At 37.1% G+C, this 65,365-nt stretch overlaps 1 protein-coding gene across 1 annotated transcript; it reads left to right on the forward strand.

Moving 5' to 3' along the window:
* Positions 1-38,510: 38,510 nt before the first annotated feature.
* On the forward strand, positions 38,511-39,191 carry LOC149175187 (pectinesterase inhibitor 6-like). Its single transcript, XM_089421066.1, has one exon. It carries the CDS (start codon positions 38,511-38,513, stop codon positions 39,189-39,191), a length of 681 nt encoding a protein of 226 aa, XP_089277192.1.
* Positions 39,192-65,365: the final 26,174 nt, after the last annotated feature.

Consider the following 65,365-nt stretch of genomic DNA (forward strand, 5'->3'; position numbering starts at 1 on the left):
GATTGCGCGAATCCCTCAGGATCTCTTGATCCTGAGGGATCATTTTTACTATTTATCTTTTACCTCTTTGCCATTATAAAAGGCAACGATTGTAGTTGAGACGGGGGAAATTAATTAGAGAATTACTATTGTATTTGTAACTTTGATCATCGACTCTTGCTGTTGAAGCAGAGTACGAACTAGCTGTAACGATTTTGCAATGATTAATATATAAAAGAAATTGTTGTTCCTTCCCATCTACTGAAGTAATCTAGCGGTGTTCACTGGCGACTAAGGGCCTGGACCTGGTGAATTCACTCACTTTTCCTGTATCATGCATTTCTGATCTCTGTAGTGTGATGGTTTGATTGAATTTCTACTTTCTACAATTGTGTCGCTTTGTTGTTTCTTACTTTCCAATATTAACATAATCGTTCTGCTTTGTGTAATTTGTAGTAGTGTTCTTGATTCAGTTTGCTATTATTTCAGATTCAGTCATTCAATTACATATTCTGGTTAAGATTATCAACTGTAAAGAACATTGACTATTGTTGTCAAAGCTCTCAGATTGGGATTGTTTACTGCTTATATTGGTTATTGATGATTGTATTTGATTTGAATTAAATCAATTAAAAGAGGGATGAGTTATTAGTACTGTATCCTTGAATGATGTTTGTTGTTACTTTGAAGAATGTCTGATTTAGTTTCACTTGAGGATTGAGTTGTCTTTTAATTGCAATTAGTGTTTACTTGCTGCATCCATTTACTCTTGTATTTGAAAGAACTGTACTACAATTTAGAAACATTACTCTTTGAGTTAAATAGCTTCCACATACTGTGTACACTCTTGAAATAGAAATTCTTGCCTGGATTGATAACTAATGTGAAGATAATTAGGAGTTAAAAAGACACCTTTTATACCTCAACACACGTAATCCCATAAAGATAGAAAATCACCAATATATGTTTGCTATGACATAAATATAAATACACCAATTAGATTACATCATGTTTCGTGAGCACCCACTCATAGAAAGTGCTAACTCCCGTATGTGTTTTGCTAGAACCCACTATTAGGAAGCGTCAATTCCCTCTTTGCACACACCTGATCAACTTACAAGAAGCACCAACTCCTTGATTTTGCAAGCACACACTTGAAGGAGGCACCAAATCCCAAGTTCTTTAGACATGCACTTAGATGTAAACGCCAACTTCTTGTTATGCAAGCACCAACCTACTGTCCATAAGGAATGTATTGCTCTATTCTTTGGCTTCTACTTCTTGATTTTATCTCTTTCTCTGCTCTTCTCTCTTGTTTTCATACACAACCTATACCCGAACTTAGCCCTCTATTTTATTCAGAGACACACACAACAAATCTCAGCTCTTAACACTTCAAAAACAAACATAACTATCAACCCTCATAGAGTTTGCATTAAAGCATCACTTGGCTAACTTTTCTCCACGGTATCGCACAACCTCTCTTTACAACCTCTTTTCATAGACACACTCACTCACACTTTGTTGCATTCCCCCATTGTTTCACACAGTGTTCCTATGTTTTGTTCCTCTATTACATAGGGCTTAACGCATAGTTCAGATTACAACACATAAGGAATGATAGTTCACTTTGGTATGGCACATAAGGTACATCAATATGGTTTACCATGTTTAGAATAGATCTTCATTTCCACCTTCATACACAAGGAGCGCTTCCATTGAATCCTACAAGGCCCAAGGTGTACTTCAATATGTTTCATCATTTCTATGATTTATCCTGTCTCTCAGTTCATGTAGCTAAATTACTCAAAGAGTGAGATTTTGTATGAATTTCTCTATTCAAAATAGAGCTTCATTTACATCCTGCACTACCCAAGGAATGCCTTCAATAACTTATTTCTTGGTGTAAGGAATAATCTAGTATGGATTTCCCTATCTAAAATTAGAAATTCATTACAACCTATACGATTTGATTAGGAGAACTATTAGGGAAGCCATCATCTTCCAACAAATCCATTAACTATGAATTTCAATGTTCATACTGTGCTAAGGTATCTGACCTTCAACTCTTTGGTGTAAGAGACTAGGTGTTGTGATCATAGGAAAGAAATAGGGGTGGTTAACTTCCATCCCAAGAGAATGGGAGAGTTAAATTTTACGTAAGGATTAAAATGCTACTAAGAGTCTTGTAAAATGTTTGGAAAATGCATATTCACTTTAGGAAGTGATGCCAGAAGCATCCAATGAGACTCAAGAGTCTCATTATTTTAAAACTAATCAATTGTATATGTATGCATGTTATCCAAGTCATGCAGATGGAAAGGAATTAATAGCTATCATAAAGGAAGATGAAAATGCAAAATTGTCTCAAAGAGATAGAGATATGAAGAGTTCATCAAGAGAAATATAACGTAGTAGCTCTATGACAAAACAAGAGGATGTGTTGGGTCCCTATAATACTAGTGATTACCCCATTACTATTGTAGTTATACCCCTTATTAATATTTTTGTGCCCCTATTGCCCCCATATTGTTATTACTGTGCCCCATAGAATCCCTCTATTGTTATTTTTGTGGCTTTATATTATTATTGTTAGGTCGGCTAGATTATATTGTGACTCCTTAAACTCCTATATATAGAAAGGAGGTGTTGTCATTTGAATCATCCAAGAATTGTTCATTTATGTAATGTAAAGGAGGTCGCCCCCTCGAAGAGGCTGAATTCTAAGGCGTTGATCTATCTTTTCTATCTTTTCTTGAGCTGGTTTCATAACATTTGGTATCAGAGCTTTGGATTCTAGGGTTTTGCTGCTCCAAACAGGTCATCGTGGCAGTTTCACTATAACTTTTTTTCTGTGATGTTTCAGAAGTCACCAAAAAAACCCATTTGAGAAGAAATTGCGCTGAACCTTGGGTCTGAATTTTAGAGATTTTCGCGCGATATTTGTGGAGATATGATCTGAGGAAGTTGGTCTTTTTGCAGACTCCTGAATTACATCCAAACAGGTGACCTAGGGAAAATCGTCATAGCTTTCTCTCTGGGGATCGGATTGAAATTTTGTAAGAAGTTACAAAAATAGGATGGACTTTAGTTTCTTGTGTGCATGTTTCAGATCCAAAGGTCGAAACAGTGACGCGTGGCACGTCGTACAAGTTCGCTCTACTGAACTAGTCTATAAGCAAGTCACTGTGGGAGATTTCACATAACTCTTCCTTGGAGAATCCAATTTGGATCAGACTGGTGGCATTGGGAAGAGGACACAGAGGGCTACTATAGATCGCAATTTCAAAACTTAAAGATCCGAAAGTATAGAGTTACAATCGTTTCAAGGTCGAGCTCCTAAAATCAAGAAAAAGCAAGATGAGGAAGTTTGATGGCAAGGATCCGGTAAATTGGATACTTCAAATGGAGCAATATTTTGATCTACATGGTGTACAACTGTTACAAAAGGTACGTATTGCATCTTCATATTTAGAACTAGATCAATTTTTATAGTACAAAGAGCTTTGTTCTCGTAAACAACTTGTTACGTGGTCAATTTTCACGGAGGAAATGATAGCACATTATGAGGATACAAAGAGCAACACCTTCTTTAGAGCAACACCACCACAATTGGAAAGAGTAAAAGGGCTTTGTGACATAGTGGAAAGCAAAGTTATGGAAACTAGGAAACGTACCCCTCACAACTATAAAGATTGAAGTGTTGTTTCTCATAGCCTTCCACAACCTACAAGGGTTACACCACAATAATTGGAAGAAAAAAGAGAAAAAGGGCTTTGTTACAATTGTGATAGCAAATGCACTAAAGGTCATAAGTGGGCTGAGAAGAAATTATTTTACATAGAATATGAAGAGGAGGAAGAAAAGGATCAAGAAACATCAAAAGAAGAAGATATACGCCAGGACCCCACCCCAGAGAAAGAAGAAATGAATCAGACCATATCTTGTAAAGCATTGGCAAGAATTACCACTCCTCAAACTCTCAAGATAGAAGGACATATCAAGAAGAAAAAGGTGCAAGAAGTGAAAGATCACATCGAGAAAGAAGAAATGAATCCAACCATATCTTGTAATTCATTTTTCGAAATTACCACTCCTCAAACTATCAAGATAGAAGGACATATCAAGAAGAAAAATGTTCAAGAAGTGAAAGATCGCATCGAGCATCAAGAAATGAATCTGACCATATCTTGTAAAGGATTGGAAGAAATTACCACTCCTCAAACTCTAGAGATAGAAGGACATATCAAGAAGGAAAAGGTTCAGGCAGTGGAACATCACATCGAACATCAACAAAAAGTCCTCCAACTCTTAAAGGATAACCTCGTGTTGGCACAAAATAGAATGAAACAACAGGCAGATCAACATCGCAGTGAAAGAAGTTTTGATGTAGGTGATTGGGTATTCCTACGGCTACAACCATATAAGCAAATATCCCTCAAGCAAGCTAAGAAGGATAATAAATTATCACCAAAGTATTATGGTCCATACAAGGTGTTGCAAAAGATTGGTACTATGGCATACAAATTGGAGCTCCCTGCAGCTTCTCGATTGCACCCAGTTTTCCATGTTTCATGTTTAAAGAAGGTTATAGGCGACAAGCTCCCTGTTCAAACAATATTGCCAGAACTTGACGAGGAAGGAAAAATTATATTGGAACCGGAAGTAGTCACAGAAACAAGAACTCGACAGCTACGAAATCGTTCAATTTCAGAGTATCTTATCAAGTGGAAGAACTTATCCGCTGAAGATTCCACATGGGAGGATGAGAATTTTATGCAGAAGTATCCAGAACTACTCAAGCATTGAGGACAACACTTTTTTGAAGGAGAGGGGCATGTTGGGTCCCTATAATACTAGTGATTACCCCATTACTATTGTAGTTATACCCCTTATTAATATTGTTGTGCCCCTATTGCCCCCATATTGTTATTACTGTGCCCCATAGAATCCCTCTATTGTTATTTTTGTGGCTTTATTATATTGTGACTCCTTAGACTCCTATATATAGAAAGGAGGTTTTGTCATTTGAATCATCCAAGAATTGATCATTTATGTAATGTAAAGGAGGTTGCCCCCTCGAAGAGGCTGAATTCTAAGGCGTTGATCTATCTTTTCTATCTTTTCTTGAGTTGGTTTCATAACAGGATGTGATTCGTAAAGACAAAATATGACACTTAGAGGTAATGCCTAGATATTTTTGTAATAGCCCTAGTGAAAAGTTCATGTAATAATGTAAATAAAGGAAAAAATAAGACCACGGGTAAGGGACATATATTCCAAGCTGAATGTTGGGAAAATATATCCTAGTGGGCATCACTAGATGTGTGTTTTTAGCTAAGTAAAATTGGAAAAGGCTAAGGCGAAGGAATTAAAAGGAAAAAGGACATTTTGGCACATTTATTTATGCAAATAAAGGAAATTAAGAGAAAAGCAAGTTAAAAGGTCACATGTTGCATGTGAGGAGGAATTTGAAGAAAAATAATGGAAAATGAAGAAATTATAGGCCTCATTAATAAAAGGGTTTATGAGGATCAATTGGCAAGCTTCGTTAGTGTTAACCTTTTGTTAGTTCAAGTTTGGAGCTCTCTCATTAATCTCTCTCTCTCTCTCACTCACTCTTGGCCACTTAGAGTTTTATTGGAGCACTCTAGCTTTGGATCAAGGAAGGAAAAGCAAGGAAAAGAAAGGAAAGGAAAGAAAGGATCAAGGAAGAAGAGTAGGATAAAGCAGTTTCAACAGGAATACTTGTAGGTAACCTTTTGCATGTGTGGTTTCCTAGCTAGTTTGGACATGCATGGCTTTGCATGTTGTTGTATGGTTCTCTTGTTTTAGGTGGCATGGTTTTACCAGGTTATGATAGTGGTTTTCAGCCTAGCCTTGCCTTTTTTTGGATGCCATGGTGTTGGGATGTTTATTTTGGTTTTGAGATTTGGCTTGCCGAATGGATTTCGGAATCCAAGCCGAAGGTGGTCTCAAGGTTCATTCCCAAAGGTCTAGGAATCCCTTGACCGATTTTGGTTGGATGCATAGTAAAGGCTGAGGGAGGAGTCTTGGTTCAGAGCCTAGTGATCTGGGTTTGGATTGCGGTAAATTCTGAGAGATTCGTCTTGGTTTAGAGCCTAGTGATCTGAGATTGGATTGTGGTAAAGCCTGAGAGACAAGAAGAAAGAAAAATCATTAAGGATAGTGATGGATTCCGTATGGCATTTCAATTTTGGTTTGGTTGTGATTGGAGCACCGATTTTGGTGTGATCATGATTTGGTGAGGGTGGAGGTGGCTTAACCTCTAGATTCCCTTGGTTTTTCTTGAATTATTTGTTCTATGAGATCCCACATTCATGCTTGGAATATGGCCTGGGGGTGACTGGTTGAAAGAAAGATTTGGTTCAGCCATGTCTATGGACGGGTGGTACGTGGAAGTCCCAAACCTAGTCAGATTTGCCTATGATTAATAAAATCTAAGTTCTCTTCCTTTTGTATTTCTTTATATGTGGATTTAATGGATTTCATATCTCCGATATTTATATGGTTTAATGTTGGTTAAGCATGGTTATCTGACTGGTTCATGTCATGGTTATTTCATGTATTTACTTGTAATTGTTAAATGGATGCATGCAAGACCTAATTGATGATATAATAGTCCAATGGAGAAGGAGGTGATCCTTCTGGTTATGTTTCATATGTTCTTTCAGTCATTTATGCTTTGTCTTGTATCCTAGACTTGTAGGTTGCATTGATTCCAAGTGTTTGACAGAATTTCAGTCCCAGTTGGGGATGCTCATACCTAGTACTAAGGTTGATTTTTTATTTATCAACATTGTTATCATGTCTTTGATTGATTTTAAAGGTTGTAGCAAGTTCTAGGCATAGGTCAGGATTCTGGGCTAGAAAAGTGGCTCAAATCTCGAGGCCATTATCACATGCCTGTTGAGAAAATTCCACAGTAATTGGCACAGAGGCCTATGAGAGTGACTTTAGGTTCTTGGTCAATCCCTTTCCCATAGCATGAGAACGACTATGACCTAAGAGATCTAAAACAACAGTGGGACCCAAGGACAGGTTGTCTAAGTGGGTGACTTGCCTCCTGGGGGTTTTGTTGATGATGTTGGATGATTGTGTGTGATGTTCTGTCGATTCCATTTCCTTAAGGTCACCAAGGAGATTGAATCCCTTATAGTAAATTTTCCCAACTAGTTGGCTGCTTGGGTGGACCTAGGAGGAGGGGGTGTTACAGATTGGTATCAGAGTGTGGTTGCATTATCCTTGCGTGAATGTGTTAGTCATGCACGCATGTTAGTTGCATGTGTGTCTCTTACACTTGCATTCCATGTGATTTTGCATTGCATCATGTTGATCATGATTATAGTAAGGTTGTCATGAGGAACTTGATGTTGATCTTGTGGGATGCATTGTCAGAAGTATATGAGTGGTTATATGATTATATGTAGCTTGATTACATCCTTGTATGTTAGGTTTCATTCTTGATTGTTTGATTACATGTATCAGTATTGTAGGTTGGTTACAAGAGTTGATTGCTTATGTTTGAATACATGCGTTCATGCGCATGTGTAGTTGATTAGGCATTTCTTATGCATGTTGATGGCTGCATATGGCAATGTCGACAATGGAGTAATGGTTTTTTTCATGCATGAGGTCATGGTTTGTGTGGTTGATATGATCATGCATTGATGACTGATCTCTATCTAGAATGATGTGTATATGGTTTTGTACTCATATGTTAAATGTCTATATGCATTCATTATGCACATATGGTCTTGGTTATAATTATGCATGAATAGTAGGTAAAACATGCCTTGTGAAGTCATGGTATGAAATTTAGGTCATCATGGTGCCATTGGTATGTTATGATGCTAATGTGTTGAATGAGGTAAAGTAGGAGATGCAAATCATCAAAGTGAAGTTACAGCATTGGACCTTGAGGCAAGAGCATGTCGTCATATAGGTTTCTATGTTGGGCATGCAGGTATGTAGGTTAAGGATTGTTATATGCATTAGCGTTATATACATTAGGTTTATGTACATGTATTTGGATATTATGGTTATGTACATGATAGATGATAGTTGATTAGTGTAGTTATATGCACATGTGTCGAATAGTCAAGAATGATAATAACATGTGGTTGTATGCATTGATATTGTTGTTTTATGTTAGATAACTTGATGATTAGTTTATATGTTGTTGATAAGCATGATATATAGCTTATTGTTGTTATATGCTATTAACTTGATGATTAGGGTTATTTCATTGAGATCTTGATGTTGTAATTAGGATTGGTCATATGCATGAAGGTTATGTTCATTGCATTGAAGATCTTGTTATTATATGTATTGTGTTAACCTAGCTTGGCCTATGCAGATGGTTATGGTTGTGATATTCAAGTATGAGCTGACATATTTATGATTTGGTGTCGTACTAAACTAGATCGATCGTACATATGCTTTTGCTATGCATAAATGATAATTTTTTTATGAATTAGGATGTGAACATATTAGTTAGTGATTGTTATGTCTAGCATGATCTTATTTATGATTAAGTTGATGTGTTGAGAAGTTGTATCATGTTAACTAGCTTGATTACACAGACAAGATAGCCTCCCCTGAGATATAGTAAGGTACAAGTTTTCTTATGTCATATACTTGGTGCTTGACCATTTGATTATGTTGTCTAGTTTATTTATTTAGCATGGTATGTTTGCAAGTCGATTGAATGTTTTATGAATTTCATAATATGAGTAGGTGTTCAAATCATTTTATTTTAAGGTGATTGTACTAGCATAAAGGTGCTGAGCCAGTTGATATGTACTTGAGTATAGTAGGCGATAATTGTAGAATCATGTCTAGGGCTATGAGTTGACTATGGATTATGACATGATTGTTAGTCTCAGTAAAGGTTGATTTCAAATTTTTAGATATGATTGTTTTGATCTTTAGAACGTGAGACTGACATGTGTGAGAAGTTGCAGGAAACATGCTTGGTAGTAGCATGAAAAGGTAATAGTTGATTTGTTTATATAACTAATAGTTGGGTGATGTGACAACACATAGTAAGCCTCGATTGCAACAAGGTAAAAAGTTAAAAGGAAGGAATTGGACAAGAATTCCTTTGGCTATGTTTGGAAACCCTAATTCCAAATGAATGAGTGCTTTACATACAAGAAGTATTCTTAACTTTGATTTTGTCTGACATTATGTGGATATGTGTTAGACTCATGAACATGTACTTAACAGGTACATTAGCTAGAGGTGGATCTATCAAGAGAGTTGGAGTCCCTTGAGAGATGGAATGGATGTGTTCAGTTATAAGGCAATGTGTGTGGCACAACAAGATAAGGTAACTGGTGTATTGTTATGTTTAATTATACACTGACAGCTATGTGTTTATGGAAATATGGTGTAGGGAGTTGCATGGTAGGAGAGGTTTCCATGAAATCTTAAAGAAGGCTCAGGTTGAGCTTTCCTTGGGAACCATGGGGATTGAGTCATGGTGTCTGTTGTTAGTGTTGTTCTTTTGATATTTTGTGATTCTTGTGCTTGATTTGCGATTTTATGTGTTTCTGGTGCATAACTATGCCACTTTGTTGCGGTGTCATATCATTATTGGTTTTCATGATTTTCTTCTTGTTTGTTTCTTGGCTTGCCTTTTATGTCTCAAGAGTCTTGAGAATTGGCTGGGAAAAGAGGAAATTTAATGGAGCTTGGGGAGAGTTGTGTGGAAGATACAGATGAAGCTTGGTGCATGAGTAAGCGCAACGGAAGGTAACACTATGACATTTTATTGGACTGGTTGGGTCCATTGTGGTAAATGGACAGGGCAGTACAAACATGAGAAGCGTAACCAAAAAATTTAAATTAAATGGACATGAGGTGTCAGATGGTTTGACTAAGTTGGGAATGGTTGTTATTTGTGCATGTTGTGTACAAATACGGGAGTTATCTTAACCTAGACCTTATGTTATCTGGTAATTACATTATGATCATGATTATGTCGATGATTATATATGTATACATGTATGTATGTATGTCATTTTCTGACAAGATGATGATTGTTTTATGCTAATGATTATATATGTATCTATGTATCTATGTATCTATGTCACTGTCTGACAGGGTTGTCAGGGATCATTCCTGTGGAGGGATGATTTCTTATGTAGGTGAATGGCATGAAGAAGTTCTTGGCTATGAGGAATCAAGTGGGAAGAGTAGTCATGAAAAATATATGAGGTCAGTATCATGTGAATATAGATTTATATTGTATGCTTGTATTATGTCTATGCTTTTATTATGGATAGGTTATACCAAGGGATACATCAGCAAAGTGAAAGCAATGTGTTCTGCGGCATGTTAGGATAAGCATGGAAGCAAGGTTTCTTGGTAGGGGCGGTGTTGTTTTGGATGTTTGGTACTATTGTTGTGCATATGTTGTATGTGTTGTACATGTTGCCTCTATGATGTTATGCGCATGCGGTGTTGTGTATATATAGCATGTGTACATGTTGTTTATGAAATGTTATGTACAGGATGGTACAGATAATGTTGTGCGAATATTTCATATGCAGTGCTAGGTATAGATGGTGTTATGTACATGATGGATATGCGTTGTGCACATGTTGGATATACAATGTTGTGTACAAATGACGCTATTAACATGTTGGATATGCAATGTTATGTACATATGGTGTTCTATGCATGTTGTACATATGGTGTTGTGTGCATGATTGTACAAGGGGTGTTGTGAGCATGTGGTGTCATGTACATGTTGTACATGTGGTGTTGTGTGCATGTCATGCATGTGATGTTATGTACATGTGGTGTCGTAGACATGTCGTGCATATGGTACAATGTACATGTGGTATTGTTTACACGTTGTACAGGTGGTGCAGTGTACATGTGGTATTATGTACACATTGTGCAAGTGGTGTCGTGTACATGTGATGTTGTGCACACGTTCTGCAGGTGGTGTGGTGTAAAGGTGGTACTATGTACATATGTTACATATGGTACTGGTGTAGATGCATGGTGTTGTATGACGTGTGTAGTTATATGTGTTTGATGCACACTATGTGTATGTGCACATGGTTGAGGAGAAGGCAATGGGTGTTTTTTTGGTGGTGCACCTGATCTGGAGTGCATACAGAATAAAGACAAAGTTAGAAGCTAAGGATTGATGAAAGGATAAGTATCGGCATTTTATTTATTTTGATTATGCACGTGATTTATGACTATGGTATATGATGATTATATGTGATCTATGACTTTGGTTTATGGTGGTTACATGTGATTTATGATGTTCATATATGATGGTTGCATTTTGAGCTAACTAGATGTGATATGTTTATACATGATGTTTTGATCAAACAATTAGTTTGACTGTTGTGACAGGAAGTGAACATGATTGCAAGTGTACCTTATTAACGAACTACCAATGAGGTGTGATTTGAGGTTATTTCGATTTATTTGAATCTAATGGAAATTATGTGCTTGGAATAGGAACGCATAAACATGTTTGGTTGGGTGGTTGAAATTGACTGCAAGAATTGGCAGTAGAAGCAAAAGAAATTGGACATGCAGCAGTATGTTGGTAAAGTACTTCAAGGGCAGGGCCATTGTGGGACACTAGTACCCAATAGTGTCCATTGATTTCCATGAGCATGCTATGAGAGATATGATGGTTTTGAGGTAGGTATATGCCTTGGTTTTTGTGTCTTCCAATGCAAGGAAGCCTTGCTAAGGGAAGGATCACCCAGGATAGGGGATTCTTGGGAACTTGGTAGGTGAGTGACTACACAGAAGGGGGTGACTAGGTTTCCTGAGGGACTATGTAGCAGAGAAGGGAAGGTCGTGGAGATTTTTTTTTTGGTCATGAGAATTGCCAGATGAAAATGAGCCATAATTGTTTACTAAGAGGACAAGCAGCACAGGATTATAGCACCAGACATTGGATGCAGCCTTGATTGTGACAGTGGATTTTGGACTTCCTAGGAAGGAGGTGAACCTTGGTATTACTTTGAGGGTGGAGGTGTGATCCTCTCTATTCCCTTATTGATTTATACGGGCATAGCATCCTTTATTTTCCAGTTTAGGAAATGTACATATGTGTATATGTGGTTTTGTAAATACTGTAATGAGTTGTGTTATAAATCTCCAGTGAGCAGTATGGTTTTTATCTTGTCATGTTGTCATGCTGTTTTGATTTTGAGCAGGTCTTTCATTGTAAATACTACAACGAGATAAGTTATAAAGATCCATGGGAAATATGTTTATTTTCAGCGGTTTTGTTGAGGTCTTGGTGTGGTTTAAAACTGAGGATGGTGTTCCCCAAGGGGGAGGAGTCTTTAACAGCCCTGGTGAAAAGTTCATGTAATAATGTAACATTGGAAAAGGCTAAGGCTAAGGCATTAAAAGGAAAAAAGGCATTTTGGCACATTTATTTATGAAAATAAGGGAAATAAGGAGAAAACGAAGGTAAAAGGTCACAGGTTGCATGTGAGGAGGAAATTGAAGAAAAATAATGGAAAATGAAGAAATTAGAGTCCTCATTAATAAAAAGGCTTCAGAGGATCAGTTGGCAAGCTTGGTCAGTGTTAACCTTTTTCCAGTTCAAGTTTTGAACTCTCTCATTATTCTCTCTCTCACTCACTCTTGGTCACTTAGAGTTTTCTTGAAGCACTCTAGCTTTGGATCAAGGAAAAGAAAAGAAAGGAAAGAAAGGATCAAGGAAGAAGAGCAGGATCAAGAAGCTTTAGCAGGAATACTTGAAAGTAACCTTTTGCATGTGTGATTTCCTAGCTAGTTTGGACATGCATGGATTTTCATGTTGGTGTATGGTTCTCTTGTTGTCGGTGGCATGGTTTTCGGTTATGACATTGGTTTTCATCCTAACCTTGCCTTTTTCTGGATGCCATGGTGTTGGGATGTTTATTTCGGTTTTGAGCTTTGGTTTGCCAGATGGATTTTGGAATCTGGGGTGAGGTGCTCTCAAGGTTCATTCCCAAAGTCCTGGGAATCTCTTGATTGGTTTTGGCAGGATACATAGTAAACACTGAGGGAGGAGTCTCGGTTTAGGGCCCAATGATCCAGGGTTAGATTGCGATAAATCCTGAGAGACTGGTCTTGTTTTAGGGACTAGTGATCAGGGATTGGATTGCGGTAAAGCCTGCGAGACAAGAAGATGGAAAATTCCTCAAGGATGGTGATGGGTTCCTGATAACATTCCAAGTTCAGTTAGATTGTGATCCGAGCATCAGTTTTGGTGTGATCATGGTTTGGTGAGGATGGAGGTGGTTTAACCTCTAGATTCCCTTGGTTGTTCTATGAGATCCCACATTCATGCTTGGAATATGGCACGGGGGTGACTAGTTGAAAGAGAGATTTGGCTTAGCCATGTCTATGGTCAAGTGGTACGTGGAAGTCTTGAACCTAGTCGGATTTTCCTATGATTAATAAAAGCTAAGTTCTCTTACTTTTGTACTTATTTATATGTGGATTTAGTGGTTGTCATATCTGTGATACTTGTATGTTTTAATGCTAGTTATATGCATGGCTATGTGATTGGTTCATGTCATGGTTATTTCATGTATTTACTTGTAATTTTTAAATGGATGGATCCAAGATCTAATTGATGATATAATATTCCAATGGAGATGGAAGTGATCCTTCTGGTTATGTTTCATAAGTTCTTTCAGTCATTTATGCTATGTCTTGTATCCTAGACCTATAGGTTGCATTGATACCAAGTGTTTGACATAATGGTAGTCCCAGTTGGGGATGCTCAGGCCTAGTCCTGAGGTTGATTTTTTATTTATCAGCATTGTTATCATGTCTTTGATGGATTCTGAAGGTTGTAGCAAGTTATGGACAGAGACCAGGATTCTGGGCTATAAAAGTGGCTAAAATATCAGGGTCGTTGGCACAGGTCTGATGAGAAAAATCCATAGTCGCTGGCACAGAGGCCTATGAGAGTGAATTTAGGATTTTGGTCTCTCTCTTGCCCATAGCATAAGAGTGACTATGGCCTAAGAGATCCAAAACAACAGTGAGACCCAAGGACATGATGTCTGAGTGGTTGACTTGTCTCTTGAGGGTTATGTTGATGATGTTGGATGACTATGTGTGATGCTCCATCAATTCCATCTCCTTAAGGTCACCAAGGATATTGAATACCTTATAGTAACCTCTCTCATCACATGTTTTCTTTGCTAGTTGGTTGCTTGGGTGGACCTGGGAGGAGGGGGTGTTACAATTTTGAAGTTGGAGACATGTCTTTCATAAAATGGTAGTGGAGGAAGTACCCAAGAACATTATGTACTTATGAAGTGGAGGATATTACAAAAACTACCAGTTATGAATCTGAAGCTTTGATCGTAAACAAGGAACCATCCATGAAGTCGAAGAAGGGATTTCACTCAGAAAGAGTGTATAGAGGAAAAAGTTTTTTTTAACTCTTCCATATTAAGACATTGCTGAGAAAATAGGAATCAAATGGAGGCTTAGCATGTATGATCAAGAATTTGTCTTAGTTGAAAATAAATATCTTGTAGAAATTCAAGGTGATGAAAGGCATGATGAGGGAGAAGTTTGTAAAATGAAATAAAATTTCATATTTGATAAGTGAATGCTTTGTAGAATTATAGGTAGCAAGGAAGCATCCAAAGGGAGAGGAAAAGAAGTCAAACACTTGAGGATAGGAATGAGACATCATTATATGCAACAAAAATTTCATCTATAGGTAAATTGAAGACAAAGGAAATTCAAGGAAGGAAAGTTAAAGAGAATGGAAACTTGAATATTTCATAAATGAAACAACAATCTGAAGGGATGAAGAGAAACATAAGTTAGCATGGAGATGCTACAAATAGTAAAGTGTACAAGATCCTAAAATGGTTTATGCAAAAGTAAAGTGATATAAAGTGTTGCAAGTATGAAGCTTGTCAAATATGGGATGATAGTTCGGGGTGATGACAACGATGGAGCAACCAATCAATGGTGCATGATCATGGTGAATTTTTTGCAAAATAAGTATGTGGGAATGAAAGAAATTTTTTCCAAGGTCCTATGATAGTTTTCGATAATTTTGAAGTTATAAAAAATACCAAGAAGCCTTTACAAAGGGGTAAGGATCACTAGATGTGTGAGGATTTAGTAGAGTTTTTAACTAAAATGGGTTTTGGACAATATATGAAAAATCATCAACAAGAAGTGAACAAAGAGGATCGAGATAAGACCAACTCAAAGAAATAAACTTTGCATAAGGAAAATGATATTTGAGTGGGAGAAATGATGACCAAGGAGATAGTCATGATGTAGAGGGAATAGTCCTTGTAGGCCTATGGTCATGGAAACCAATAATGAATTAAAATTTTGGATCCTGAAATGTGTTGAGAAGTAGTAGCAACAAAACCACAAAGCAATCAAGGATGTGGATAATAATTTAGTCAATTTTGGGATCTTGGAGGAATTCAATAAATGAACATGACTGGGAGGTCATGAAAAATTTTCCCCTTGGGAGTCTGATGCAGGAGCGTAAACCCAAGTCAATCATTTGTTTCCTAGACCTAAGTGTTACACAGTATTTTGTCAAACCTCTTGTTCACTTCCTATTCCATATCCCGAAGTACCAAAACATTGACAACTATGAAACATATCCATCATGATATATAAACCAAAACCTCCCTAAACAACCAAAGGAAAAATGCCTTGGGGTCAATTTTGAATAAGATTAGCTAAAACCCTATTTTTTAGGGCCAACGCGTTTTTCTCCACTACCTGCCCATGATGATGGTAGATTGCATTTTTTTACCCTAGTGATGGTAGCATGGGTTTCAATATGAAAACCTGTGTTGAACCTCTTCTGGCAGTTTTCCCAAACTATAGGAGAAGCTTCGTGCACTAGAAACTTTGAGAACAACGAGCTGGAAATTGGTTGTTGTTGATGTGATCGACGTCTCCCATTTGGACTTCTTGATCTTATAATTATGGGCTTCCCCCTTGAGATATGGACCATCCTCCCTCTTTTTTGGATCCCTAACTCCCTCTCCCTTCCTATAAATCAACTCCCTTCCATCCCCAAATGGTTGGTCATTGATTGTTGCATCCCTATGCTGAGATTATGCTTACATGCTACCCATTCTAACTTGGAGGAGGAGTGCTTGAAGAGTCTTTGCTTGGACTTGGACATCCACCAAAAGGAGGTCTCCAACATCAAGGCATAGGTTGTATGCTTCCCTTTTTAACTTATTAATATATACATCTAATGTTCACTTTCCATAATTGTGTAAATGTTTATGATTTTATCTTAATACTCCTTGATCTATTAAGTAGTTTATGATTGATGTGTGACATATATGCTCTTGTGTCTTTCATTTCTCTTTGATCTTCCTTGCAGGTACTTAGACATGAAGAATAAGTAAGGAGCGAGGACTGGAGCAAAGAATCAAAGTCACCTCCAAAAGGATTGAGTGATTAGTATCAAAGCGAGGTACACCACTCTCTCTCTGCATTTGTTAAACATAAGCTAGGAAAGTGTATGTTAGTTTGTTTAGTTTGTTGCTAGACCCACTCATTGGGTTAGAGGGATCACCTCTGTCCGCAAAGGGGATTTACCTTGAAAGCACTAAGGGGTCTAGCAACTTACTAAATGGAGTGGATTCCCTTATTAAAATTTGTATGAATTAGGATAATGAATTTCTCATGTATAACAAGTGTCCTATTTCTAAAAGGAATCTAGGTTTGTTATGGAAGTTAACTTTCTTGGCTATGTGGCGCATTGTAAAAGAGACAAGTAATTAGGTTTAAATGTTATGCAATTTCTAGAGAAGAGGACAAATGTAGGAAATCTATTAGGTGAAGTGACATTAGTTTAAAGAAGAGGAATATATGTAGATCTACGAGAGGGTTGTTAGTTACAACCTCTATGTTGTAATAGGATATTTTGATTAGTTAAAAGGAATATAGAACAAGTTGAAAAAAGGGGGGATTGGTGAGAGGAAAAGAAAGGTCAAATCTCTAAGAAGGATGCCCAAGTGAGAGTAAATAGGCCAATTGTTCTAGAATCAAACAATTTTTTACATATTTTGTATTATGTTAATAATAATTGTGTGAAACCCCCTCTATTCATTAGGTGTTTTATCTTTGTAGTGTTGTGATAATTGTTGGAGTTAATGCTTACATTCCATATTTAAGAAGTTGGTTTGTGATGGTTGAGAAATTATCTCAACCTCTCTATCTAATTTAGGAATAAGTTGGATCTCAGAAACTCTATTTAAAAGAGTAATCTGAATGTAAATCTGTGTGTGTGAGTGTGTTTACACATGCACCATTTGTGCTTAATATAATTGTATTTCTGTAACTGTGTTTATTTTAGCTATTTTTATCATGGTATCGGAGCGTAGGATCAGAGGCCTGTGTGTTGTCTTGTGATAAAATTCCTAGAGCTGAGATGCGCTTGCATTCAAGAGCTGTTTGCTCTGCGTTCTGGACAGCGTATTCTCCATATTTTTAAAATTGCCGCCAGTGAGTACATTTGAGGGACTGTGTATCTGCATAAGCCCAGTAAACTGATATTGCAGAGGGTAGAGTCAGTGTAAAGACATACATCATTGCCGTTGTCCATCGATCTATGTGTTCCAAAACGTGTTTTTAGCTTCAGTCTTAAAATCTGCGAGAACACTGTTCAGTTACAGCTCAATTCAGATTGACCAGGAGGAATTTCTGTATCGGGGAGGCTTCATTTATCTTCGCAATCTTCGATTTTTTTTATTCCATGAATCGTCGCCATGCCTGACAGTTGGCCGCAAGACAGTTCGAGTTGACCGATTTTTCTCGCCATTTTTATCACGGAAGCGTAGTGGGGAGCCTGGTAGCTTTCGTCTTTGTCATGGCCGGCACATCTGTCGACATCCACCAGGAGCCGCCGAACTTCCAGTCTGTGCAGGTTCAGCCGCGTGGATTGTTCCAATCATCGGATTGGACAGAAGCGCAACAACAAATAAATACGATGTCGGAGATCTGCTCACTTTCTGCAAACTGCTTCCCTAACGTGCCTATCCTTCAGCCCTAGCAGCGGAACGATCAGAATTTAAAATAGTCTCATCTTTGTTAGATTTCTCTCTGTTGGTTTTTTTTAGGAACGATCAGATGGTGAGAGGCATATATGATTTAAAATAGTCTTACTTTGTTCGATATCTCTCTATTGGTTCTTTTTAATCATTCCTCTATAGTGTCAAAGGCATACTTTGTTCCACATTAATAACGACACCACTATAGGGTCTTTGTCTCAACAAATAATCAGCAGTTCAACTATGTGTCTGATGCCAATATTTAAAGATCAAGTAGCAGTAAGGCTCAATATGGATGGTTGTCCAGATAGTATGGCAGTTGCGGATCTAAGGAAGGATCCCTCATTAGTGGTAGACATGGAAGTGGTTTCCTAATGAGGTTATGCGACAGATTGGGATGTTGTCCAGTAATTGACTTCGGGAGGTCCTTGATTCGGGAGTTGAGGAAGGGAACTCGGGAATCCAACTTGCCAACTACACCTTTCCGAGGGTTATGAGGCAACTTGATGGAGCATCTACTGATAAGCTTGATTATTTTGTTATTTTCATGTAATGTAATCATTAAGGGGGGATGTTGGAGTTAATGTGTGTGAGTGTGTTTACACATGCACCATTTGTGCTTAATATAATTGTATTTCTGTAATTGTGTTTATTTTAGCTATTTTTATCAATAATATTATGTGAGGAGTGGAGAAAAGTGAATCCTCTCATATCAACAGTGTCTGCATACTATAATGCTATCGTAGTGAGAGTTTCATGTTACAATATCTAACACATTAGAGGATTAAGTGGTTGTAGCTATCGTAAGTACAAAGGGAGAGAAAATTCAAATATTAGTAACAGTGGTTATTTTGGGGTCTAATTCCTATTTTGGGATAAGTTTTGATTTCCAATTTCACGCTAGTTAAAATGATAACAAGGTCTTTGTTAATTTCCCGAGCTTCAACTCTTGAGATAAATTCATCCTGAATAAATGTTAAGATTCATTCCATTTCCTGGAACTATGACTCAGGGATACAACAACAGGTTCCACTCCCAATACAAGGTACCACCCATGACACGAATTTCTTCCATAATGGAAGTGTGGTTCCATCCCAACATGGGGTTCTACTTTTAAGTCCTAGAAAAACCATATCGGTTTCTACAGGGGGTGCCATAGAAGTTTGATGGAATGAGTAGGGGAGTTCGCAATATATCTTATTTGTCCTCATAAATTGGTGGTATTACGGGGTGGTTTCCGCTATGCCAACCCCCTGTGTTAACTCACAATAGACATGGGAGTCCCTGCAATTCTATTGGGGCATACATCTAGGTGCTCCTGTGATCATGTTATCTAAAGGAGGTCACTCCATAGTGAGGGTCACACATAGAAAAGGGTCAATCTGATAAGTGACAGGTGGTCCAATCAATTGAAAACCCTGATAGAAGAGACACTTTACATCAATCACAACCATGAATCTACCACCACCACCCTATTATGAAATCACAATAGGTCATAAGTGACGACAACCAATAAGTGATCTTGTCGATTAAAAAATATAATATATGGAAATTCTCCCAATGGTTGATGGTTCCATCTACCGATGAGGACTCTAACCTTTTTTGGCACATGTTTCGGGTAGAATAATAACACACCAAAGAACCCCGCCTTACACATATGATTAGGCTTAGTCCCTCCTTTAGCTCTCAAATGTATATGAGGTGGTCACATGACGGTAATGAGGTAAGCGCCTGAAGCCTTAAAAGCTAAGGGTTAGTAATCTTTTTTTATCCCATAGAAAGTCGAAAAACCCTGATTAGATTTATCATAGTGACTATTGAGTTAGTGCCAGGTCATAACACTTGATCTTGTGGGCTTGATCCATTTCAAAGCCCTATTTCTAAGGCTAGTCAAAATTTGGGCTACATGTGGATTGAAGAGTGTTCATGGTCATGTATGAAGATGAGTGTGTTAATGGCATAGTTATGAACCCCTATGCACAATCTTGATTAAAGGAAATTGTGTGCTTTCCACAACAAGCTTAAGCACAATCTTGAGGATTCTAAGCTCATTGAAAATCAAGCCAATAAGAAGGGGAATAGGATTCCTTTTATAGGTATAACATTGTAACTAAATAAATAGAATTGGATAATTAAATTGGATAAATTTTGTTTGGGCTAAAATTTATGTTGATTAGGTTGTATTATTTAAAATACATTCAATGTAAATGAGGAACTAAGAAAAGTTTGACTCTTTAAATGCACCTTATTTTTTAGTATGCTCAAAGATATTAGGTAATTCAAACCATCAATTTTTGTTGGTGTTTCTAACTTTTTCCCCAAAAAAATGTCACCTAACGTCTCTTTACACAAGTACATGTGGAGAATCAAAAATATCAACCCTAGATTGCATTTAAAGTTTGAGGAGACATGATTTAAAGAAAATGACGATTTATCCAAGAACCAACCATTGTCTCCTCCTAATGACCTTTCTATAATGTATAATAAGAAGGCTAAAGAATTGGAGTAAAAACTTTAACTAATACCAAATCAAATGGAATGTGCCCTTAAAAGGCACCAACCGTTTGGTCTAAAACCCAAAACCACAAAGTAGTTAAACCTCACATTTGGTCCTCAAATCACTTATCATTACATCGACACTTCTTCACATGCATGATCTATAAATATAACATTCATTCCAATTTAAAAACTCAATTTTTCTTAGGCCCAAGTTCAAAGTTTGATGTGTTTCCTGCATTTTCCCCAAAAATTATTGTTTTTTAAAATATTTCAATTCTAATATTGCTTATATTCTAAATATTGTTTGCTAATATTAAACTAAATTAAAGGTTCAAGGAAAAGGTGGAATGAAAGCTACCTATGATGAAGTAGCTAAAAGCCAAAAATATTGTAGAATAAATTGTGAATTAAAATATACATTTTAATCTACTAGGATCACTCCAACCCAAGAAGCCTTTCAATGTGACTAAGGAGGAAACAATTTAATAGAAAAAGAGGGTGTGAAAATGTTGAATGTGGATTATGATTCCATGAAAACTGAAAGGAAATAGGAAGAAAATTGTACTCGTGATGATCTCATTTAGTAATGTTATATGTATTTTAAAGTTTTTTTTTTCTCTTATTAAGAGTGTTTGTGCAAATTTACAATCATAATAGATTACCTAAATCCTTTTTGAAGTATTGTTTTATTGTTTTAGAAGGTTAGTCTTAAACTTTGCACATGTCCTAAAATGTCTTCTTAGATAGTTGTTTCATCTTTATTTTTACCATGTATAACTATAACAATTTTCTAATACAAATATAACTTCTCTTATTTAGGAAAAAAGGAAAAAGAAATAAAATCAAAATGGATATACATAAATATATTAGTCACTTCAACTTTCAATATTTACCAAACTTCTTTTAATGAAGAGAAGAAGAGATGATTTAAATAGGCCACTAGGAAGTGAAAAATATATAAAAATATAAAAATATCTTTAACTCAATAAAAAGTTGTATAAAAACATGGTGAAATATTCAAACTTTAAAGAGACTAAAAAAAATTGAAGTGTGTAAAACTCTAAAATAACGAGAGGGATAGTTGCATTGCAGCATAGTCCTTGTCTCTTTTGGTAGTTATCAATATTCTAGTGCAATTAAAGGCATTGTGGAGTCCACATTTTGTTGTTATTCGAAAACACTCATGTTTCCGCAATGGTTTCCACGATCTACCATTATTCATGCCTCTACGCACTTATTCCATACATCTTAACCCTGCAGATGACTTCTTCCGCACAGACACTACTCCAAGTATTAAGAGTATTAATGATCTGTCTCTAGTGTCTGGAGGTGCAGAGGTGCAGTAGTGCGAGGAAGTGCGGAGAAGCACCTTTGCACCTCTACACTTCCACATTTTCTCTCCGACAATTAAATTCAACATTTTTATAATATAATAATGTGAAAGATAAATATGGGCATTTGAACCCCTAACATTTGTGAATATGGATAATACAGATAGCTTATAGAGAGAACAGGTAGAAGAGCGGAAGTGCAGAGAATGTAACAAGAGGCAATTTTTCCTGAATGTTATCAACAAAGGCCAAATTAATGGAGGTTGCAATGTTATATTTTCAAAAATGCTAGTCTTGGATCCAAGAGTTATTACAATCCCATTAATACCTTGGAAATTATTAACAATGTACTCTGCCACATTGTTAAAAATGGAAAACTACTAGGATAGGTGGAAGGCATTGTGTGAATATCATGCATGAGTGTTGGAGATAGAAATAATTGCATGTTGATGCAATGCATGCTACATCATTTACCTTGTAAATGTAATTCCATTCCCTGATTGTATCATGGAGAGAGGGTACTGAGATTGTTCAAGAGTGCCACCCTGCTAGAGATAAGAAATCTGAAGAGGTCATTCATTATGTGGTCGATGTGGATGAGATGATGTTCCAACTCTGTGGTGGACATGTTGACGGCATGGATGGAGTCCATGACTTCATCTTGCATGTTGGAGGATGACTTGGACATCTTGTTCTTGATGTATTTGTCCAGTAAATTGTTGAGGTTTCCAACTGTAATATCCACCCTGTTCAACTCATGCAAGAGGAACTTGAATGATGATGACCTCTTTCTCAAGATCTCTGTATATTCCTTTATCTTGTGTTGCATCTTGTTGGTCATGTTGTTGATGTCGATGAAAGGAGGGAGAGAGTTAGGACTGATTATATTCTTCTTTTTCATAAAATTTGCACTTGGCATAAAGAATATGCAAGGTTCTTTGAAGGAACGAGCATCCACAAGTGCAATGCAAACAAATATGGTGATGGAACTCACTTCCTTAATGTCCTCTTCAACTCTTGATCCACTAACTGATGTTCCCATTGTTGTTGTTGGGTGAAGGCTATCCACCATTCTCTTCAACGTAGACATGCATTTCATTGACTTCAACTCCATGTCCTCATTCTTTCTTAACTCATCCATGCATTTTTCAAGGGAGTCTTTTGCTTTCACCACTTGATTTTTTACCTTGTGATAATGATGACTAAATGTAATAGAAATCTTGGCATGCGCATGAAGTAAACCATGCAGGGTTATATGTATTGATATGTCTTACTTCTTCATTTCTAACATGTTCTCTCTCAACACATTGCACACATCAAGAAAATTTACGAAGTCCTCCATATGTTGGCTCAACCATTTTTCATCATTATTATTGTGTATCTACGTGTGAGGGTACAAATCCTTCAAATTGGAATAGATAAACAACACCACTTCTAGTGCTTGTCTAAGCCAAGATGCGGAAAACTTATAGGACTTAGGTTGTTGTTCTTGTTCCATAAGTATCTCCACCCTATCTCTAATATGGTTCTGAAAATAAGCCAGGATCAAGTCCGCTATGGAGTCTGGCATACTGCTTGAGCTCTTATCCTTGTCGTGACTACAAACAACAACAAGAATCAATGACTACAGAGCCTTTCCAAGAGAAATGAGCGAAAAACTCATGACTACAAGCAATGCTCCACCGCTTAATTTCCTCCCTCGCAGGGCGAGGATATGTTTATCTCTCTCTCTATGTGACTACCCTTGTATTTTCTTTCCTCTCAAAACATCTATGGTGTATGTATTAATAAAACTTAATTCCATGCATCCGCCAGATCACAAACACGAGGATAGCTAACAAAGCATGGTCAACAGAAAGAATCACGAAAAGGAAATGTGATAATAGTAATTTAGTTTAAGCTAGCCATATGTGTTCCTTGTTTATGGAGAGTGTTTCTTCACACCCACTAACAAACTCAACCAAGCTGAGGGGAGACAATCATTTTATATATGGAGTCAATAACTCAACTCTTGCTTCGACAACCAAAAAACATCAAATAAGATTCAAGTTAGATTTCAGTAGCACTACGTCTGTGTGCATGTACATGGAAACCATAGGGATAGATATCAAAGCAAGTTGTTGAGAGGAAATGTGATAATAACAATATAATTTGAGGCATCCATGTGCATTCATTGTCTATAGAGTGTGTTTCTTCCTACCCAGCAAAATTATAGGACAAGTCTAGTAGAGACTACAATTTTATATATGTAATCAATACCTTAGTCCATTGCTTCCATAGCCTTAAAACATCAAATAAGTGTGGAAGTGTGAAGGTACGGAGAAGCACCTCCACACCTCTACACTTCTGCATTTTCTCTCTTACAAATATATTAAAATTGGCAACCAGGGCAAAACTTCATGTGGGTCATCTTATTCATGGTTGATAATATTTTTATTAGATTCCTCTCGTCGAGAGGTGTAGGATTGATATAAATATCATCTGATTCCGATAAGTATTCATGGAGATATGAATTTATTTTGATTACGGAATTATTATCAAGCCGACCTACAACTCATGTAGGCTCAGAAGCCCAACAGTCGCATCTATTCACCCACCAACGTTGTGTATAAATATAAGAGGACTTTTCCTCATTTGGACTCACTCATCTCATCACATCTCTCTCTCTCTCTACTACGCAGAAATGAGTCTCTTCTCTACTACGCTGAAATGGGTCTCTCTCACACACATTTGAAGCCGGAAACTGCTAAAACTGAAGCTGCAACTGCAGAAGTAAAGATTGACTCGCGTGGCTTAGAAGATCTTCTCTTTGGAACTGCATTGCAGGTTCATCTGAACCTCCTCTGAAAGCCGCAACTTTTGGTGGTGGAATGAAGTCAATCCGATGAACAGTTTGCAAGATATCGACTGCCCTAGTTTGAAGCCAGAAACTGCTGAAACTGAAGCTACAACTGCAGGAAGTAAAGATTGACCTGCGTGGCCTAGAAAATCTCTTCTTTGGAACTGCGCTGTAGGTTCATCTCAACCTCCTCTGAAAGCTGCAACTTTTGGTGGTGGAATGAAGTCAATCCGACGAACGGTTTGCAAGATATCGTCTGCCCTAGTTTGATAATGAAGTCGGTAATGCTGATGCTATTGATCTAGGGTTTGCTACTGCTGATATGAATCAGATTTATTATACTATTTCTCTCTGCTGAATTATTGAAGATAAAAGAAGATTTGATCAAAGGGTTTCCCCACACATTGTGGGGTTTGTCCCTGGCTAGCCGCCACATCTTGTGTCTCTTGTCTTGGCTTGTTTTCTGTCGATCGTTTAATGTTCTATCTGCACTTTACTTTCTGTACGTGTGATTGCTAAACTTTGGAATATAATAAGGAAAAGAAGTAAACTGTTATAAGCATAGAACATACCATAACTTAACATGGTATCAGAGCTGAGGTGAATACAAAGCCCGAGCAAGAGCAAGAGCAATCATCAAAGAGAATATTGGCAAGGCTATCCTAAAAGAACTATGGGGTCCTCAACACTCTTTCCCGTTGAAGACAAGCTCCGTGAGAAAGCTGACTATCACGGATGGAATATGTCTATCGATCTAGCCCTTGAGAATCAAGGAGTGTTGGATCATGTGAGAGGAAATATTGTTGAGCCTCCATCAAATGCATCCATTTCTGCCTGGAACAAATGAAAAAATGGAGAAGTCAAAACAATAGAAGATCATCCGGGACTCTATCGACAAGCACTTGGTGGCCTACATCTCTGAACTAGACACCTCCAAGGAAATCTACGATAGACTGGTGAGTTTATTTAAAGTTAATGATGAAAATCAAGTTTTGTTTCTTAGAAATAAGCTGAGGGAAATCAAGAAGGGTAAAGATGAAAGTATGCAAGCATACTTCTTAAGAATCATCGAGATCAAGAACGATCTCCTATCTATTGGGGAAACTATTACTGACAGAGAAATGGCACTCACAACTCTTGGAGGATTGCCATTTGAATGGTATGTGTTCAGGACTACTCTTTTGAACTATAATGTAATTCCTGGTTTCGAGGAATTAATGGCTAGATGCATTCAAGAAGAAACAAGGGAAGAGGTGGGATTCGATTATTGAGGAATCCCGTATTCGTCAATGGCTCCAGCAGATAGACATCATCTGGGATATGGTAAGTCGATGAGCAAGGAAGCTCTATCACATTAAGATGATGTACAGGTTGATATACCTTGTCAAATCCCCGAGGAAAGATCTAATCTGTGATTTTCCCAAACGACTTGGAGTCAGCAAGAATCCTTTGTACAAGGGTCCTGCATGTTGCATACATTGAGCTCCGGGAGCTCTGAGAGCTTGCGGTTCCTACTGGAGCAACATATGACCACAGGGTGACTCACCCTCCCCTGGTGGTGCACACTGGAACAAGATGATTCACTCTCTTGTGGAACAAGATGATTCGCTCTCTTGTGGAACAGGATGATTCGCTCTCCTGTGTAGTAGGATGATTAGTTCTCCTGTGAGGCCTGGATTGATGTGTTCTCCATGGCAGCCTGGATTGATGTGTTCTCCACGGCGATTGTAGCAGGATTGATGTGTTCTCCTGTGAGGACATGATTGATTAGTTCTCTTGTCGAGGCATCCTACCCATGCAGTCTAGGACTCATGGGAAGTACCTCTCATCTGATCAATGAGCAGGGAAATGAAGTTAGGGACCATAGTAGTACCAATGGATGCATCGTTGTATCTACCGTACTCCCTACGCTAGGATGACCTCCATTGATCTGGGATCAATGATACTGGTCTAGGACCAGTGGTAGGAGTTGTACCATACTATGACGCTGACTTGGGGTCGGTTGAGACTGGTCTGGGACCAGTGGTACACTCTCTGAGACTGCGATACTGGTCTGGGACCAGTGGTAGGAGTGGTACTTACTATGAAGCTGACTTCAGGTCAGCTGAGACTGGTCTGGGACCAGTGGTACGCACTCTGAGACTGACTTTGAGTCAGTAGAGGATGATACTGGTCTAGGACCAGTGGAGTTGTACTCACTATGACGCTGACTTCGGGTTGGTTGAGACTGGTCTGGGACCAGTGGTACATACTCTGAGACTAACTTTGAGTCAGTATGATACATCCTCGATCATTTCTTCTTCTTTATAATTCGGACAAAAGCAGAGCAGAACAGAACAATGCAAGAGCAGAGCAGAACATAGCAAAACAGTCCAGATCGATGCAGGGCAGAACAAGACAAAGTAGAACAGGCAAAATAGAGCAGAGCAGGGCAAGGGTCAGGCTGTACAGGGCAGTTCATTTGATGGATGAATAGTAACGACCGATAGACAGATTGCAGATGAAGTTCTCCATGGTTGAGAGGGAGTGTTAAAATTAGCAACCAGGGCAAAACTTCATGTGGGTCATCTTATTCATGGCTGATAAAACTTTTATTAGATTCCTCTCATCGAGAGGTGTAGGATTGATATAAAGATCATCCGATTCCAATAAGTATTCATGGAGATATGAATTTATGTTGATTATGGAATTATTATCAAGCCGACCTATAACTCATGTAGGCTCAGAAGTCCAACAGTCACATCTATTCACCCACCAACGTTGTGTATAAATATAAGAGGACTTTTCCTCATTTGGACTCACTCATCTCATCACATCTCTCTCTCTCTACTATGCAGAAATGAGTCTCTTCTCTACTGCGTTGAAATGGGTCTCTCTCTCATACATTTGAAGCCGGAAACTGCTGAAACTGAAGCTGCAACTGAAGAATTAAAGATTGACTTACGTGGCCTAGAATATCTCCTCTTTGGAACTGTGTTGTAGGTTCATCTGAACCTCCTCTGAAAGCCGCAACTTTTGGTGGTGGAATGAAGTCAATCCGATGAACGGTTTGCAAGATATCGACTGCCCTAGTTTGAAGCTGGAAACTGCTGAAACTGAAGCTGCAAATGCAGAAGTAAAGATTGACTTGCGTGGCCTAGAAGATCTCCTCTTTGGAACTACGTTGTAGGTTCATCTGAACCCCCTCTAAAGCCGCAACTTTTGGTGGTGGAATGAAGTGAATCCGACGAACGGTTTGCAAGATATCGTCTGCCCTAGTTTGATAATGAAGCCGGTAATGCTGATGCTATTGATCTAGGGTTTGCTACTGCTGATATGAATCAGATTTATTGTACTATTTCTCTCTGCTGAATTATTGAAGATAAAAAAAGATTTGATCAAAGGGTTTCCCCACACATTGTAGGGTTTGTCCCTGGCTAGCCACCACATCTTGTGTCTCTTGTCTTGGCTTGTTTTCTGTCGATCGTTTAATGTTCTATCTGCACTTTACTTTATGTACATGTGATTGCTAATATTTGGAATATAATAAGGAAAAGAAGTAAATTGTTATAAGCATAGAACATAACATAACTTAACAAAATAGCTTCACCATTTTTATAATATAATAATATGAAACATAAATCTCGGCATTTGAACCTCTGACCTCTGCAAATATGAATAATACAGATAGCTTACAAAGAAAAAATGTGGACGTGTGGAGTTGCACAAAATGTAGCGAGAGGAAATTTCTCTTTAATGTTATCAACAGAGACTGAAGTAATGGAGGTTGCAACGTTATATTTCTCAAAATGATGGTCCTCTCTTGAAGATTTATTACAATCCATCAGCGCCTCAAATGGTGAATTTATAACCTTGAGCTTATCTCGATTGTTGATTTGGCAATCAGAGGGACATAGGAGTGGTCAAATAATTGACCGCACTCATGTCCGTTTGATTGCCAAATATTTAGCGAATCAACAATCTAGATAAAGATTCCCAATTTGTAATAGAGATAAAAATTAGTTTCCTCGTTACAATAACCATGCATGCAATAGTCTACACAGTGAACGACTTAATCTGAACACATTGCCAACCTTGTGAAGATTCGTTAATTATTCAAACAATGTCATCAAATTCAAATGGGCAAAACCTATTACAAATGTGGTGGTGCTTCCCAAAAGTCAAGAGCATGTTGTTTCAGGGCTTCTTCATGGGCTTCAAAAATCATGTGTGGTGGTGCTTCACCAAATAGGAAAATTTAGAGCATGCCATTTGAGATCTTGTTCATGGACTTCACACGTCAACTCAACAACATTGCATATACTCGATCCATCATGGATAAAGGTCCCATGCGCTTCGACGCACAAATGGGATTGTGTACATAAAATAAAATAAAATAAAATTAAGCGCCAGTTGAAGAAGCAAAGTTCATCTGCATTTAGTGGAGAATTTGGCAGAGAAAGTAGTAGTTATTGCGGGGCTCCTGAAAAGCCATTTTCTTAAGCTTTTTTTATATGAATTTTAGAAATATATGATGAAGCTAGTAGTAATATTTAACAGAGGATGTGCTCTACCACATTTGCAAAAGTGATTTGTCTCACTTGCTGCAAATTCGTTTTCTAAAAGTGCATGTTATCGGCTCCAAACATACAACTTTGTACTGTAGTGAAAGGCACTTAACGTGCAGTGTTGTTTGGGCCTAACACAATGTTGTTAGCCCCGGCTCAGTTGGATAGATTACAATGATCATTAAAACCATTTCTGTGGAAGGTGACTGGAGGTGGGGAGGTGAGATGTCCCAATCTTCACTTACGTAAATGATCTCGACAAAGCACTAACCATCTCAGTTTGAGTATTTAGAAAATTAGTTTTTTTTAATTATAAAATTGGACAAATACCTAAACTAAATTGCCCTCCATCAAATGAATTATGTCACATGAAGACTTGCTCAGTGAATGGAAAATTAGAAATAAAATTTTTGAAATTTAGGAAAATATTTTTTAATTTATAACCAAAAAAATAGAAATATCCAACATTTTCCAAAAATATTGATTAAAATTATGAAAAAGTTATAAAACTCAGCGAACTAAACCAAAGTCAAAGAACTATCACTATAAAGTGATTGCTATAATCCCCAACTAAAATAAGAACTAATAACAACTAAAACAAATGTGAATATACTTAGTAATAATCTCCCGAATATCATCCAAAACTAATCATAAAACCAAATTTGAAATGATTTACTTTCGTTAGTTATTACGCACCATTTGCACCCCAACTAAATAAGTACTAAATTTCTAAATTCTTTTTTTTTTAAAATCATAACTAAAATTGTATTAGCATAACTAAAATTGTATTGATATAGTAAATCATATCATAAGGAAATAAAAAACAAGCTTATAATAGATTAGAAATTGCACTTTTAGTGTAAATAAAAACCTAAAAAAAATATAAACTTCAAGAAAAGAAAACTCACTTAAAAAATCTCCCTACCCCTTCCCACTTAATGAAAACCCCTCCCACTTAATGAAAAAGGAAAAAAACCATTTAATATATAGTTGAATATTTTCTTCATAAACCTTCCCTACTGAGTCATCTAAATTCCAATTCATACAACCATGTAAGATTCCTACCTCAGGATCAGAATTGATACAAACAGATAGAGCCAAAGAGGTGGATAAGGGGATGACATGATCCAAACCTACACCTAAAGATCCACCTTATGTCCAAATTCCACTATATAATTATTTAATTAGAAGAGAGGATAAGCAAAGCATATTGATGATGCTTACGACCTGACCTGTAATTTTAATAAATTGTAGAATTACTAACATAAACTTCTTTAGAAAGACACAATAATAATTAAATGAAATATAATCAAAGTAAATATGAAATGATATTATATAACACAAGTTTAACGAGATATTAAAAACCATAGTTATCAATTTAGTTGGTTTGAAATGGGGTATTTAGATTGCAATATTTTTTATGATTATTTTTAGCAGTTTTGTGTGTTTTAATTATTTTTAAAATAATTAATAATTTAAATTATTTTAAAATAAATTTAAATTTTTAAAAATAAACTCTAAAACAAAACTTGAAATTTTATCACAATCCAATTAAATTTTAAGCAAAAAATTTAAGGGAAAAAGTTTCACCAAACAATCTAGAGGTAAAATTAAACTCAACACTTTCAAGTTATTTTGTCAAATTTCAATAAAAACACCATCATTATTAAATGATATTATTTATCTCGGGACTAAGTTTATGTCGGCGCTTCTACCAGTGCATTAATCTAGGTGCCATGGGTCATGGTATTGGGAATAAATTTATGTCGGTGCTTCTAACCAGTGCATTAAACTATGTGCCATGGATCATGGTATTGACTTCCTATCTGGATGCATTATATTTTATTTATTTGAAAATACGAATGTTATGGCAGTGGTGTACGCAATTTTCAAATTATGAATGGATGCCATAGTAGTATATGCAATTTCCAAATTATGATTACGTAACAATATTATCATTTAAAGTTATAATTTAAATAGAAATTAAATACGAATTTTATTTAGATTATTATCCATTTATTAGAAAAAACAAAATTTAATTATTAATAAAAATATTTTAATTAGTATATTTTTTATTAATTATTTTATAAATTTAATATTGTATTTAATCATATTTGCTTTAGTATTGGTAGTTGGTGGGTGACATTATTTTATGAAATAACTTTATAAATTAAGTTTGTATGTAATGTAAAGGGTTGTTTCATTTTGTCTAGAAATCGTATTTAAACATTATGTAATTATTATGTTAATCTAGTGCTCATGAGATATGTTGTATAAGTAGGAGTATATGAAGAATTAATATTAATGAATGGAATAAAGTTGTGAGAAAATTGAGGTAAGAAGATTTAAAGAAACATAGGTTGGAACTATTATTTTTACGTTGTCTAGATATCTATTTTGATTGTGCTTTATCCATTATAAAATGGCTTGATTTTGGCCTTGCTTTTTCCTCCCCTTTTTTCATGGTGGCCCTCAAAACCCACACTTCTTGACTTTGTACTTATCTTGTGGTTTTACCTCACTAAAGCTCAAGCCTATTGAATATGGAATCACAAATTACCATATATTAGCATGTGACCTTACATAGGTCTTACATTACTATCACATACCATGGTGAAGTTTGGTTCTTGGAGGAAGTAATCTATCTTGTATGGAAAGGGTCCTCTTTCCTATCATAAATTTGAAATCAAGTTGGCACAGTTAGAGTTTTATCATCGCCCAAGTTCCATGCATGGTCAAATAACCCCTCAAGGGCTTTCTTTAATTATGAATCAACCCAAATCATTCAAAAACTAAACAAAGTTGTGGACAAATTGGAACATTGTCTTGTTATACCATTGAATTTTAATAGTAAGTGTGGTTATTAAATGATTAGACAACTCCTTAGAGTGGTTGTAGTTATTTTTCAATTAGGTTTGTTGGATGCTCATTTTGATTGGCACTATAATATTGTCTTCCCCAATTTTGAAGGTATGTTTAGTATTTGATATATATGTTTATTTCTTAGCTTTTGGTTATATATTTTGATTTGTGATTTTAGAGGTTAATCCTACTTGAAATTTGATATATTACAATATACATTAAAAAGTCAAAAAAGAAAAATATGAGGGGGCTAATGGTTAGATGCTAATGAGTGACATGATTTGATGATGCTTATTGATGGTATATTAGTTGTCATTCTCTACAGAGAGTCGGATATAAAATATTTCATGCACTCAACTTGTAGGGGATTTATGCATTGGGGTGACACTATTAGTACATTTTTATGTTATAGCTTGATCCAAAGACAAAACAATGCCCCTGAAAAACATACAAAATACAAATAGACAAAAATACTTTTTCGTGCACTCAACTTGTAGGGAATTACGTTGGGATTACATTGAGGTGACACTATTAGTACATGATATTTATGATATTGCCTAATCCAAACACAAAACAATGCACCTTACAAACATACAATATACAAATAAGCATAAATAATTTTAATCCCAATGACATTACAGATTATATATATCCTTAACTTTCTTTATAATAACTTACCATCAACCTCCTAAAACAAAATCTCTTATTTGATCAAATAACTATTATAAACAAGTATTGAAGGAGAAAATTCAAATTTTAAAGGTAAAACCTGATGCAACCAAACTACATCTTTTCAAAATTCCCTCGTGGACCTATGTGTTATGGCCCACGTATCCTTCTTTCATGAAGTGAAACTACACCCTTTACATAAATCTGGGATTAAAACTTATTAAATCCTTGTTTAACTTGACTTAACAAACCTTGATCGCTTTATTGGAACTCAAAACAATATAAAACCTGTTTTAAACCTTCACTTTCGCTATCTTGCTAAAATAGCCGAATTCCTTCAATTACCTGAAATATGGCGAAACCCCAAATTTTACACGGAACCCAAAAGATAAAACCACAGCTCATAACCCTATCGGGTCCGATTCCTGAATTAATTCACATGCACCTTACCCACGCGATCACTGTCGAATAGTGTGCTTCACAGCAAATGGTTATGATCAACCCGTAATCCAATTGGATTAAACCACAGTTGCTAATTCGTTAGGCCCGAAAATGAAATTAAACTCCGTTCACTTTTCCGCGCGATATCCGTCGGATCTACCTCCTTTAATCGAACGGTCACAATTGACTGGGCTGTTAACCCAATTTAATAAAATATCACGTCCATTTTTTTAAATATCGCTTATGGTATTGAAGGCACGTGAGAAACTGCTTCTGCCTACATAAACCGCCTTTCCATTTGGATTAACACTTGCACATCTTGGCATGCGATGACCGTGGATCTAACGGATCTGCTTGGTCAGACAGTTCTGACTATTTTGAGGTTTCTTCACAAATTTATCAATCAACTCGGTCTTATAATGTTTCGAGTCTGTTTTCTTGTGTTAAGGTGAGTGAGCCTTCATCAGTGAACACCGTCGATCTTCTCATAAACATATCATCATTAATCCATCCTGTGATCAATGATGATTCACAAGTTCATTTGATCTCTGTCTGCATTCAATCAGTGATCAACAACTAGTATTTAACAGAGGATTCAACCTACATTTAGAGAATCAACTCACATAATAAAGACACGTAGAAACAAGTTTTGCACACAACTCCTTCCATTAATAACACTATTTACATAATATACAAAACATCTCGTGTTCTGGTCAACTCCAATACTCTATAACACTCCGCCTACTCTAGCACTCTCTCTCTCTCTCTCTCTCTCTCTCTCTAATATTTAATTATTCAAAAGATCACAATTTATGCAAATACAAATTCATGAACTAATTTAGTTGAGATCGAACAATCTCCCACTTTCTCCTAAAGTACCTCTTCAGTTCCACTCTTTTTTCAGACAAATCCTAAATGAAGCTTTTAAATCCCTCAAATCCTTGCTCTTCCTAGGATTTCTCAACTATCTCTAAAATCTCTACATTCATGACATTTCTCCACAATTTAAATTTACTACTTAAAATCTCCTCAAACTCAACTAAACTTAGGAAAAAAAATGATTAAGGGAACCCACTGCCTTTAGCAAATGTGAAATAAGACTCATGGGTCTTATAAGATTGGATGAATGCTCTTGCATTAGACTCCCCAGGTTAAAATAATTCATGGACTCATGTTCATGAGTCTCCCAACTACTCCTATTGCAAACTTCATTAGATTTCATCTTCCCACTAGCTGTATGACCTTTTCTAATTGTAGGTGCATTTACTACCTTCTCTCCTTCTCCTGGATGCCAAACCTTGCTTTGTAACTTGCCATCTCTTTCATTATGCTACTGCTCCATTTTCCCTGCCACTATTGCTTTAATCATTCCAAGTTTCCAAACCTTATGTTGTTGTTGTCCTCTCTCTTTGCTGATGCAGATTTCTTTTGTTAATTTCTCTTCTTTGCTAGTTCTCTTCTTAACTGATTTCTTCATCCACAATTTCTCAATTTTCTCTTTACACTTTGCAACCTTTCTGAAACACATGGACCTTAGTTGAACTCCACTGTCAACTAACTGCTATACATTCTCTTTTGCCATAGTAACTATGAAATTTCTGTCCAATTTTACTTCACCTCTTCCATTTACAAGCTATTGATTGCACTTTACAGCTTCCCCTTCATTGCTATGAAAGGCAATCGTTTCCTCTATATCATCAGGTTCACTTAATAATTTTTCCAACAAACTAAATCTTCTTTCATATTCAATAAGCATGTCATTTACATGTGGCTCCTCTTTCCTGTATAAAACAGAATTTCCATCACAATTGTCAGATTCAAAATTACTATGCTTTCCATTCTCCACAAATAATTCTATCATCATGTCTTTATGCTGATTTTCTGCAAAATTTATGAAATTGTCAACAAATTTTATTTCAGCACTTTCCTCTGCATTACACAGTGTTCCTTGTTTTGACACAAGACTATCATTCAACAATTCAATAGCTAGAATTTCTTGGAGCATATCATCATGAAGTATCCTTTCATATTTTGTACTTATATCATTACAACAAAGTGATGTTGTTTCATATTCATATATGACAGAAACAAAACTTTGTTTTTCTAAAGCTTCTTCATGGTTTACAGACTCATAAAAATAATTAGTTTCAAAATCACAGATTTCCTGAACTTCTGTATCTGTCAACATCATATACATTCTTTCACATTTTCCATAATAATTCTATCTTGATCCTCTACTAAAGATGCTTCATTCTGGTTACAAACTCTCATTTGCTTGTCTTCAGCTTCTTGAATTATGAGAAATTCCTTCTCACAATGTTTTTGTAAGAAAACCTTGTCTTGCTTCTACAAATTCCAAATTTCAATCCTTGTAGTGGCTCTTCTTTCAGATCTATCGAATCCAGTCTTCAGTCTAAATTTAAACACGATTAAGCACTGACTTCAAATATGGAAATTTCACTGCCTGTAAGGAAAACGTCTTCTCCTCTGAAATTTCACTCCCTTGTTGTTCTTTGGACATTCAAACAAGTCTCTGTAAAAGTTTTCAAAATAAATATTCTTACCAGACGTTCGCCAGAGGATTCATTGTTTCCCTATTCTGATCTCAGTATCATTTGTGCTCTGATTTTGCTTATCCTGTGCTTCTTGTCTCTCTAACAACTTTAACTTGTGAGTTGCAATCAGCCTCTGTAGTAGCAAGTCCCCTTCTTGCTACACATGTTTCACCAAGCTTTTCTCCTCTGAGCTCAGTCTATTAGCATTTCTCTCGTTCTCTCCTCTGGAACCATATGAGCACTCCTTGCTCTAGGCTGCTGCAAATCTCCTCACCTTCCTCTGCTATTACTCTACACAAAAAATACAAAGTCCACACACTTACCAAGTCACAACATAATTGTACCTCTGCGCAGAATCTCCTTCTGCTCTGATACCACTTTGATGTAGCCAAACTGCACCTTTTCAAAATTCCCTCATGGGCCTATGTGTTATGGCCCACGTATCCTTCTTTCATGAAGTGAAACTACACCCTTTACATAAATCCAAACTTAAAACTTATTAAATCCTTGTTAAAATTGATTTAACAAACCCCGAGCGCTTTATTGGAATTCAAAACAATATAAAACCCGCTTTAAACCTTCACTTCACTATCTTGCTAAAATAGCTTAATTCCTTCAATTACCCGAAATATGGCGAAACCTCAAATTTTACACAGATCCCAAAAGATAAAACCACAGCTTATAACCCTATCAGGTCTGATTCCTAAATTAATTCACGTGCACCTTACCCATGCGATCACCGTCAAATCGTGCCCTTCATAATGAACAGTTACAATCAATCAGAATCCAACTAGATTAAACCATAGTTGATAATTCATCGGGTTCGAAAATGAAATTAAACTCCGTTTAGTTTCCGCACGATATCCGTCGGATCTGCCTCCTTTAATCAGACGGGCACGATTGACTGGTCTGTTAGCCCAATTTAATAAAATATAGTGTCCGTTTTTTAAAATATCGCTTATGGTTTTGAAGGCACGCGAGAAACCGCTTCTGCCTACATAAACCACTTTCCATTTGGATTAACGCTTGCACATCTTGGCATGCGATGACTGTGGATCTAACGGCTTTGCTTGATCGGACGGTTCTGACTATTTCGAGGTTTCTTCACAAATTTATCAGTCAACTCGGTCTTATAATGTTTTGGGTCCGTTTTCTTGTGTTAAGGTGAATGCGCCTTCATCAGTGAACATCATCAATCTTCTCATAAACAGATCTAACATGTGATCAATGATGATTCACTAGTTCATTCGATCTCTGTCTGTATCCAATCGACGATCAATAACACTAGTATTTAACAGAGGATTCAACCTACATTTAAAGAATCAACTCACATAATAAAAACACGTAGAAACAAGTTTTGCACACAACTCCTTCCATTAATAACAATATTTACATAATATACAGAACATCTCATGTTCTGATCAACTCCAACACTCTGTAACACTCTACCTACTCTAACACTCTATCTCAGAACTCTGTCTAACCTCTAACTCTCTCCTTTTCCTCTCTCTCTCTCTAACCTTTAATTATTCAAAAGATCACAATTTATACAAATACGGATTCATGAACCAATTTAGTTCAGATCCAACAATCTATCACTTTCTCCTAAAGTACCTCTTTAGTTCCACTCTTTTCTCAAACAAATCCTAAATTAAGTTTTTAAATCCTTCAAATCTTCACTCTTCCTAGGATTTCTCAACTATCTCTAAAATCTCTACATTCATTACATATTCTCCACAATTTAAATTTACAACTTAAAATCTCCTCAAACTCAACTAAACTTAGGAAAATAAAAAAAATGATGAAGGGAACCCACTCCCTTTAGTAAATGTGAATTAAGACTAATGGGTCTTATCAGATTGGATGAATTCTCTTGCATCAAAACCACACAATAAACAAATCTATGGATGTATACATACTCTATCCCTCTTTTAAATTTGAACTTATACCTTTTTTCTGGGAACTACATGTTCTAAATCATTAACTATATTTAATAAATTATAAAAAATAAAATATTAAATAAAATAAATTTAATTTCACTTATAAATTATTAATCTAAATTTTTTATTTATTTTATTTTCAAATGAAATGATTTTCTCATTATTTTCAGCTGAATATGGTCTAGGCTGGGACTATCTCCAATATTGGATGGAGAAGTGAGGCTCAGTAGTGCAGAGAGTTCCATGGAACAATTTCTCTAAACTCCTGTAACAATTTTTAAACTCGTGGATAGGTGTCACCCTCAACCCTTTCTCCTAATGGAAATTTGAACCATTAACCTACTAACTTTGCTTCATTAAATGGAAATTTGAACCATTAACCTACTAACTTTGCTTCATTAAATTGTAAGTGTGATATAATAATAAAGAAATGTCAACACCATAGGATTTGGACTGTGGACTTTCAGCTGGAGTAAAAAGCCAGAGTTGACATTCACCTGCATGGTTTAACATACCATTGAAAACAAACCTGTTAATGTGTGTCAACAGACGTGTTTTCACAACACCCCTTTCATCCCTTTCATCGCGCTTTCCATTTCTTTGCACGAAATAGTTGTTATGTCCACCGAGCCACTGTCCTAATTTGACTTGCACAACACATCTCTGTTCATACATCTCTATAAATCTCATGTTTTAAAGGTGTGTGGAGCAGAACCAAGAACCTAAGAAATTTGAGGAGTCCAATCTGTGTCTGGTAATATCGACAGAGAGATGAATGCTTATAAAGGCTACGATAAAATTGTTCCTTCACCTGCTGCATCAAGCCATGAGGCAAAGAAACAGAAGAGGAAGAAAGCCCTTCTGGCTCTAATATGTTCCACCGTACTTCTCATTGGTTTAATTTATGCGTGTATTCAATATACCCATGGTGAGGAATCTGGCCCTAATCGGATTCGATCGTCAGATCTCGTCCTCAAGGTCTGCAACTCAACTTCCCACCACGACCTCTGTATGTCGGCTTTACGGCCGTGTGCAGGGCATCTGCGGGCTAACATGAGCGAGCTTGCAAGAATCGCAGTGGAGGTTAGCCGTGACGAGGCCATTAGGGTTTCCCAATTTGCCATTGATCTGTACAGAACAGAGGTAGGCAACAGCCTCGGCGCCCTTGAAGATTGCAGGAAACTCTTGAATGATACAGTGGATCAGCTTAACTCTTCGGTTTCGCTACTTGCAGAGCAAGGTTGGAAGCAGAGGATAAGCGATCTGAGGACATGGCTCAGCGCGGCGCTCACTAACCCTTCGACCTGCGTGGAAGGGTTTGAAGATATGGGTGTGAGCATGAATGAAAACATGAAGCAAAGGGTAGAAAGGGTCACCGATCTAGTGAGCAACGCCCTTGCTATTGTCAGCTTTGTTTCCGATTCAGAGAAGTCCACAGAAAACGATCCCTGAAACTCTTTTGATTAATCTCTGTTGATCCATGGCAGCGATTGTTAATCTCGACTTTCAATTGTATTATAGTCCTCCATTTGACAGGTAGGTTTCCCATTTTCCATCCTCTTTCTTACCAAACTTATGATCTGGTTTATTTTGGCTATAAGAAAACTTATGATCTGGTTTATTTTGGCTATGGCTATTTTATTGTTGACCATTTGGGTATGTAATAGTTAAAAATTGGATAAATAAATAAACGAATTAGAAATATAGATGCGATAATATGGCTTATAACTTTATAATGTTTTTTTTTTAATTGTTATTTAATTTTGCCATAATTGGTAAGGTCTTATGACTGATAGTTAGGCATGGCATGCAAATTTTGTGATTATAATTTTTTAGGTATTAAATGGTAGGTTATCACTTTGTTATGTAAAAAAATTATGTATTAAATGGCAGGTTATCATTTTGTTATGGAAATATTATCTGTGACTATAATTTTGTATGTTTTAAATTGTAGGTTATCATTTTATTGTGTAAATATTATTTGGTGGTATGGAAAGGTTGTGATTCTACATGAGGGGAATGAAAAATGAAATATTTAAAAAAGTAATTTTTTATTATTAAGTGTCATTTCGAGAAATTAAGTTTTTCTATCATGTATGTTAATTTCAACAATCTTCATCTCTACTATGTTCTTTGACTAAGATGCCTAACCTAACCATAGTGGATGTTGGTGAGGTTGTCTACCCAAACCTCACATATTTATGAAAACATAGGCATAATACAATCAATTTAGGAAAGTGTGAAGACATTTTTATTTTTTTATTGTCATTGACTTAGCCATTCTTATCATTCTCAGGTTTATGCTCTCCACTAGCTTTCATGCCATAGTGTCCCTGGGCTACTCTCTAAGCAAATTTCAAAGTGCCCAAATGAACTTTGTGATGGAGGATTTGCATATATTTGAGAGGGAGATAAGTGGTAGATAAACATAGTGGTTGAGCAAGTTTTGAGGCCTTCATCCACTAGTTATTGTTGCTTAGTGACTTCTTGATAAAGAAAGTTTTACCTTTCCATGTTAGTCCTAGATGGCAATTAGCATATTTCACTCTTTGTACCAACATTGAAGAGCATTGAAGGGATGAAGATTCATAACGAATTGTTGAGTAGAGAAAAGGAAGATTATCCTTATGTAGTGTAGTTGAAGAGATTGTCATGGCTTTTAAATCATTAGATGAGGTGCCTAGAGTACTTTGTAGTAAGAACATATGATAAGTCATGAGAGTAATTTGATTTGGGTTGGGTGAGTTGTAGGCCTATAACTTGTTTCCTTTGCCTCCGTGGCCTTGTAGCCCAACCTGAGGGTGGCATCTACACTAGTTATCTATGATGGGGCATAAAGTTGCTCATATCTTATTTTTAAAATAAATTTTATGCCTCTATTTATAAATCTACATTTGTTAGTTTCAAGTTTTCTTATGAAAATATCTAAATACTAATCTTGTGTGTGTGTGGTTATACTTAGTTATGAACATGTATAATTGTTTGCTAGGAATTGTCTTTCCATGCTTGATTATTCCACCAAAGAAAATTTTAGGGGCTAATATTTGTAGGTGGGCTAATTTTCGGCATAAAGTTGCTCATATCTTTTTTTTTTAAATAAATTTTATGCCTTTATTTATAAATCTACATTTGTTAGTTTCAAGTTTTCTTATGAAAATATCTAAGTACTAATCTTGTGTGTGTGTGATTATACTTAATTATGAACATGTATAATTGTTTGCCAGGAATTATGTCTTTCCATGCTTGATTATTCCACCAAGGAAAATTTTAGGGGCTAATATTTGTAGGTGGGCTAATTTTCCATGGTTTTTCCAAAGAAAAAATTTGCCAATTTACTCCTTTTTTTTAAAATGATTTTATAGCATAAAATTTGGGCAAATCATTTTTATGTTACAATGAAATAGTATTTTGAGGGGCTGAAATTTTAATGTAGTGTAAGATCCTTTTCCTTCCATGGCAGGGAGTGCATGGAAGGGGTTGCCCCAATCATGGTCTTGTTCCAGGATGTAAAGCAACCAAAATTTCTTAGATTTGCATTTTTTAGAATCAACAATTTTGTCCTTCTCAAAAATTACTAATCAATCCGTCCTTTTGGTTCATAATAATTAAAATATGTATTCAAGAATATATCATCCATTGTATTGTCACCAATAAATTTATATATAATGAATTAAAAGTAGTTCAAATATTCCTCTAATGCATATCTGTTTTTTTAGCTTTGATGTTGGTGTGCTTGGTTTGCTTCATTCTATAATCACTCTAATGGCATCAACATGACCAAGTGATATTTTACTAATCTTTGTTAGTTAATAATGCATAATCTTGTCTTAGGAAATATAAAACAACTTACCCTATTTATTATTAAAAGGTTTGAGAGATTTAGTTCATGTTTCAAATTTATACTAATATTTATTTTAATAACATGATCTAACATTTTCTTCTCAATCCAATAACACAATCTAACAATTTTTATTAAAAAATACATCCAAATAATCTTTTTCAATAATATAATCTAAAACTTTCAGTTAAAAAAAAACACAAATCATTAAATGGAAACATGTTTCCATTTTCTTGAACTAACTCTCACCATTAAAAAAATTCTACATAACTCATAAAAGGGAAATGGCCTAAAAAGATCTATCCTAAAGGATGTGGAAGAAAGAAAATTGTGCATACTTAACTTTCATCACCCTTTCTAAACCACCATCCCGTAACCATGAAGTTAGCTTCAATAAATTAACTTCAGTGGAGGGGTAATATCTAAGGTGTCCATGTATTTGTTGTTGCATGAATACGAAATCTCATATAGGTGTTGTGTTGACAAGGGTGTTACTCATTATCCTTATTTCTAACTTGGGATTTCATTATTTATACAAGCATGCATCCTCTTATAAGGAACTTTGATAAAGTAAACTAAAAAAAAGTTGTGTTACTCAGCATCCTTATTTCGAAGTTGGGATTTCATTACTTATACAAGCATCCTCTTATAAGGAACTTTGATACGGTAAACTGAAAAAAAAGTTATGTTACATTACTTTTCGTAATATATATAATTTTAAGTTCCATGTAGTATAATAAAACGCACAATTTTATTACAAATTGTAGTGTTTTATTACAAATTGTATTGTTATTGATGTTAAATATAGGGGGAGATCTATGAGATATTTTTCTTATTATTGATGTCAAAGCTAGGCGAAGACCTATGAGACTATTTTGTTGTCATTTATGTTAAAGTTAAAAAAGAGTGTCGAATTCAAGGGGGACATATCATGAACCCAAGTTAGAAGGAAAGACCTAAGGATATGTTGGCCCAAGGAAGAAAGGAACCAAGCTAGAGGAATCTAACGTTGGAGATGTTGGGTCAGACCTAGCCAATAGTTACAAGTCGACCCAACCTTAAGTTCCAAATCACTATAAATACTAGATGGGTGAGTGTAATTGAATAGTGTGCATGTATCTCATGTGTTGTGATTTAAGGTAAGTGCATAAAAGGAACAGAGGAGCATAGGTGCAGTATGAAGTTTGAGGAGGATGTTTGAGGCCTCAAACACGAAGATTGACCAAAGAGTCTATTAACAAGTATTGGTTTTGAGCCATAAAGCCAAAAAATGTATCTTATTGTTTATTGAAAAACCCAAAAAAATTGTATAACATAAAAATCCTGCAAATATTGTCGTTTTGGGTCGCCTTAGCTCTTGGCAACAACCTCAATTACATGGTGCTATGTTGTAGTGCCTAAGGGCTAAAGGCTTCAGTGCGTCGCCATATTGATGTATTGTTGAAAAGGTGTAAAGTTAATGAATTTCTATGTTATATGATACCTACAACCCCCAGTCATAGCCCCTTGTGGTAAAGATGCTAAAGTGCACCATGGGCTTAAAGCCCTCAGCATACCATACTATCAACATTTTATCAAAAGGTGTGCTTTCTTCATTTCTTCCATATCTGGCATATGTAAGCCTTTAAACTCTGCCCCCGATCGCATGAGTGTTAAGGTGTAACACCTAAGGGCTAAAGCCCTCGACATATCATCGTATTGGAAATTTGGTTAGATGTTTATTTTGGGTTTGGGCCTATAGTCGAAGCCCTGATAAGTTCCTAGTTCAATTCCTAGTTGTTGGAAATACTGAGAGGGGGGGTGAATTAGTATTTCTTTTTCCCACTATTGTTTTACCAGTTAAAACATATATATTCAGAATCCAAGATGAACAACAAGAATAAATGCTTTTATTAATGTAAACTGTGTAGTAAAATAAATACAATATATAGATGGTTGCAATCAGTTGCCAAGCTCCAACTTGGACTTTGGTGAGCCTCCAACCTCCAGAGCACCAACTCTATTTTGTCAAGACACCAATCTTGGACTTAGGAGCACAAACTCTCAAGGACTTCTATCCTTCCTACTTCTGAGGCTTCAACCCCAAGGACTCCAATCCTACTTACTTCTGAGGCACCAGCCCAAGGACTTCAATCCTTCTCACTTTTGAGGCACCAACCCCAAGGACTCTAATCCTTCTGCTCTCAGAACTCTTCTCTGCTGAGTTCTATCTATTTACAGCTTCACTGTAGTCTCCAAGCGACAGTATCAATGACAACCAGTCTTCTTATGAATGAGTCTTTACAACTTTGCACACTGCCCACACATAGTCTCCAATAGCCATTTTGCTCTCTGATAATGTCTTCACACAGCTTTAGTCAGTCTTCTGTTAGCTGCACTAAACTCTGTATAAAGAACAATTTTCTGTTCAAGCTTATGTTCTCATTGTCACAATGAATGCTTCAGCATGACTATTTCTCTGCTGGCTGTTTCTGTTGGTCCTTCATCCCTCTTTCTGTTTTGTTGGACCCTCATACGGCCTCTATTTCCTCCAGCATATTTCAGCAACTTTCAGCAGTTGTAACGGCCTTCACAGCGTATTTCAGCAACTTTCAGCAGCTGCAGCAACAACAGCAATCACAACAACAACTACAGCAACAGAAGCAATAGCAACAACAGCTACAGCAACAACAGCTACAGCAACAGCAGCAACAGCAACAACAGCTACAGCAACAGCAGCAACAGCAACAGCAGCTATAGCAACAACAGCTACAGCAACAACAGCAACAGCAGCAACAGCAGCAACAATAGCAGCAGCAGCAACAACAGCAACAGCAACAGCAGCAATAGCAGCTCACGCAACAATTCCCTGTTTTTACTGTTTTATACATTCTCATGCCTTTGCCCGTTCATTTCCACTTACTCAATGGCTCTTTGGCTTCCTCCTCGCTCGCTTGAGCTTCGGCTTCCTCAACACTCACTTGACCTTCCGGCTTCCCTCCTCCATTCGCTTTATCTTCCTCATGATTACCTTCGATTGATGGTGTCACAAAAATATAATGTCGTCGTGGAGGTGTTTTATCAACGCGGAAATATAATGTCGTCGCGGAGGTGTTTCAGCAACGCCGAAACTGGTGTTACAGCAACGCTGAAACTGGTGTTTCAGCAACGCCGAAACTGGTGTTACAGCAACGCTGAAACTGGTGTTGCAGCAACGCTGAAACTGGTGTATCAGCAAATTTTTGACAAGTGTCGGTGTTTCAGCAACGGAGAAATTGGTGTTTCAACAACTTTTCTCCAGGCGTTTCAACAGTGTTCAACAACGGTTTCAGCAATGGTGTATTCCGCCTGCTATATATATATATATAATTATCTTTTGATACCATATACACTATAATCCTCCCGATGGCTTTGTTTGCTCTTATTTTCTCCGATGGCTCTCTGCATCCTCTGTTTGCTTTTAAACGCATCCATTGCTCCTCCGATAGCTCCTGATGACTCTGATATGCTTCCTTGCTATATGGTTCCTCCTGCAGCTCCACCGATGGCTCTGTGTGCACCTTCTCTTTGGCATATACCGATGGCTCTATATATATTGCTCCTCTTGGCTCCTCTTGCTCCATCTGCTCCTCTCGGTCCATTTGCTCCTCTTGGTCCATTTGCTCCTCTTGGCTCCGATATGCTCTGTCTCCTCCTCTTGAATATTGCCATATTGACATCAATGACAATCTGCGTCCAACAATCTCCCCCTTTGTTATTGATGGCAATATTCTCCTGCCTTCTCCCCCTTTGACATCAATGGCAAAGGAATGCTACGAACTCCCCCTGTCAAGCTGCTCCCCCTGTCCTGCTGCATCTTTATGAATGAACTTGAGTGATGATAAAGAAATAACCCCCATCTTTTGTCGCAGATGTTCGAATGCTTCCTGAGGAAGAGGTTTTGTGAAAATATCAGCTATTTGCTCCTTAGTACTGATATATTCTAGAGCGATGTTTTATTCAGCTACTTGCTCATGGAGGAAATGATACTTGATTGGTATGTGTTTGGTTCTTGAGTGCATCACTGGATTTTTGCTGAGACTGATAGCACTAGTGTTGTCACAATAAACGGTAATTGGTTTATCTGTACATATGTCGACATCTTTTAGTGCTTCCTTCATCCAAAGTATCTGAGAGCAACAGTCTGCTGCAGCGATATACTCGGCTTCGGTTGTGGATAGTGATATGGATGACTGTTTTTTGCTGAGCCAGGATACCAAACAGTCTCCTAGGAAGAATGCATTTCCACTAGTACTTTTCCGATCATCTATATTTCCAGCCCAATCAGCATCGGTGTATGCAGTTACAGTCAGGGTTGAGTTCCTTGGGTACCAAAGACCGAAATCAGAAGTTCCCTTCAGGTATCTGAGAATTCTTTTTACAGCTAATAAATGAGATTGTTTGGGAGCCGATTGAAATCTTCCCACCATTCCTACTGCTTGCATTATGTCTGGTCGTGTAGTTGTTAAGTATAGAAGGGCTCCAATCATTGACCTGTAATGAGTTGCATCTACTAGAGGGGAGTCATCATCTTTGCTCAGTTTGCAGTTTGTGGTCATGGGAGTGCTCATGGGTGCACAGTCCTCCATTCCATATTTTTTGAGCATGTTTTTTAGATATTTGCCTTGAGATATATACAATCCTGCTATGGTTTGAGATACTTGAAGTCCAAGGAAGTGGGACAGTTCTCCTATCATTGACATCTCAAATTCTTTTGCCATGCTTTGAGAAAATTCATGGCTCATTTCATCATTATTACTAGCAAAAATCAGATCATCGACATAAACAAGAGCAACTAGTAACTTACCTTGATCTGTCTTTATGTATAGATTGCTTCCAGCCACTCCCTTTTTGAAGCCTTGTTGTTGGAGATAGTTATCCAATCTTGCATACCAAGCTCTAGGAGCTTGTTTCAACCCATACAAAGCCTTTTTCAACTTACAGACTAGGTCCTTTCCTGCTGTCAGATCAAAACCTTCTGGCTGCTCCATGTAGACTTCCTCCTTGAGTTCCCCATTTAGAAATGTTGATTTCACGTCCATTTGATAGATTTTGAATCCTTTCGAGCAAGCAAATGCTAAAAACATCCTGATAGCTTCCATACGGGCCACTGGTGCAAACGTCTCTTCAAAGTCAACTCCTTCAATTTGCGAATAGCCTTTGCAAACAAGTCTTGCCTTGTTTCTGATAACCTGTCCTTCCTCATTCATTTTATTTTTGAACACCCATTTGGTTCCTATTATGTTTTTGTCCTTCGGACGAGGTACCAGCTCCCATGTCTTGTTCTTCTCAATTTGGAATATTTCTTCTTCCATTGCTTTTACCCAATGAGGATCCTTACTTGCTTCTGTGAATGTTTCTGGTTCTATCATAGATAGGAGGGCAATGGCTTTTCTCTTGGGTGAGGTTGTTATCCTTCTTCTGGTCTGCACACCTTCATCTTTATCGCCAATGATCTGTTCTTCTGGATGGTATCTTTCTACATACTTCATCTTTGAAGGAGTATAAGCCGGTTCTCTTTCCTCTTCTTCTTCTTCATCATCTATCTCTTCTTCTTTAGATTCTTCTTCAATGAGAAAGTCATCTTCCTGTTCTTCAATTTCCTTTTTTGGAAGATCTTCGTCAACCTTAACATCGATGCTTTCCACTATTTTCTTCAGTCGAAAATTGTAGCATTTGTAAGCCTTGCTCCGTGGAGAGTATCCAAGAAATATCCCCTCATCAACCCGAGAATCAAATTTTCCAGGTGAACCATCATTTATTTTTATGAAGCACTTGCTTCCAAATATTTTGAAATACTTCACCGAAGCAGGTCTCCCTTTCCATAGCTCATAAGGAGTTTTATCACAATTTGATCTTAATTGAGTCCGATTCAATGTATAGACAGCTGTCCCTACTGCTTCCCTCCAGAATTTAGGTTGTAGGTCTGCTGCTAACAGCATGGTTCTTGCCATTTCTTGGACAGTTCGGTTTCGTCTTTCAACTACCCCATTTTGCTGAGGTGTTCTGGCAGCCGAGAATTCCCTTTTAATTCCATGAATATTGCAGAACTCACTGAACTCGTTTGATGTGAATTCTCCTCCTCTGTCTGTTCTGAGACACTTAATTTTTGAATCTTTTTCGTTTTCTATAAGGGCTTTTAGATTCTTAAAACACTCAAAAGTTTCAGATTTATACTTTATGAAATATATCCACATCATTCTAGTATAATCATCAACAAATAACACAAAGTACCTTTCTCCTTGGAGTGCTTGATTTCTAGTTGGCCCACACACATCAGCATGGATGATCTCCAAGGGCTTTGATGTACAGTGTTCCTTTGTCTTGTGGCTGGTTCTGGTCTGTTTTCCATGTTGACATGGACCACACACTGCTTGCTTTGGTTTGGACAACCTTGGGATGTCTTGTACAGCTTTGATTTTGCTGATATTGACCAGATTTTCGAAGCTGGTATGTCCAAGTCTCTTGTGCCACAACCAACTCTCATCTGCCTGACTCAAGTAGCATTTGTTCTCCTGAATCTTGTTCAGAACGTAAATATTGTCTGGTGTTCTTACTCCTTTTGCCACAAGTTTTCCAGAAACAGAGTTCCTTATTTCACAGTCTTTGGTGCTGAAGACAACCTTATGTCCTTGATCACAAATTTCGCTGACACTCAGAAGGTTGTGTTTGAGTCCGTCAACCAACAGAGCATCTTGAGCTTTTCCTTTTCCATTGATCAAAGTAACTGTTCCTCTTCCTGCAATTTTGCCAGTTCCGCTTCCAAAGGACACATTCCCTTCCTTTTTGCTCAGTGAGATAAATTTCCTTTTGTCTCCTGTCATGTGTCTGGAGCACCCACTATCCACAAACCACTGGTTTCCATTATTTTGCGCAAATAGAGCCAGGCCGCATTTGTCCATTGCAGAGATCTTGCTGCTCGTTTTTCTTCCTTTGAGTGGGCAGTTTTGTTCATAGTGTCCATTATTGTAGCAAAAAGAGCAAGTCAAATCAAATTTAGTCAAGGGATCGAATGAGTTGAAGGTTTTGATTTGTCCCTGTCTTTTGGGAGCATATGAGTTGATTACTCGGTCATTTTGCGTTGTCTTTTCACTTCTGCGAGCCATACAGTGTCTAGCTTGGTGACCGAAGTTTTTACAGTGAAAACAGTGTCCAAGAAATATGGTTTTGAAGCAACCAAGGTTTAATTCGCCTTCTTTTCTGAGAATTACTCCTCCCTCGTCCTTTGGATTTTTGATGGGCCCTTGGTGGAGTACAGGTTTGTATTTGCTGTAGTGTCCATGATTCGACTCCACATTCTTCTTTGGAATAACTCTTTCTTGATTCTTGGAATCTGGGATGCACTTTTGATAAGAAACTTTTTCATCTTTTGGGTTGCAGGAAAGTGCATCGGCATAGCTTTTCGCACTATTCTTAGTGCTTGAGGATTCTCCCTTGAAACCTATTCCAGACTTATCATGTTGAGGTTTTTGATTTTTCAGAATAGTATCAAGTATTTGAGAGCTTTTACATCCCTTTTTAATTTGCTCCAACTCCTTTCTCAGAGATACTACTTCGGCCTCACGTTCTTCACAAGTCTCTTCTTTTTCCTTAAGCTTTGTTTTCAAGAGATCTTCTCTCCTTCTTATTTCCTCGTTTTCCACTTTGAGAGAGATAATTTTGTTCCGTAGTTTCTCATTCTCTTCAATGGCACTTATTAACAGTTCATCCACATTTCCTTCTTGCCCCGAGTCATCATCATCTGTGAGTGCCATGAATAGTGCTTCTTGGCTTTCATCATGATTGCTTTCCTCATCTGATTTCTTTTTGATGACCATAAACTCATCCTCATCAGACTCATCTTGCTTAGAGAGAAGGTTTTTCTTATTGAACCCTTTCTTTTTATATGTCATTCTTTTAGAATTTCTTTCATCATCACTGTCATGTTTATGAGGACATTTTGTTGCATAATGACCTATTTTACCACATTTAAAACAGATAAGAGGATACTTGCCTTTAAGCTTAGATCCTCTCTTCAGCTTTCGTACATATTGAGCCAATTCGGATTCCACATCTGACTGATCACTACAGTCATTCCTTTCTTTCCCTTTCTTTGACTTTAAGGCCTTGAATGCTGCATCTTTGGAGCTAGGTCCACCTTTCCTCATTTCATAGGCAGTGAGAATTCCATGGAGTTCATCCATTTTGAGGGTGTCAAGATCCTTTGATTCTTCTATAGCACTTATTTTGGAGTCAAATCTGTCTAGAAGGGACCTTAATACCTTTTGTACAATAGTACTTTCTTCAACCTTTTCATCCAATCCTTTCAGGGAATTTACCACTTCAGCTACTCGGAGGAGGTATGCTGCAATATCTTCTTCCTCTTCCATCTTCAAACTTTCAAATTGTCTTCTGTGAGTTTGAAGCTTTGCCTTTTTGACTTTTGAGTCTCCATCGTACAAACTAACTAGCTTCTCCCACATTTCTCTGGCAGAGTTACAGTGCATGATTTTTGTAAACTCAGAATCAGTGATTCCACTAGTGATAGAGTTCATGGCTTTTGCATTTGCAATGTAGGCTTTCCTCTCGTCTTGGTCTGTTGGAAGAGTGGAAGTCGCTCGGTATTCAGTTTGACAAAAATGCCAGACTTCAGGTCCAAGGGACATTAAATAGTAAGTCATTCTTTTCTTCCAAAACCCAAAGTTAGTGCCATCAAACAGAGGAGGTTTTCCTGATGCTTCATGATTTCTCATCATGGTTGCTGATCCTTCTTCAAGCTGTTAGGCTAGAATGAAGAAGCCAGCTCTGATACCAATTGTTGGAAATACTGAGAGGGGGGGTGAATCAGTATTTCTTTTTCCCACTATTGTTTTACCAGTTAAAACATATATATTCAGAACCCAAGATGAACAACAAGAATAAATGCTTTTATTAATGTAAACTGTGTAGTAAAATAAATACAATATATAGATGGTTGCAATCAGTTGCCAAGCTCCAACTTGGACTTTGGTGAGTCTCCAACCTCCAGAGCACCAACTCTATTTTGTCAAGACACCAATCTTGGACTTAGGAGCACAAACTCTCAAGGACTTCAATCCTTCCTACTTCTGAGGCTTCAACCCCAAGGACTCCAATCCTACTTACTTCTGAGGCACCAGCCCAAGGACTTCAATCCTTCTCACTTTTGAGGCACCAACCCCAAGGACTCCAATCCTTCTGCTCTCAGAACTCTTCTCTGCTGAGTTCTATCTATTTACAGCTTCACTGTAGTCTCCAAGCGACAGTATCAATGACAACCCGTCTTCTTATGAATGAGTCTTTACAACTTTGCACACTGCCCACACATAGTCTCCAATAGCCATTTTGTTCTCTGATAATGTCTTCACACAGCTTTAGTCAGTCTTCTGTTAGCTGCACTAAACTCTGTATAAAGAACAATTTTCTGTTCAAGCTTATGTTCTCATTGTCACAATGAATGCTTCAGCATGACTATTTCTCTGCTGGCTGTTTCTGTTGGTCCTTCATCCCTCTTTCTGTTTTGTTGGACCCTCATACGGCCTCTATTTCCTCCAGCATATTTCAGCAACTTTCAGCAGTTGTAACGGCCTTCACAGTGTATTTCAGCAACTTTCAGCAGCTGCAGCAACAGCAGCAATCGCAACAACAACTACAGCAACAGAAGCAATAGCAACAGCAGCTACAGCAACAACAGCTACAGCAACAGCAGCAACAGCAACAGCAGCTACAGCAACAACAGCTACAGCAACAGCAGCAACAGCAGCAGCAGCAGCAACAACAGCAACAGCAACAGCAGCAATAGCAGCTCACCCAACAATTCCCTGTTTTTACTGTTTTATACATTCTCATGCCTTTGTCCGTTCATTTCCACTTACTCAATGGCTCTTTGGCTTCCTCCTCGCTCGCTTGAGCTTCGGCTTCCTCAACACTCACTTGACCTTCCGGCTTCCCTCCTCCATTCGCTTTATCTTCCTCATGATTACCTTTGATTGATGGTGTCACAAAAATATAATGTCGTCGTGGAGGTGTTTTATCAACGCGGAAATATAATGTCGTCGCGGAGGTGTTTTAGCAACGCCGAAACTGGTGTTTCAGCAACGCCGAAACTGGTGTTACAGCAACGCTGAAACTGGTGTTTCAGCAACGCCGAAACTGGTGTTACAGCAACGCTGAAACTGGTGTTGCAGCAACGCTGAAACTGGTGTTGCGGCAACACTGAACCTGGTGTATCAGCAAATTTTTGACAAGTGTCGGTGTTTCAGCAACGGAGAAATTGGTGTTTCAGCAACTTTTCTCCAGGGGTTTCAACAGTGTTCAACAACGGTTTCAGCAATGGTGTATTCCGCCTGCTATATATATATAATTATCTTTTGATACCATATACACTATAATCCTCCCGATGGCTTTGTTTGCTCTTATTTGCTCTGATGGCTCTCTGCGTCCTCTGTTTGCTTTTAAACGCATCCATTGCTCCTCCGATAGCTCCTGATGACTCTGATATGCTTCCTTGCTATATGGTTCCTCCTGCAGCTCCACCGATGGCTCTGTGTGCACCTTCTCTTTGGCATATACCGATGGCTCTATATATATTGCTCCTCTTGGCTCCTCTTGCTCCATCTGCTCCTCTCGGTCCATTTGCTCCTCTTGGTCCATTTGCTCCTCTTGGCTCCGATATGCTCTGTCTCCTCCTCTTGAATATTGCCATATTGACATCAATGACAATCTGTGTCCAACACTAGTCACAAAGGTAATAAGGTACAACACTTAGGGCTCAAGGCTCCTTCGCATATCGCCATGTTGGCAATCTGGCAAGAAGCATTATTTAATATTTTGCAGATATCCCAAGCCCTAATAAACATCTGGTCTTGGTGCTTGGTCATAGAAGTTTTGTGTTGTAGCCTTGGTGCTTAAAGGCCTTGGAACATTGCCATACCAGAAGTTTGGATGAGCAACATTTGTTGAATCCACTTATATCTTGGTGCTTGGTTCCATCAACTAATGAAAATGTGACGTTTTGGGACAAGATTTTTTTCCCATCCAAAGGTCTAAATAAATTTGGTTTTGTGACCATTTTTGGTGTTAAGAAAATTCAGAATTTCCTCCAATAACATGTATTTTTTTAGGTTTGAACCCCCAATGTCTGATGAAACATAAAATTTGGTGTTCTAGCACGATAAACACTTGGTTGTTCAATGAGGGCATATGAAGTAATTTGAGGGTCGAGTCTTTGAGAATTGAGACATAACATCGACGACTATGGATAGTGTCGAACTGTGTGCATCATTGTTCAATGTTGTCAATTGCTTGGGATTGTAAGCACAAGAGTTTAAGAATTTGGTGAAGGAAGTGTTGACATTCGATTACAAGATTGAATTTATTAACCTGACTTATATATATGTTTCCTTATAGATTTTACTTCATTAAGTTATGTCATCAAGCAATTATACATTTAAATCCAAATAAAAATAGAGATCATGGAGCACAAGAGACAAGAGACACCAAAAATTAGGCCAAAGGCCAAGGAAAAACCCATAAGGGGAAGACCCATCAATCATTTCCTTATATATTCTTTGTCAACAAGAGAAATTCAAGTCAAATTATCTAATGATCCTAGTGCCAATTAAACCCTCCAAATCTTGTCTTCTTGTAGTTTGCATCATCAGAAATAGTAGCCTTCATGTAGCTCGCTTTACATAGAGATCTGGTCCATCATATAGTTCGCATGTCACAGAGGAATGGTCCATCAAGTAGCTCGCATGTCACAGAGGTTTGGTCCATCAAGTAGATCGCATGTCACAGATGTATGGTCCATCAAGTAGCTCACATTTCATAGAGGAAGGTGTGTTGAAAATAGAAACAAGAAATGTTAAAAATAGAATCTAGAAATTCCAATTTAATTTGTCCTTGAATTAAATTGTGAATTAAAATTGTAATTATTTTCTCATAGCAACTTGTAATAGTTAACTAAGTTAAGTTGACTTAGTTAACTTAGGAATTTCGAGTTGGAAGTATTTTGGAAGTCATGTATATGTACTCCCTAAGTTTTAGGGGTCTAAGATGAGCATATTTATGAGTTGTAATTAGGTAACTCAGTTTACCGAGTTATGGTCAATTAAATTAGTTCTAATTGTTTGTAGAACTAATAGAGGATTAGTAGTCACTTGGTGCAATGGTGCATCCACAAGTGTTACTCCAGTTAACTAAAGATTCCCTCATCAGAAACTCATACATTTCATTTCAGAGAAAACCCAGTTGAGACTAGAGTGCAGGGATAGTGTACTATCAGTTGTATGATTTACTGAGTTGTAAATATCATGCATGCAATCTTTGGAAACCCCTCATCCAGTCATTATCATCCAAAGAAATTAGTCATCATCAGGCGGAGGATAGGAAATACTTGTGCAGGTTAAGCTCAAGGTTGAGAAAAACATATATTATTCATCCAAATTCTTTGACCAAGGGCGCAAGGAATTAGGATCTTGGAGAACAAAAAAAGAGGCTAGAGATTGGCTTGAGCTTGCTTGTGAGTAGGGAGATTGATCATACTGAGTGTTGGAATTGTTCTTTTGAGAATAAGCATTGTATTATCATCTTGAATTTCTGATTTAATGCAAAACAGATAGTGGGGGTTTTCAGTTGAGGCTTTCCCCGATACTTAATGTGCCATTGATTTATCTTCTTCTTGTTCATATTGTTTTCATTGATCCATTGGCTTCCGCTAGTTGAAAGTAGAAGTAGATTCTTGTCCTGTGCTTTAGTAAATTGCATGAGCTTGTGAATTTACAGGAAATTCTACAAGGTGTCTTAGAAAACTCGCATTATCACAGACAAAAGATGCCACAAAAAGCTCATTTTCCTCTAAAAGAATGTGCCTCGTATTTCCATGCCACAAACCTAAGTTTCTCTTCCACAAATGATTATTGAATTGGTTGCAAAAAGGTGGAGAATATATGACAATATATACTTGTTCATTCATGTGAAGGGACACGTCCTTTGGATAGGCCGACTTATCTTCTAGAGGGCCGAATTAGAAACTTGGAGGGACAAATGACACTATTAAAATTCAAATTTTCTTCTTTTCACAAGGGTCATGAAGAACATGCCCTTTTACATTTTCTTTTGATCAAAGTTACAAAGAATGAAGAACATGCTAGATAATAATAATAATTTTTCATCTTTTATTTTTTTTACATAAAATACATATTGATACAGTGACAATTATGAATACGGAACCTAGTTACAATTCCAACACGTCCTCTTAACTAGGGAGGTATTCATAATGAATTATTAGGATATTCTCAAGTTGAGAACTTCTATAAGAAAGGATCTGGATTGATAAAAATCAATGATGATAATATCATCATAACCAACATTGTCAAACTATCAAGGACTTGATAAGTGTGTTATATCTCTCTATAGATTAGAGCACAATGTTGGGAGGCATTCAATAGGACACCACACTACCTATTTGAGGAAGATACTCCACCTAGGTTCACCAAAGTAAGTCCTCAAAGGACCATTTCCTAATCCATTGTCACAATATTTGACACAAGGAAATATCATTTCTTCGAACCATATTAGATAAATGTACTTGACTTATCTTTGTTAGTCCTGGTCACAATACAGATCTCAAGAATGTTCCCTGATGCTTGTTCAATCCACCATTCTCCCTACCCGTGTTCATGCACTAGACTTATGGCAGTTAGTCCTAGTCATAGTACATGACACATGGAGAACACAATGTCCATCCTCACTCTTTCTCAACTAGGGAGGAGATATCCACAAGCCCAAGTTTGTCTCAAAAATGCATCGGTTACCTATTTGTCAATGGAGATACATTGTAACTTCATGGCTCCATTCTACATCATGTCATGAATCATAATATGCTTTGACCTTCCAAGTTCTTGTTGGAAATACTGAGAGGGGGTTGAATAAGTATTTCTTAGCAATTAGCAATTTATTAATATTTTCAGAGCATTAGTTTATCTTCAACAATATTTAATTAGATAGAAAAAAGCAGTGGACAAAACCATTCAATAATGCATAATAATCAAGATAGTGGACACAAAGATTTTTAGGTGGAAAACTCCCTCCAAGTCAAAAACCATCGAATGCGTCTTAATATTTATCTTCTTCTTCAAAAGAATAATTATATCAAGTTTTCAACTCCAAATGAAGGAGGCTCCAGCCCCCTGTTTTACAAGCTCCTACCTGTAGGATGCTCCAACACCCTATTTATCAACTGCAATTGAGAGGACGCTCCAATGCCCTAGATCTTAGGCTCCAACCTGATGGATGCTCCAACACCTTGTGTACTAGCTACAACTTGATGGATGCTACATGCCCTGTGTAGGCCCCAACTTGCCCTAGCATCACCTTGTCACCCTGAAGTGTTCTCAGGATCCAACCTGAAGGTGACTCTAATCACCTGCCTCCCACCACCTTGTCACCCTAATTAGCAAGTGAACCATGTTTCACAACTTTCAAACTAGATCCCCCTATGCTCAAATCAATATAAAGAAACTATAATAAAGATTATGTTGCTTTGTTCGATAAGGATATCACTAACTAGTCCTAGAAACCACACTTCTCAACACTGCATGATTTGACCATTGTACTATCATACTTCAACCACTACTCACTGAACCAAAATTTGCTTAATCACAATGTCAATCCAACTGTTACTCAATTTGCACATCAAATTGACAATCTTCTTTTGCATTAGTTGTAAACCATAACTATAGAAAAACAACAAATTCACTATTCTATAATAAATAATCAATCTGATCTCTGTATTAGTCAATCCTATACTCATGCAACTTGCAATGTTCAATGTCACTGTATCGCACTACTCTTGAATGAATATGCGTTCAAGGGCTCATAGGTAGTCAAACCAAATCACTTGTGCCAAGTTGTTAATGTTGTTGCAAGTACAGGGCACTAATGTTTGATGATGAAACAATCCAAGAGGTCTTAGGTCAACCCTATGACCTGCTTGCAATTATCTCAAACTTTGTCCAATGAGGGCTACTAGCATATGTCTTATAGTTTGCTCTGATATTCAATCTCTTGGTACCATGTAAGGTCACTATTGTGACACCACCTACTGCAATTATATTAGGTCCCTATAATAGTAGTGTACTCTCCTTATTCTTATTTTTAGTGTAGCCCTCTTATTGTTATTGATGTGCCCATGTAGCCCCCATATTGTTATTATTGTGCCCCATAGGAATGTACTATTGTTATTGTTGTGCCATTACATTATTATTGTTATGTAAGCTCTAATTATATTTTGACCCCTTAGACTCTTATATATACCAAGGAGGTCTTGTCATTTGTATAATCCAAGAATTGTTTATTTATGTGATGTAAATGAGGTTTCCCCCTCGAAGCGACTAATTTTCAAGTCGTTGATCTATAATAATCAAGATAGTGGACACAAAGATTTTTAGGTGGAAAACTCCCTCCAAGTCAAAAACCATCGAATGCTTCTTAATATTTATCTTCTTCTTCAAAAGAATAATTACATCAAGTTTTCAACTCCAAATGAAGGAGGCTCCAACCGCCTGTTTTACAAGCTCCTATTTGTAGGATGCTCCAACACCCTATTTATCAACTGCAATTGAGAGGACGCTCCAATGCCCTAGATCTTAGGCTCCAACCTGATGGATGCTCCAACACCTTGTGTACTAGCTACAAATTGATGGATGCTCCATGCCCTGTGCAGGCCCCAACTTGCCCTAGCATCACCTTGTCACCCTGAAGTGTTCCCAGGATCCAACCTGAAGGTGACTCTAATCACTTGCCTCCCACGACCTTGCCACCCTAATTAGCAAGCGAACCATGTTTCACAACTTTCAGACTAGATCCCCCCATGCTCAAATCAATATAAAGAAACTATAATAAAGATTATGTTGCTTTGTTCGATAAGGATATCACTAACCAGTCCTAGAAACCACAATTCTCAGCACTGCATGATTTGACCATTGTACTATCATACTTCAACCACTACTCACTGAACCAAAATTTGCTTAATCACAATGTCAATCCAACTGCTACTCAATTTGCACATCAAATTGACAATTATCTTTTGCATTAGTTGTAAACCATAACTATAGAAAAACAACAACTTCACTATTCTATAATAAATAATCAATCTGATCTCTGTATTAGTCAATCCTATACTCATGCAACTTGTGATGTTCAATGTCACTGTACTGCACTACTCTTGAATGAATATGCGTTCAAGGGCTCATAGGTAGTCAAACCAAATCACTTGTGCCAAGTTGTTAATGTTGTTGCAAGTACAGGGCACTAATGTTTGATGATGGGACAATCCAAGAGGTCTTAGGTCAACCCTATGACCTGCTTGCAATTATCTCAAACTTTGTCCAATGAGGGCTACTAGCATATGTCTTATAGTTTGCTCTGATATTCAATCTCTTGGTACCATGTAAGGTCACTATTGTGACATCACATGTTGCAATGATATTAGGTCCCTATAATAGTAGTGTACTCTCCTTATTCTTATTTTTAGCGTAGCCCTCTTATTGTTATTGATGTGCCCATGTAGCCCCATATTGTTATTATTGTGCCCCATAGAAATGTACTATTGTTATTGTTGTGCCATTACATTATTATTGTTATGTAAGCTCTAATTATATTTTGACCCCTTAGACTCTTATATATACCAAGGAGGTCTTGTCATTTGTATCATCCAAGAATTGTTCATTTATGTGATGTAAATGAGGTTTCCCCCTCGAAGAGGCTAATTTTCAAGTCGTTGATCTATCTTTTCTTCTATTTTGTAATTTGGTTGCATAAAATTTGGTATCATAGCTTTGGATTATAGGGTTTCGTTGCTTCAAACATGTCATATTAGTATTTTCACTATAATTTTTTTTTCTACGAGGCTTCAAAAGCCTAAATTGCGACCACTTGGATTCAAAATCTTGGTAAACATCACATAAAAATTTCAGATCTTGGTTCACTATATTTTCTGAGATATAGTCCAGAGAAGTTAGAGTTTTTGCATGCTCCAAAATCCAGTCTCAAATAGGTGACCTAGGGAAAATCGTCATAACTTTCTTTACAAGAATTGGATCTGAATTTTGTAAAACGTGGCTCAAAATAAATGGACTGTAGTTTTTCTTGTATCATTTTCAGGGCTAAAGGTTCAAACGTTGTCACGTGGCATTCTGTAAAGTTTTATCTACTGAATTACCATAACCAGTCCATCATGGGATATTTGGCATAACTTTACCTTGAGAAATCCAATCTCGGTATGACTTATGGCATCGGAAAGAAGACTCAGAGAATTACCATAGGATGAAATTTCAGACTTTGGAGAGCCAAAATTACAGAGGTACAACTATTTCAAGATAGAGCTCCTAAAAGCAAGAAAAATGTGTTTATTTTCTTTAAAAATTGCATAACTTTTGTTTGAAAAATCAATTTGAAGTGATTCTAAGGGCACATTGAAGCATAAATATCATATTTGGTTCTAAAATGCTTCCCAAAAAAAATAATTATACACCCATTAAGCCCTCAAAAAACTCTATTATGACGCATGAAGAGGAAGAATTGCAACAGGATATATCAAAATTATGGGACCAAGTGCAACAAATTTCTCTCTCACAAAGAGCAACCAAAGATGAACTAAAAGGAGACACGGATGGCTTAAAATGGGACATGGATGGTTTAAAATCATAAATAAAAGGGACATGGATTTTTCAAAAGTAGAAATAAAAGGCGACATGGATGGTTTAAAAACATAATTAAAAGGTGACATGAATGGTTTAGAAGAAGACATGGAATGTTTGAAGAAAGGTTTGACAAAGTTGCTACAAGAAATGCTTCATAATGGGGAAAAGGTATTCGATAAAATTCATGATGATAACAAAATGAATGTTAATCATGATTTCAGAGACTCTTACATTGGATTGAAGACCCACCATATTCCAAAGATTGATATAAGGAAGTTTGATAGCAAGGATCTGGTAACATGGATACTACAAATGGAGCAATATTTTGATCTCCATAATGTGCAACGCACACAAAAGGTACACATTGCATATTTATATGTAGAATCCAATCAGTTGGTATGGTATCAATGTCTTTGTTCTTGTAAACCACCTATCATTTGGTCAATTTTTCCGGAGGAAATAATAGCACATTATGATGATACAAAGCGCAACGCCTTCTTTAGCCAATTGATAAATCTCAAACAAAAGGGTTCAATTGCAGAGCACATTGAGGACTTCCAAAAATTTAATATAAGGGTAAATGATATTCTAGAGGAGCATATGATTGGTGTCTTCATAGGGACTTTAAAGGATAACATCCAACATGAGGTTCATCTTTGGGATCCCGATTCATTGGAGAAGATATTCATGGTGGTAAGAAAAGTTTAAAGCAAAATTATGGTAACAAGGAAGTCTACCACTCACAACTACAAATATTGAAGTTTGTTGCTACTAACCTTCCACAACCTATAAGGTTGACACCAGAACAATTGGAAGAAAAAAGAGCAAAAGAGTTTTATTACAGTTGTGATAGAAAATAAACTAAAGTTCACAAGTGTGTTGAGAAGAAATTATTTTACATAGATTGTGACAAGGAGAAAGAAAAAGAACAAGAAACGTCAACAGAGTAGGATATACACTAGGAACTAACCCTGGAAAAAGAAGAAATTAATCTAATCATATCTTGTAATTCATTGGCGGGAATTATTAGTCCTCAAATTCTCAAGATAGAAGGATATATCAAGAATAAAAAGGTAATAATGTTGATTGATTCGGGTAGTACCCATAATTTTATTCATTCTAAGATAGTCAATGAATTGAATTACTTTCTATATCCAACACCAAAGTGCGAAGTGATGGTTGTAAATGGAGGAACTATAAATTTCTTTGGAAAGCGCCATAATATCAAGTTAACCATGGGTGAATATGTATTGAATATTCCAACGCTTTCCATTCCAATGGGTGGTGTTGATGTTGTACTATGAGTCCAATTATTATAACCTGTGGGGACAATATCTTTCAATTTTCAAGAACTTCTCTTGAAATTTTTTTGGGAAGGAAAGGAAATTGAATTAAGGGGTATTGCAGGAAAATTAGGGAAGATAATCAACTCTAATTGCATGACAAATCTTTTGAAAAAAGAAAAACGGGGTGCAATTGCACAATTATGCTCTCTAGAGGTTCAAACATCAAAATCACCTATTTCTCCATATCTGCAAAAAGTATTGGATAATTATTTCCCAAAGGTACTTGAGACTTCCAAAGACCTCCCACCTATTCGTGATTATGATCATGTTATTCACTTGATTCCAGGAAGTGTTTCTCCAAACATCAGACCTTACAGATATCCCTATGCCCAAAAGAGTGAAATTGAACATATGGTTGCAGAAATGTTATAAGTCAGTATAATTCAATCTAGTCAAAGTTCTTTCTATGCTCTACTGGTGCACAAGAAGGATGGATCATGGCACATGTGTTCGAATTATAGGGAGCTCAACAAGCTCATTATTAAAGATAAATTTCCCATTCTTGTCATTGATGAATTGTTGGACGAAATACATGGAGAAATTTACTTCACCAAGTTGGATCTTCATTCAAGATATCATCAAATTAGAATGAAGATTGAAGACATTCCAAAAACATCATTTAAAACTCATGAGGGTCATTATTAATTTTGGTCATGCCTTTTAGCCTTACCAATGCACCTTCCACATTTCAAGGTTTGATGAATTCCATTTTCAAACCCTTCCTTAGAAAATTTGTATTAATATTTTTTGATGATATACTAATCTACAAGAAGTACTAGAAGGATCATGTTCAACATGTTGATAGGGTGCTAAAACTATTGGAGGAGAAACAATTATATGCAAAACCTCCAAATGTTTCTTTGGATTATAGGAGGTGGAATCACTGGGTCATATTATATCTCATGAGGGTGTTAAGGTAGAACCTAACAAAATTAGAGTCATTAAGGAATGGAAAATCCCCACAACCATAAAGCATCTTCAAGGATTCCTCGGGTTGACAAGGTATTATCGCAATTTTTTTAGGAATTATGCTAGAATAACAACACCTGTAACAACATTACTAAAGAAAGATGCATTTTCTTGGACTCCAGAAGCAACTAAGGCCTTTGAACATCTTAAAGGGGAAATGTACCAAGCACTGGTCTTAGCTACGCCAGACTTCACAAAAACCTTTATTGCAGAATGTGATGTCTCGGGAAATGGAATTGGTGTTATTTTAATGCAAGAAAGAAGACCCATTTCTTTTGGAAGTCGTCCAATCAAAGGAAAGCATTTATTCGAACCTATTTATGAGAAGGAAATGTTGGCAGTACTACATGCACTAAAGAAATGACAACCTTACCTAATGGGAATACACTCAGGGAAAAAATAGATCATGATATTATTAAATACTTTTTGGAACAAAGATTATCTTTAGAAGAGCAACAAAAATGGATGACAAAGATGTTGGGTTATGACTTTGAAATCATCTACAAAAAAGGGAAGAATAATGTTGTTGCAGATGCACTCTCAAAAAAGGATGAGGATGTGGAAGCATTGTTATAGACATTTTTGGGCACTGCAACCCCAATCAAACATGTCCATAAACCAAGGGCTCCTATGTCCCTAAAAGTGTTGTTCCATCCCCTAAAAGAACAAGGTCAGCTGATTACATCATCTCCCAGAAGTTCTCCATGAAAAATTACTCAGAACTGGTCAAAACTGGACCATCTCACCTGCTCCATGGTGAAAGTGCGATGCATCCCACTTAAATGCACATGGGAGGTGCGATGCATACTGAAAAGCCCTTCTATGGTCTGCGATGGTCGAGAGTGGACAAATGGCAGAGACAATTTGCGAGGTGGATGATCATGGAATCTTCCATAAACTTCTCCTATGACACTTGCCTCTTTGAATTCGCCCAGGGATGAGTAAGAGATCATCAATCTCCAAGTGAAATCAAGAACTATCAGAGAGAGGACACTAATCAAATCCCAGAAGCTGACTCACCCCCCTGCAATCATCTATATATGGATCCCTCATCCCAAAGATCCAGAGGCTGGAATTTTGTATCTTGTAAGGAAGTGCTATTGGTTTCTTGTTGGAATATCATAGTGTTGGGTGATCTAAGCTTTTCATGAGGTGAAAGAAGGGCTTTCATGCTGGACGATGACGCTGGGTCAGAACAATTGGCTGTAATCCTCTTTTCTATTCTTGATTATTAATAAAGCTATTCAAGAGTTCCTCCACATTCTGTATGTTTGATGATATATGCATTTGTGTGGTCAATATACATCCAGTCCTATATTGTTTATGATTGTAGATCTCTGTTCTTCGATAGTATTGTGCTGCTTTGATTCCACAGGTGCTCTTTGAAGCTGGGTAGACGAAGGAGAAGCGGCAAGGATCTGTCAGAAGGGAGAGGAATCGAGTAAGGAACCAAGTGCAAGACTGAGGTTGGTGTCCTTCATTCCACTCTTATCTACTTTTCATAAAGGAAAACGAAAGTGGTTTTAGTTTGTTTGTTTCTAAGATAGCTACCAGTCTTAGTGGGACTAGCAGATCTGAGTGGACACTAGATTTCCCAATAACAAAATGGCGACTCCACTAGGGAGTGGATAGATTGTTTGTTTGTCTATATTTGTTTGTTTTATAAACTTACAGATGGAGCCCGAAGTCAAGCCAGCTAGCCTTCGAACTGCATTTGCTATGCAAGTGCAAAGTAGATCAACGCTGCTTCAGTCTATCTCCGGGTTTTGTTTATAAACTGAACAATTGATTTGCAAACCTTCTAATTGCCCTAGTGGTGGCTCTAGTAACCTCATTAGATCAACCCCTGTGATTTCTATTTACTGTACATCATTTGCTCAGCCTAAATCCCTGAACTGAGTTGTAAATTGTGACCAAGAGCCAAGTAAAGTCTCGTCCTAGTACCATCGCACCCTCTCTTCAAGGAAATCTGGATGCATCGCACTTCCCGTGTGCATTAGGTGGGATGCATCCTTGTTTCCTTGTGTTACAGGTGCGATGATCAGAAAAGGCTAATTTTGCCTCCAGGTCTTGGTTTTTCTTCACTCTTTTCAGCTCTATTCTGGAATTTTGCTGTCTGTGATCAGTATACCATTGTGGAAACCCCCTTCCTTTCCATCATTCTGCCTCCATTGTGCAAAGAACTGTGAATGTTTTATGTATTTTCCGCCATTTTCAGTTCTCTTTTGCAAAGTAGTAGCATAGTTGAACTGTCGTCTTTTGATTTGAAAGTGTCGCAAGTGTTGTTTTCAGTCAAAGAAAGGAATTCTATTGTTCTTGATGGTCGATTATATAGTTACTCTTGTATTTGATTTGAATTAGTAGTTTTTCAAGTGTCGAAAGCAGTTTTCAATTCGAAATAGTAAAGTGTCGTCATTATCTTCCTTTCGTTTTTTGAAGAGAAATCTGTTAGTACTATCGCTTAGAAAAGATAATTCAGATTTGTACTTAGCATTCTTCTTGTCATTCACACATTAAGAAAGCTGAAAACAAATACATGCATGTGCATTTGCATTTAGACTGCTTGTTGGTTTGATTTAGGACAGTGCATCTAGTTTGTGCACTCTGCTCTATGTTGAAATAATACTGTCTCTCTTTCTTTAGTAGCTAGGATTTTCATTACAAAAAGAAGATTACACGATTGTTTATCATCTTAGATTGCATTTTAGGAATTGTTCATCTACATCACGCGGTGAACCTGAAAGGCAAATTTCTTAAGAAAGATCAACTGTAAAATAAATTTAATGAACCTAAAAAAACTTTGGAACCTAACGCACAACATCTAGAAGTCTAGGCTAGAGACGTATTCCATCGTCGTAAAGCTTCGTAACTATCGCTTTCACTGTTGGTTGGGTGATTCCTCCTCTTTGAGACGACAAGTGCCAGTACAGACTTGTTCTCCCACGTACTGTCAAGTATATATTGGGAGACCACAATAGGCTATATCCTTTATCCATAGGAAGCTGTGTCTGCCGCCCTACCGATCGCAATGCACTGAACACAGTATTCGGGAAGATTGACTGTCGTACCATAAAAAGTATTCTGTAGTTTTGCGATTGGTTTGATAACCCCTCTGTCTAGATTTCTAGAGCAGTCTCTTTTGTTCCTTTTCAGACTCCTTAAAGGAAAAGGTCCATCTGAGCACTTGTCACTTCAGGCTCATTAGAAATCGAAGGCGACTAAAGTCATCTTTTGTTTTTTCTGGAATCTTAAAAATTGAAAAAACAAGTTGTGTCAAAGCGTCTAAAATTCATTTAATTTGGAAACATTTTCCCCTTTATTTTTAGTTTATCAAGTAATCTACAATCGGGGAAGAAAGTCAATCGAAACCCCGTCGTTTGCGGAGGCTTACGAGTCAACCATCTTTGTCCCCAGAATCAAAACTTTTCCGAACATAGCGAACTTGTTTAACCAGTTCGAAGTCCCCGGGTTGTGTTGGAACAAGTGTTCCGACACCCTCGGAGACTCCGGTTACTCCAAACATTTCTGGTACTCCTGCCTTTACGGAAGAAGTTCCGCAGCAACAAGAGGACAGTAGAACTGATCCTAGTGTGAGGGTAAACACTTCTACATCTGAATCGGCTCCATCCATAGCTGATTCAGAAGGTGTTGTTCCCCAAACATCAGTCGCTGCAGAATCTATACCTTCTTCGGCATTGGAAATATTTTACGGACCTGATGGTCTACCTCTTCCTCCCGGTTTGATTGCTATAG

Source organism: Pinus tabuliformis, chromosome 4_1, assembly GCF_031772625.1.
Source record: "Pinus tabuliformis cultivar Carrire ecotype Pingquan chromosome 4_1, CPIR1, whole genome shotgun sequence".
Lineage (NCBI taxonomy): Eukaryota > Viridiplantae > Streptophyta > Pinopsida > Pinales > Pinaceae > Pinus > Pinus tabuliformis.

Excerpts from the sequence above, each read along its gene's own strand:
- LOC149175187 (XM_089421066.1), top strand. The coding sequence starts at position 38,511 with ATGAATGCTTATAAAGGCTACGATAAAATTGTTCCTTCACCTGCTGCA.